This window comes from Poecile atricapillus, chromosome 2 (assembly GCF_030490865.1).
Source record: "Poecile atricapillus isolate bPoeAtr1 chromosome 2, bPoeAtr1.hap1, whole genome shotgun sequence".
NCBI lineage: Eukaryota > Metazoa > Chordata > Aves > Passeriformes > Paridae > Poecile > Poecile atricapillus.
Window position 1 is genome coordinate 121970072 of NC_081250.1, and position 71897 is coordinate 122041968.

The 71897-nt window shown below is 40.5% G+C and overlaps 2 protein-coding genes across 3 annotated transcripts; one reads left to right on the forward strand and one right to left on the reverse strand.

Annotated features, from left to right (window-relative positions):
* Positions 1-20114: 20114 nt before the first annotated feature.
* On the reverse strand, positions 20115-27752 carry RPL7 (ribosomal protein L7). The gene is made up of 7 exons (XM_058830501.1): positions 27613-27752; positions 26396-26498; positions 25505-25671; positions 24755-24892; positions 24285-24394; positions 22973-23183; positions 20115-20182 (listed from the first exon to the last, which is right to left on the reverse strand). Exons 1-6 carry the CDS (start codon positions 27624-27626, stop codon positions 22975-22977), a joined length of 741 nt encoding a protein of 246 aa, XP_058686484.1. The 5' UTR covers positions 27627-27752; the 3' UTR covers positions 20115-20182; positions 22973-22974.
* Positions 27753-29993: 2241 nt separating this feature from the next.
* Positions 29994-56120, forward strand: RDH10 (retinol dehydrogenase 10). 2 transcript variants are annotated; one of them, XM_058832959.1, is made up of 6 exons: positions 29994-30573; positions 31053-31288; positions 50827-50925; positions 52231-52376; positions 52689-52820; positions 54735-56120. In XM_058832959.1, exons 1-6 carry the CDS (start codon positions 30282-30284, stop codon positions 54856-54858), a joined length of 1029 nt encoding a protein of 342 aa, XP_058688942.1. In that variant the 5' UTR covers positions 29994-30281; the 3' UTR covers positions 54859-56120. The 2 variants fall into 2 exon arrangements, with proteins under 2 accessions (XP_058688942.1, XP_058688941.1); XM_058832958.1 differs by having other exon boundaries at positions 29996-30573; positions 31050-31288.
* The last annotated feature ends 15777 nt before the right edge of the window (positions 56121-71897 follow it).

The window sequence follows — 71897 nt, forward strand, 5'->3', positions numbered from 1 at the left end:
TATTTCTTTTAGCAAATATTGGGTATTTTTGGTGGCCCTGGATGTGCCTGTGTCTCTCTGGGTCTAGACTTGCCCTAAACATGTTCATTCTGTGCTGTGCAATGAACAGGCTTACTTAGTCCTCTCTCCCCTCCCTGGTCACACACACACACACACAGAGCTTTATTTTCCTTGGAAGAGAAACTCCAGGGTAATGGAGATGCTGCACCATATTCCAGGAGGTCTGCTCATGGCAGACAGAGCTGCAATCAAAGGTCTGGTCAGATGTTTTTAGGAAGTCCTATTTGCCACGAGGTTTTGGGGTTTTTGGTTTTTGTTTTTGTTTTTTGTCCAGTGGCAATTAAATCAGCTGTGAGTAATCAGCTGTATCAGAGTAGTTTCTCCATATAATTTTGCTATGTTTTGATGGTGAATCGTTTAGCTAAATAAATTTAATGATTTAATTTCTTAACTTGAAATACCAAGGAAATCTTTTCCCCCCCCCCAGTACTTTTTGTTCTATAATTTTATACTTCCACTGGGTGGCACCGTTTCTCCCATAAAAAAGTCCAGTACATGTGATTCTGCAGCAAACGTGGAGCTCTGAGCTTCTCTGCCACGACTGTGGCTAACACACTGATGGCGCCGATGGTAAGAGAATGCTCCTAGTGAAGAATGTTCCTTCCATCTATTTATGGCTGCGTGCAGATGGTCTCTGCCTTGAGTATTTTAAGACTGTGCTGAGAAGAATTGCTAGGTAGGTTCATTTCGTTTTCTGCTTTTGCACCCAAGATATCCAGGGAAACAAGCACAGCTCAACATAATTTATTTGTATAGGACAGATTGTATTTATGAAGTTTTCTCTGGAGATGACAGTATTACTGAAAATGGAAACAAAGAAAAAATGTAAGAATTGTGCTGTTCAAGGACCAAACAATAGGCATTTGACACTCTTTCTAATAGATTTACAGATCACAGCTGGTTGCAAAATGCAATAAAAAAAACCTTGCAGCCACGCTGGAAGAATTCTTAGAATCTCAAATGAGAAGTAAAAGCTTCAATCATCACCAAAAAAATGGAATATTAAAAAAAAAAAAAATTAAGGAGTAACAAGGGTCTTCTCCCTTGAATTGTCTGTAGAACTTAAAACAAAATTGTGAAAATGTGTCTGACATTTTATTAATTACAGCAAGCAACATTCTGTGCCTAAATCTAGTTTTTTGTGAATATTCTTAACCTGAATATTAAGAATTGATCCTAAGTAGATGTCTGCTTTTCTACAAAGTAACTATACAATATTTTTGATATGAAGTTCCTACTTAATGAGAGGGAACCGAAATATTTAAGTCCCCTCTTGGTATGTGCCAGGGCAGCATGCTGGCATGAAGCACATACTGTCCTAGTCCTCTTTAGAAGCCACCAATTGCCTAAAAATTATTTGAGCGTCAAATGTTCCTCCAAATTCTTCAGTGAAACCTGGTGAAGTGATCCTTGACATTGTGCACAGACAGAAATCTGATATTTCCTGGTTTGTCTCCAGTCCTTTGGATGGCTCACCAACGTCTTTGAGCCCACAAAAAGACAATTTCTGGTGTGTAGTTCTTGTGTGGCATCTCATTTCTAATTATTGATGATAATTCTTTTTTCCATACATTCCAGTTACTGGTGGCATGCTCTGTCCCCGCTCCCCCTCTTCCCCCTGTTCCCAGTGTTTTATCCAAATCTATTGTAAGGGCAACAGTTCTGTTCTCCAAAGCAAGAGATGCAAATGTTCAGACAATTTAAAACAAAACTAGCAGACAACACCTCTTGTGAATTTTCGTAATCATGTGTAGCACCAGTCGGCCTGAAAATCTGGAGAAACTGAGTTTAAATTTGATATATACTTCACCATTGATACACCCTTTGGATTGTTTCTGTTTGTGGTTCAGGGGGGTATTTCAGATGAGATGGGTAGAAAGGCAATGAGTGAATACCATTGTTAAATATTCCCTCTCAGAAATTAATTTAATTCTTAAGTAAAGCACACTAATGCCAACTAACTATTACATTGCCAAAAAAATTGGCATCTTTACTCTGAAAACTTTGTAAGAAATATTCTCTTTAGTGACTTACTTTTTCATCTCCTTCAATTCGTAGAAGATTCTGAAGGATTTGCAGAAAAATGTCACAATATGCAAACCAGCTCTGAAACTTGACAAAATGTGATAGTTGTCTTGAAATCCATTCAGACCTTTTAAGAACTGTCAAAGATTTCACCCTAAATTTAGCTGGTTTAGGAAGATAATGCTAGTATCTCCTTTAACATGTAGTGCCAAGGTGTGGGGAAACAAATATGCCAAGTTTCACTGCATGGATATCAGTCTTTGGAGGAAAAAAATGAAGCTTCTGATTTCTGAAGAAATGTGTAGGAGATGCAGGTGCTCTACATTTTTAAAATTTAGGCAAGTTTACATAAGAATCAGAGGACAATAAGCCTTCTAAGCATTTTTATTGGATTAATTAGAAATATGGTCATATTTCTGAAGAAATGAAACAATTATTAAAATAAAGAACCCAGGAAGCAACATAGGTGCGATACATAAAGAATATGAAAGAAATAGTAAATTAGCCCCATCTTCATACATGTAAATATTACCAGGTGAAAAGTTAGAAGAAGGGATCAGTCCACAAAATATCTAGATTATTTTTAACACAGTAGTACAAAAATAAATGCCAAAGTTTGGAATAGAGATCTGAAAGACAGCCCAAATTTAGGCACAGGTTGAATTTTCAAAGTGACTAGATGTGCAGACTAAAAAGACCTACGGTTAAGTAATTTATTCTTGGGGAGGTAATTGTTTCCTTCTCCTTGAAATACTAGATGCCAACAGCTATCAAAAGAAGAAATTGTGCTGACTAAATCATTAGGTCTTGTCCAGCACAGAAGTTACATTTTGCTTTTTAAATAGTTGTTCTAAGTCAGAAAGTACATTTATTCCACTTCAGATCAGCATCTATGGGTCATGGATGTGAATGAAATGGGTATAACCCATGTCAGTTAAGCTGACCATACATAAATTATGCTGTGATACCTTGCCAACTGTGATATGAATATCCATACAATCTGTTCTTTGTATCTCGTTATTGCAAAGAAATGTTTTCAGGAATCAGGCTATAAACCTTATGTCCTCTGAGAGAGTATCCTCATGACTAAGCTGTTAAAGCTGTGGGGTTTTGGTGGGGTATTTTTTTTTCCTTTTTCTTTTTATGTATTTTTCTTTCCTCTTGCAGTGTAGCTAAATGGAATACTTATGGATGATTTTCAAAACTACCCTTAGGACATTTTGCCAATAAAGGGAATTGACTGGCTAACCAGGCCTGGATTTTATAATTTGAAAAACCTGTATTGTATTGTTTTAATATTTTGTCAACTGCCTCATGTATCTCAGGGTTTTCATGTACTTTCATCTGGCTGTTTCAAAGAGGGTGAATCTTCCAGGTGGATATGGTCATTCTCTAACATATTGAAGGTTTCTTGCATCAGACTTTGACAAGATTTTTTTTTTTTTTTGCTTGACTAGATTGCAAATTTTCATGATATTTCAGTTTTGATATCCTGTAAATAAGTTGTATGCTTAATGGACTCTATTCTGTTTTCCTAGACTATTTCCTCAATAACTAATTTTTCTGTTTAGTTAAGATAAAATGAGAAAACCACTACTTTTGAGACAGTTCATTGTAACATTATCTGGTCAGGATTCTGTTTTCAGAGGCCTTACCAAAAGTTTTGTTAGCTTGTACAGTTTTAGTTGGAGAGGGTTGGTCTGGATCCAAGTACTTGGATAGGATTGGTGAACTGGGGCTCAAAACTGGTGCTTAAAATGGAAAGACTTATCCTTTCTTGCATTTAAATGAATTTAACTAATTCTCTCTGACAGCTAAAATCCAAATCACCAACAGAAATGTAGATAGCTGCATTAGTCTATGCTTCAGTCCTAGTCAAATATATATATATTTTTAATGTTTTCCACTAATGTTTTTTTGGGATTTGGATGTACAGCTTTGCAGAGTGAACCTCCAGAGGTTCAGAAAACTCTTGAATATGTAACAAATATTTGAATATGTGGCCCATGATATCATTCTGTTGCTGCAATACAAGTATGTTCCTTCTCATATGTTTCATTCAGAGAGGTAGAACTGTTGTTTCCTGGAGCTGAATTATTTATAATTTTTCCTCTGGCTTTTTCAAATTTCAGGTATTTATCTAGTCATACATCCCTCATCATGCTGGCCAACTGCAGCATCCTGGAATCTCCTAAGAAATCTGAGCCACGATCAGATCTTCTTATGGATCCTGAGGACATTCTTCTTCCTGAGGAACTTTCTTTCCATTTGACATGACCATCTTTATCAAACAGAGCGCAGAAATCATTTCTCCTTAATGCTCCTTCTGATCCTGTGTGCCTAAGGCTTAATCTGAACTGAAGCAATCAGCAGGATGTCAGTGCTGCCCCTCTCCTGCACTCCCATCACCCCTTAGACTGTTTTCTCTACGCCATGTCTTCACTTTGTTTGAAATATCAGTCCAGCAGTTCTGATGCTTGTGGCAGAGCTCCCTGAGCCAGGGATTGCAGCTGGTTGCACTTGACATTCTGCCCTGCACTGGGCTCTTTGGCTGTTCCCTGTGGCAAAGAGCTTTTTTCTAGGAATCCTTCCTAGAATTTCTAGGACACAAATATCTGAGTATATTGCATAATTACCCCTAAATAATTTTTTAAATCCTGAATACCCAGGAAAATACTTATCTCTTTAGGATGTTAGTTGAGATAAGGTGGAAAGCTTTTCCTTGGTTCCATAGCTAAAAGATCCAAAGCCTTTACTAAGGCCTGAACACCAAGATCGTTTTCTTGGTCATTTCAGCAGAATCAATTTATTTCGTGCTTGTCAAGGCCTATTCCGTAATTATTTGGATGAATATTTGTATAGTTTGGCTTCAATGGATAGGTCAATTTGATTAATAAAACAGTATTTTTAATGCTGCCGATTGAGTGGTTTGGCACTATTAAAATCTGGTGGCTTTTTAACTTACATAGTTGCTATTCTGTAATCATAATAGACAATACAGGAAAAAAAAACAACAACCTAATTTTGTTCCTAACTTTCTTGCTGGAATCTGGAAAATTGCAGACTCTAATTCAGAACAGCTGGCTCCAAATATGTCAAGTTTTGGTTGATTGCATACCATTAAATAATATTGAAAGAAATGGCTTATCTCAAAGAAACTAACCAATCTGATGCCTTATTTGGTAAACAGTCTTATGTCTCTGAAGGCTAGAATTAGATTCAGCCTTAAAATAAATATTTAAGATCCCAACAACATTTTTAATGATTTTAGTTTTAGAACATGCTCAGAGCTCTCATGCTGATTCTTTTGTTTAAAGAGCACTAGCTCTAGTTTCATGCATAAGTGCTGTGGCATGCCTCTTCTGGTTTTTGCTAAACAAGGAAAATAAAGAATTGATAGACAATACATTAATATCCAAAAATAACTTCTTCTTGTCATTAGATGGGCTTTTGCACTGACCTTTATTAGGCAATATTTTTTTATGTTTAAAAATCTCAATACATTTTAACTGATAAAAATCTGATCAAGTTCAGCCTATTGGTTTTCCTGAATCTGTGCCAGATGTATAAGCTGAATCATTCTGGTTTGAGTTATTCACAAATAAATAACTGGCAACAGCATTTAGATTTAGTTGGATGACTAAAACAGTGAAAGTGCTTTAGAAAGACACCAATACAGTGTTTTTCAAAGCTCTGTTTAAGGCTTGTGAATTATGTCACTAAAGAGAGAAAAGTATGTGTGATAGGAGGAAAGGTAGAAAAAAAAAAGAAACTTCAAACTTTTTGGTCCCAAGCTTAGAATAGGAATTCTTCTCAAGGTGGAAGAGATCTAGAGGAAGTGTATTTAGATGATATCATAACAAACCGTCCTGAACTGCTTTGGTTTGGTCTTTGTGACAGTGGGGAAGGACATCAGCTTTTGCATCCCTGACAGGGGTATTCTGTTAAAGATTAGAGCTGTGCAGGTTTCTTTTAAATTAAAATTATTTAATAATTTATTTAATAATTGGAAAAATATTTTATCTTTCTTTTAAGAACTGTTTACCTTCCATTTGAATCAAACACTACTTGAAATATTTTTGACTCCTGTAGGTAAAAAGCCTTAAAACATGTTAGACTTCTTTCCTATTGCTCCACAAGCTTTTCTTTCTCACCTTTAAAAAAAATATAAGTAAAATAAAATGCCTCTACCTCATATTGCTGCCTGTCTTTCTTCCAACATAACTGTTTTCTGTAAGGGTAGTATTTTTCCTCCACTTCCACTGATATGTGTTGTTCATATAGAATACCTAGGTAAAGCCCGTATTTATAAGCCCTTTTTAAAGGGAGCTACTTGCAAAGATCAGTATGGGGCAATAGCAGTGTATTTTTTGAGTTTTTTGAGCTCCAGGGATTAACCTGGTTTCCATTTGAACACCGGCCCTAGCAGCAGAGCAACCATGCTAGTACAGTCCCATCTGTAGTCCATAAATCATGGTAGTTTCAACTGATCTGACATGTGTCTATGATACACCTATTCTACAGCCCAGAGACACCACTCAAAGGTAACTCAGAAGTGACTTGACATGATATGCAATCTTTCTTGCCACATCTATATGCAGCTGTCTTCTCTATGCCTTGCTCCTACACATAATTCTTGCTGGTTTCTTGCTTCTGCAGGTGACTCTTCCTGGTCTCTCCTAGAGAGTTATTTTGGTTTTGCAACTTTCAGATGCATGAATCTCAGTGAAACATGAGTAATGTTTTACAGCTCATCGTGAAAACATGCAATCCTCGTCACTGAACTCAGCCTCTGGTGATAAAGTGTACTTGTGGTAGAGATTTTAACCAAGTCCCAGATGCACAGCAGGTGTCACAGAGCCAGCCTTCTTCTGGCTATGCTTTCTGGTGAAGCCCCCACATGAACTAACGCAGTTGTCTGGATTTCAGCACCGGCGTGGTTACAGCTTTAGCCTGGCTGTTCCATGAGCTGGTTCCATTCTCAGCCAGAGAAGGATACTGCAGAGGCTGCATTGTTAGTGCAGAGAGGTTCTACGTGAGTCCAGTTCGGTTGCATGGAGCTCTAACAGGTCAATCTTGGCATCAACCCTACTGGACATTCAGATGAGAGTCATTCTGCAGGAGACCTCTGTGCTCATGTCCCTTGGTGTTTAGGTTCCCAGAAGGCTTATTTACTCATGACCTCCCTTGTGTGAATGTCTCAGGCAGCCCTGGTCTGGGATTCTGCATAAACTAATAAATATGGCTTTGAGTACTAGGTAGCATGTAGAAGAGCCACAAGGACTTCTCTACAAAACTTACTTCATATTAAGCCAGAGCTAACACCAAAACACTCAGCTCAGCTTAATCAACCTCCATATAAGAGTTACTATGAGGCACATGTCATGTTATCCATAACCTTCCTCTTAGGCACTATGTTTTCAAAGCTTTTTCTTCGTAATTTGAGTAATGGAACCCGTATTATTCTAGATAATAAGTGATCATTGCATGTCTCAGTACAAAAATAAAATATTTGCTATTTTAGGAAGGATTTTGTAAATACCAAACATTTCCTGTGTAAAGTGATGCAGTTTTTAAAAGAAAATACTGAACAAGCAGAAAGAGTTAACCTGATTCCACTGAGGGAGAATCTGCCTGTGAGAAATCTCTACAGCAGACTGAAATCTAGCTGCTGTTAGTTTATTTGTTGGAAGAAAACCAGACCATCATTTTGCCCACTTCCCAGAAGAGAGTGTCTGTGGGTGTTCTCTTTTCTTTCTCACCACTAATAGATGAGATCTTGCAATAAGACCTGACTGCTAGGGAGACTACCTCAAGAAGCTATTGTCATGGAAAACAATGACATCAGCCCAAGATCTGTGTTGTTGCTCTTGCACCCTTCCTGTGGTGCAACATCAGTAAAGAATAGTTATTTGTTTCTTGGGACAAGAAATACAGCAGGATTATTAATGCTTTGCTGGATTGTTTTGCTTTCTTACAGCCTTTTTTTCCTAACCTCTAATTATGTTTCTCTGTGGATAGGAGAAAAAAAAAATTATTACAAATATTGAGTTCTCCAGGAACATGTGGTATGAAGATGATGGGAAGTGACTTCTCCTTCTTGTACGTGTCTCTCTCAAAATGAAATATTCCTCCATTTTGGAAAGAGATATGTAAATATATGTGACTCTTATCCCATATGTCAGGGAGCCAGCATTGAGGGGTTGGTTTTTTGGTTTTTGCTTTTTTTTTTGACTGCCAAAGGAAACCTGGATTCATGAGTCTTTGTAGCAATCCTTATAATAGCTGGATACCTGACATGAGCGTGTAAATTCACTCAGTTCCTGTCTTGAGCCTGTTAGGAATCCACTAAATAAAAACACACAACTTAAACTGGATTTCTAGTCCTGATATAGTTTATTCTGCTTCCTCCTGGTAGAAAAGGGTGACTTCAATGTATCATTGCAAAGCAGGTTTCACCCTAAGAATGAAGGTAATAGGATGAAAATGCATAGAGTGACTTAAGTACAATTTAAATACACAAGGACAGTGTATATGGTGTGGAAGGTGAAGGCTCAGAAGCAGGATCATCTGCTAGAGGACATGTTGGCTTTTTGGTAGCCAAGATGTTTCAGCGGATATGTCACAGCTTGTTAACTGTCATCATTCCCTCTTTTTTCCATCTTTCATTCTGGATAGAAAACTCAAATTCACTCAAGTTCAAAAAAGGTGATGACTGTGATGAAAATGTAACCATTCAGGCAGCAAGGCAGAAAATATTAGTTTAGCTTTCATCCTCACAAAAGTGACCAAGTTTGACAGACACAAAGTCACAAATTCTAGCCCCCAGAAAGCCAGCATCTTCTCCAGCTGACAAGCCTGATGATCTTACTGGCTTCTTTTCAATAGTTCTGTTCTTGTCACTGTCATCATCTTCCTGAGATCAATTAAGGTCATTAATGCATGAAGGATTAAAAAATTAGTGGGTAAATGGTGGTGGGCAGGGAAGGCTGTTAAACAATTAGTGGTGTAACTCTTAAAAAGCAACAGTGCAGAGTGTTGTTGTGCTGTATATTGAGGAAGTGGTATAAAACACCCTGGGGCTGGTCTGCATTCAGCAAAAAAGGCAAAGTCTTTCCAGTGATAACTGTGATGGGAAGCCTACATCTAGCATAAACTCTCCATAATGTACTAGTACTAGAATTTGTATCATGGAAGTTATGTTCTTCCTTCATTGACCCTTAGAATAAGCTGTAGTGTCATTATATAGCCACAGGCTTTTTATTCAGCAGCACTCCTGCTTCCTTTGGTGCATCAGATGAAGGATGCTCACTTAATGAACAAAAATCCAGTACTGTTTTCCCTTTGATACTCAGTGTGTGGCCCTCCCAATGATTTAATACATATTGTTTTGAAGACGGAGCTATGAATTCTCTTAGGAATTTTTCCCACTACAGTGCATACATGTGTTCCACCAAGTGAATTATTTCACCGTTGTTGTAAAAGAGGGGCTGTTCCACACAAAGGGTACATTTCAAAATACCTGCTGATTTTGGTTGCCTAATCTGAGGCATGCTGGATCTGGTTTGTTCGAGGCACTTGCAATGAGTAGCCCTTAATATGCAAAAATGTAGATCCCATTACTCTTACTGTGAATTCTCAAGGCTTTTGCAAGTAACAGCCTGAGATGTCCGGGCAGGTACATAGAAAATTGTGAAACACACAGTTGCAATCATTAAATGCAGTGGAATTCAATTCTTCATGGAAGTACGAATTGAGGGATTTTTCCCTCCCAGAATCCCTGTCTCTTAGACACTCTCTTTGGATATCAGCAGTAAACCACAGGAATTCTGAAAGTAAAAGTGTCCTTGCCTTCACAAACTCTGTGCCTAGAGACAAGGGCCACAACAATACCAGATAATGGCAAAGCCACTCTCTGCATACATTAACCAGAACTACCTCGTTCTCACTTTGCAGACCACTATGATAGGAATAAGTCACTGTAACAGGCTGTGGGTTTATTACCTTGACAAAGTTCCCATAGTTTTGTGTCTAATGGACACCCTTCATCAGTGACACATCGAGTAAAGGCAGTTACTGCCCTGAGTCTGCAGAGAGATGGAAATGCTTGCAGCTCTTCCATCAGTCAGTCCCATGATATGAGCCAAGATCCTGCACTATTAGGGGCAAAACTTTTCTGGGTCACTCAGCATGTAATACTCTCTGAAAAGAGGAGTTATCTTGTGCAATGAAGTGAGAAATAGAGTGATGTGGTGTGGGACTTTTGACTGAGCAACTAAGCGTTACTTGAATATTTCAAGGATTAGTGTGAGATGGATTCTATGCAAGGCAGAGCTCACGGCTCTCAGCTTGCTTCACTGGGTATTCTGCAGCATTTGTGAGCACAGTAACAGCTGGGATCTTATCTTTTTGCCAAGGAAGAAAGCAATTGTGAGGCTGCAATTACCTCATGAACCTGAGATCATGCAGTCTAAGCGGTTTTTCACAGACAGTGCAAAAACTGTGTATTTGAGAGCTGTAGTTTTCTCTTAGACTTCACCCAATGTGGCACAAATTCAAAATGTCCCATAGTTCAGCTACCCTTAGCTCCAGTGAGACAGCAGGATAGAGGAGGCTCTGTGCCAAAAAGGACCAACCAAGCTGGTTTTAATTTGGTCAGTTTTAACATAGGTGCTTTCCTATCCTTCCACATACATCGGTTACCACTGCAAGCCTGTAAAATCACACATTTTTGTGAAGTTATATGAAGGAAAAATGAAAGGAAACACAGCTTTAAAGAGCTTCTTTGCTATCGTATAGCGTATGTTATGAAAATAATAAAAAATAACATATAAAACCAGTCAGGGGTTGGTTATTTTTCCTCAATGTTGTATTTGCAGTTTTCAATTTCTTTTCTCAAGGAAAAGATGATTTAAGCATTGTTCTGTCCTAACCTGTCAATAGATACCATAGACAAGAGTAGTGTTGAGATTCTTAAGCCTGCACATGTAACAAAGCTAGTAAATGCTTTTCTGAAACAGTGGGCTAGTAAATAACAGGAAAAACAGATGTCACACCACAAATGCAGCACCATAAAGGAATATGTGTGACTAGTGCTTATCAATGCTGACAATTCAGAAAATCTTTAATGTGCAGGCAAATATTACAGGACTCATCACAGGATTTTTCTACTAATTTTATGTATGTAATGGCTGCACAGGTGAAGATTGACTGTGAGATAAGGGATTCTGACACTATTTTAGCCATTAATATGTAGTAAAACATCCTGATATGCAATTTTTTAGGCTACTAGCACTGCAGTGTTTTAGGCTTTGAGCATTAAGAAAATCAGTAAGGAACCTAAGTAATTTACAGGTGGATACAAAGATTTGGTATGGAATGGGATGTTTTCTCATAGCTGTAAGCCTTTAATAGAAAAAAATAATTGTCTGCAACACTCAGGAATGAGATCTGTTTTGGCTCCATCTAGAGATTCATTTACAAACTGACTGTGGTACAGTCACCTGCCATGTCCCTACAAGCTTTGTGTAAGCAACCAAAAAGTACATGGTGTTGAGTACCTGCAACTATTTTTTAATGCTTAGGTTATTACTTTCTTCTAAACCACGTGCCCTGCTTTTCCCAGTCATTCCTAGAATGTGAACATCACAAAGGGCCTTGTTTTTATTAAGTGAACTTTCAGAAAGTGACCAAATCTTTGTCAGAGGTTATAGCTTGACATGTGCTCTAAAACTTCATATTCATCAGCATCCAAAACATAAATTGATTACAGGATCTGTAGTTCACTTGTGAAGGCTCCAGATGGAGAATGAGCAGCTTTTGGACTGGGGGCTATTTTCTCTTCCCAACTGAGGCCTGCTCTGGATGCAATTCTAATGAAATTTCATGTAACAAATAGTAGTATTGTTGGACCTCAGTTTAAGCACAATTGCTTAAAACAAAATGGTTTCAACACACTAGAGCAATAGCCCTCAGCAATGTGTAACTTTGTACAAGGGTGTTACCAGGAGGAACATTTCCACGGCATGTTACTGCAGGAGCCTTTCTGTCTGATAGAGCTGTCACCACCACTAACTTTTGCATCTCGATAGGGTCCTGAAGGTCTTAAAGACCCAGAAGCAACTCATAGCGCTTCTGTACTACAAACACACAGGTTTAAGTTCAGCACTTCAAAAGCAGACACTGCAGATGGCTAAGTAACAGGAGTTCTTGGGAAAAATAATCTGTGGAGGAATAATTTCATCATTCTGACTCCCAGAAAGAGAAATGACCTGCTTTTCTTCAGGGATACGTGGAATATGCCTACAAATTTCCCTCCATTTCCCACGTAGGACAACTGTTACCCACTCACCCTTGTCTATATTGTTAAAAAACATCACATAAAAAAATAGGAAGAAAAACTGAATATATTTATTTGGTTTATTTCAGAAGTAACAGATTACTATTGAAAAAAAAAATACATTCACTTCAAAAGTTCAGCTTCTGAGCAAAAGTTAGAAGTTCATTCCTGTTGCAAAATATTGGTTCAGGAAGACTCAGGTTGAAAACATGAGAAGAAACTAAACACAAGAATCAAAATCTGCATTCTGAAAAGTATAACCAATGCAAAAATAGCCTATTTTGCTTAATCATGCATACTTTGTGAAAGCAAAAAAGAAAGTGACAAGGGAGTGAACAAAACTGGTAGTAATCAAGGCATTTAGCAAAAAGTGGATTGAAATCTAACTGCATATCTATGTTTTTAATGTAACACGATTTACAAAGATTATATTTTAAAGATTGCATGTATGTGCCATCATTTGATTTACAGGTTCTGCTTACCTTAGTTTATAGTTCCTTCAGTACAACAGTCTTCCAGAAAGTGCTAGTACAGCATCCAGAACAAAAACTCTGCAAATTTATCTCAAGTCTTCGCTTGTTACTCTGACACAACAAATTATTAATCTATATTACTTATATAGTGAAGAATTGGCTTAGTTTAAAAGAACATTTAAGGTAAGAGATAGAAATTTTCATAGATAGATAGATAGATAGAAATTCATTTTCACACCATGTTTTTTTCATAGCTTCACAAAACACAGGGGTAAAACCTGTAAGAAATTAAGCCAATTTAAGTTAAAAAAATCAAGTAGTGAGTGATGGTCAAAAGAGGGTCTTGTTCATTTGAACAAATGAAAAAGAGCAGAGCTAAGTGGGAGTAATGCAGGAATATTTCTCCTCTGCTGGTCCAGACCAACTCTCACTCCAGCTGATAACTGCTGGCTCAGACCTGGCTCTGGACACAGTTCCCTTTGCAGATAGGTACCCAAACTGGTATTTAAAGCATTACTACAACCTCAGTCCTGCAGGACTGCAGCAGACAAAATTGTCTCCTATGATTCTCTTACTGTGCCTGTCCACAGTAAAGCACATTTTGGCAGATCTGTATTTAGATCAAGTCTAAATTTATTTAACATCCATGATAGATGTCTATAGACCAAAAGATACTCAAGCCAATAGGATAATTCAAACCACATGCAATGCTGACTTCAAAAGAAAGTATAGCCATTACTCAGAAAAACTCAGTTTGTCAGAAGTGTGGGTAATTTTTGCTGCAGAATTATATGTGTGAATTTGAACCCATCTCAGTCACAGAAAATTACTGAACATACACAGACAACCTCATTGCAGCCTACAACTCCCTCATGAGGGGAAGAGAAAGGGCAGGCACTGATCTCCTCTCTGTGCTGACCAGTGACAGGACCCAAGGGAATGGCCTGGAGGTTTATGTTGGATATTAGAAAAAGAGTTTTCACCCAGAGGGTGTTTGGGCTCTGGGACAGGCTCCCCAGGGAAGTGGTCACAGCCCCAGCCTGACAGAGTTCAAGTGTTTGGACAGTGCTCTCGGGCACATGGTGTGACTCTTGGGGATGGTCCTGTGCAGGGCCAGGAGTCAGTGATCCTTGCAGTTCCCTTCCAACTCAGGATAATATTCTACGATTCTATGATTCTATGATTATGCACTTTCAATTCTGACAGCTTCTCCCACAAAACATGCATGCATGTGTATATTAGAAGATCATTCATATAAAGAAAAGCCTCACTTACTGTATTTCAGTAGTAGGAGGGAATAATAAAATTTTTTAAAAGCATTTCAGAGTAAAAAAAAGTATTTAAATGTAGAAAATTAGGATTGACATAAAAAAGGTGCTAGTATTACTAGTTAAACATATTCTCTTACAATACAATTGTTAAATAATACCTGGCAAAAGAAGCTTGAAAAACCTCTATCTGTTTTTCAGACTAAAACTAGGTTAGAGCCTTCCTTGAATCCCATTTTCCTACTTGTCTCGGCTCACTGTATCTTATTTCTTTTTATCTTGGAAGCTTTGTAGTAATGACATTTGAAATACAGTATTATCAAAAAATTAAACATGCATTGTGTTGAAATTATGAGGTACTACTGTGTTATGCTATTCATGAGATATTTGGAGTGATCGGGACTTGAAATCTTCAATTGGGTTTTATAGTGCAATAAAGAGCATAATACTGTGGATAAGAGCTGCCATCAGACATGTCAGTGAGTTAATCCTTGCACAGCGCCTAACAAGGAGCAGCAAGAGTGGAAATGTGCCACGGGTAGAGCTCCATGACAGTGCTGCAGGGCTTGGGCAGCACACACTCACCAGGAGACATCCAACACTCCAGGCAGACTCCAAGGACTGGTTAAGTTGTTCAACACAGCTCTGTCTGCCAGAGCAACTCAGGGTGGGAAGCATGTAAAGCATGTGGCATGCTGGCTAGTTAGACTGGATTTACAGCCCCTCTGGACTACCAAAACAGTGCTAAGCAAGTGAAGTTACACTGCTGCTTACATCTCCTCTGCTCCCTTTTCCTCCTCTACCGTACACGTTGCAGGTGTCTTCCTCCCCATATACACCCCATGGCCCTATGATTGCACACGCCCTTATTTTTCATTGTTTTCCTCCAAGTACCTACTTATTCCATCATGAAAGATATTTGCTGCAATTAAAATTTTATATGAAGAAATACTTAGCAGTATTCAGACTGCAAAAACTGCAAAAGCAGATTTTTTATCTTAAAAAAATAAATCGGGGAATGTTGTTTACAGCTTGGGACTTACTTCAAAAACTTGCTCTTATTTGCAAGATGGCCAAGATCATAAGTACTTAGTTTTCACCAATTAGGCTAGAAATGGCTGGTGTGATCATCTAAAGACAGACTAAAAAGCTACGTGCAGAAAGTTGTTTCTGAACACCCTAGTTCCTAGCACTTGCACTTCATGGGCTCAGTACTTTTTCAGGCTTTTCACTCATGAAAAACTGCAACATGTAAAAGCTTACTTACATCTAAACCTGCATGGTTTGGGGATCTAAAATGCCCACAACGGTCTGGTAGTACAAATGCTTTTAGAAAAAATCAAGAATGCCAAGGATGGGAGCATAAGAAACTGGACATAATCATGTAAAAGATCCAGGAAGATAAAGAAATTCTCACTACAGCTTAGACCTGACAAAACTAGTTAAGCAGAACATTTTGCCTGGGATTTGGGAGATGTGAATTTAATTTGATTCTAAACTTGATTGGTTTCAGATTTCTACCTGTCTGCTCTGCAGTTTCCTAATCTAAACTAAAATTTTGATCTGCCTGCCTTAGACTTTTGGTGCAGCTTCAATAAGGAGCCACATGCTGAGATTTTCTCACCTACAGTTCTGTGGAAAGGACAGTCTTTTGAAAAATGGGACATAGGAGGAATGGTTTGAACAAGCCCATTGCCTAAGCGTAAGCAAACCCGATGGATGAAGCAGGAACACCATTCTGCTTGCTGAGGACTCAACATGGACAGTAAGCACTACTCAATTGTTGAAACACCACATGGGTCCCAGTTCTTAGGAGAGAGCTGCCAGATCTGGATTCCAAACAGACAGAAGCAGCAAAGCCCAGAGAGGTGTATGAAGTCCTACCATCTCTCTCCTGAGCCCTGCTTATGCTGAGGTTTATGTGATTCACCCCTTTGTGCACTACACTTGGACTCTGTAGTCCAAGTTCCCTTGTGAAGGGCATAACACCATCACCATTCTGAATGTCACTCTGGGTGGACAGACACCTTAAAACAAGGCTCCAACTTGTACCTCTTAAGTACCTGAAGGGCCTGCATTTAGTAACTTCTGCTGAGCAAGAAAGGCACCAGGACTGCCCTCAACAAATCTCTTAGAAATATAGCATATGCTTTAAAGAAAAAAAAAAAAACAAAGCTTCTATTTAGAAATGCCCACTAACAAAGAATCCGGCACACCACTGGTTAAGTGTTCTAGTGTCTAATTATGTTCCATTAACATTGTTTGCTTAAAGCCCAACATTTGTCTGGATTCAATTTCATCATATTTCATCCTATTATAGCTTTGTTAGATCAAAGAATTCTCTATTATCAAACTACTTTTCTTCATGGAGGCAATTATAGGTAGATACTCATTTCGTAACCATGTCTGCCTTTAAAGTAAAGTCTGTGTTACAAGGCATGTGCTTGATTTTTGGCCCAAGAACTGGATACTGCATTTGGCACTAGTGTAAGCACTACTGGAACAAAAGTAGTATTGCCTCCCCCATACCATTTGATATTCTCTTTTTAATGCATCCAAGAATTGCATTTGGCCAAGTGGGGGCTTATGTTCAGCTGACTATCCATCATGTCTCCGAACTTTCTCTCAAAACACTGATCCTTGGGATGGGCTCCCATTCCGTTTCCAGATGTATGACTTTACACTTGGTGATAGTGAAACAGGCTGTATGAGCTGGACAGCAGCAAAGAAAGGCATATCAACTAACTGTAAAGCGTATAAACCTTAGCTTGCCTGAAAAATTTGTGAGTTGTTAGCATTTCAGTTTCCCGTTGCTTCTCCAATAGCTATTAGGTAAAGCTTCTGGCTTTAGTTCTGAGGAACTAACAGTAAGATGTTGGTCATTCTGAAAGGGGAGAGGAGTTCACAGAAATTTTATTTCAGAACGTGTCAGCAGCTGGCAGTTATGGACAGTGAAAGAGTAATGTTTCCAAGAACCTGAACTTTATCATAGAATACTGACAAAGGATCTGAATTATTTTTTGTTTAGGGATTGTCTTTGTCTGCTACATTTTTAACTTAAATTGCCTCATAGATGCTCCAAAGTGCATGCATTGAGTAAGCAGACTGTGCCACATTCCTAGTGCAAATTTTTGCTATCTGATTGTGAGCTGTTTCTGTAGGCACCTACTATGGGACATGCCTGAAAGCAACACCAAAAATCCTGAAAGCTATCCTATAAAAGGTGACGAATTACACCAAATTACTGCCTCAAACAGAGCTACACTTTAGTACTAGTTTCCATACTATGTACTAATGTTTGCAGCTGTTATCTGAAAGAGGATTTCAGAGACAGGCAAGAAAAATGAGTTGCTTAAGTACCATGAAAAACAAATTAACTTTCTCTTCACTAATGCTTTAGTCCATGTACTCCTTTAAACAAAATCTGGGACCTATAGGGCACTCTTATCAGACAACCAAGGTCCTACAGAACTGATTAATTTAATGAGCTAGTATTTTATGCTCTATACCTATCACACAATGTCTGTGATCCATCTGTATGGCTTCATTATGTTCACAAAATGCTTGTCTGTTAAGATACTAGAACACGTGTGTGAGTCAGAGAAAAATAAGTGAAAATGCTGTAGGGAAGTAGTGGACAAACTACCAAGTGAAACAAATGAACAGGGATACCAAGGTCAACAGACTTTTCTTGGGTACATCCACCCCCAACGTGCAAAATTCATTGCTCGTTGGTGCAATTCTAAACTGAAGTAGGACTCTTATAAAATCAATTCCATTAATTATGCAAAGTGATTATTGTAATTTTCACCATAAATTTTTTTCCCTTGATCCAGCAACTTTACAAAAATGCTTTTCTTCCTTGTTAAACAGCTTATCAGTCTTATGAAGATGCCTAATAAAATAATTTTATGGTTTCCAACTCATTAAACCTCTTTCAAGCACATAGTCCCCATTACTTGTACTGAATAACTGTAAGGAAATGCGTAATTTTTCTGATTTAGCGTAGTTAGCTTAAATGGACTAAAGTGTTGGTACTTTTGTATTTAGACACAAGCAGTGTTACTACATTTTGGAGCTTGGCTTACAATAGGGGAATTATTAGTTTGGGTTTTAGAACTGTGTTATTCAAGCAGCTGGAAACACTGACCCAGTGACTGACACAGCTCTCTTGCCAATGTCCAAACACATTCACAAACAAAAGGACTCAACTATTTTTAGTTAAACTGCCATCATAAATTTCCATGTTATTTAAAAACTAGCTTCTGAGAAACTTTAATAATCAGCATTGTTGTTAAGTTTAAATAAAACTGCAGAAATAAGCTCTTTCAGAAGTTGGCCCATAAACCACAGTGAATTTTGTACAGAGATCCTTCACTGGTGGTTTTAATACAGCTTGCCTGTACCTGACCTGAAAAAACATTTCAGTCAGAAACAACCTGTTGATCCGTTGCACCAAATGCCTCAGCAAGCTAAGACTCCTCCAGTAAAGTGCTTGCAAGATGAGAAATCAGTTTGAATGCAGTTACATGTTTTACTAGTCCCTGGCTTTCTAATCTGTTCTCTGCTACACCTACACATTTATCAGCAACTGCTCATATCCTCATAAATCCTGTGCTCTTCCCCTTTCCAGTATCTGCAGCCTAATACTGCAAATTTTGTAGTTAAACTGAGCAATTATTTTGAATGTGGGAAAAAAAATTATTATTTTGTTAAGTATTTTATGCTTCCTTGATAAAAAATACCTGAAGATGTTCAAAGCTGGACCAGCTCAGAGGTCCCCAGCACTGGAAGGACATCAACCTATTGGAAAGTCCAGAGAAAGGTCATTAGGAAGATTTGGGAGATTGAGCACCTCTCCCATGAGGAAAGGCTAGAAGAATTCAGCCTTTAATAAAAAAATTATCCACCCTGGACAAGACTTCAGGGTGACCCAATTGTGGCCTTCCACTACCTAAAGGGAGCCTACAATAAAGATCAAGAGGGACTTTTTTACCAGGGAATGTAGGGACAGGACAAGGGGCAATGGCTTCAAATTTGTCCTAGTTTAGGGCAAATTAGGGAGGAAAACTTCAAATGGGGGTTTCCCCAGGGAAATTACCCCTCCCCACTAACTGGCCCGGAAAGGGAAAAAAAAAATCCTTGGAGAGAAGTGGAAAAAGCTGTTTAACAGAAATTGAATATTAAATAATAAAACCTCTTGCTGTTCGATGGGATGGCAAGTCTAGGAAATAAAGTCCTTTTCTTTAAAGTGTTTTTCTTTAACACAAACTTCGAGCTTCTTCTTCCCCCTCTCTTGCTCTCAAAGCCAGTCTTAAAGGTGCAAAACTTAATATATAACATAAACCAGACGATTGGGGATACCAGTATCATAGTCACCCCACGACTTAATTCAAAGTCAATTTTATTAGATTTTAGGAAGAAATTCTTTACTGTGAGGATGGTGAGGCACTGGAACAGATTGCCCAGAGAAGCTACAGATGCCCCATTCCTAGAAGTGCTCAAGGCCAGACTGGATGGAGCTCTGAACAACCTGGTTTAGTGAAAGGTGTTCATGGCAGGGGCATTGAAACTAGATTTTATCTTTAGGATCCCTTACAACTTAGGCCATTTTATGATTCTCTAATCTGAAGATGTTAAGAACAGATTTACACTTGCGTTTTTACATTAGAAGATTTTTCACACAACTTCCTGGTGCACTACAACTAAGCAGGAACCCTGCCCACTCAACAGCACACAGCTCAGTTTGTCATTTATTGTTGCAACTCAAAACCTCATCTGCTACCTGCAAAAATCCTTCCGTATTTCCTTCCTCCAAATGAAGGTTAAGCAGTTATCTACATACTGCTATTTCAAACTATGGCTCTTTGAAACACGTCCCCAAACTAAACCTGACAAACACCGCCATTTCAGAAGAGGATCATAATAAAGAGACCAATCGGGACAACAGACTGTTTTGTGCAAGATTGTTTTATTAACAGACCAGACTTTGAAGTATTGCAGCTGGGCATCTTTACCTGCAAAGCAAAAAAGAAAAAGGTATCATTATGCACATGTAGATCTGAAACAACTCTGGCTACACAAAAAAATAATACATTTTTACAATTTGTAATTTTGGCTGAAAACACTCACTTTATTTCACTGGATTTAAGACTGTGGTAGTCTCACACACTCTAACTTTTACATTAACAGCTCTTTACTGAAAACAAAGATTTTAAGTACCAGACTTAACAGGATAAACATTTCTACCTTGAACCAATGATACCTATATTTGATATTTCAAGACATGCCAAGACATTATATACATTCTAACTTTTGCTGCACTCTCGTCTTCGGCAAATTTCAGAGACTGTTTACATACAAAAGTGAAAGCAAAAAAGCCAACTTGGGTGCAGTTTCTGTAAAGTTTGCTTGAAAAATTGGTGAAATTCAGGATACTGTCAATACTGATTGACAACATTTGCTTTCAAGTACTATGCTCTTTCTTCCCAGTCTTTACAAAGGAATCAGTACTGGAAGTGTTTTTTTCATTCACTTGAGACTATAATTTAAGAAATAAGTCACAAATAGATTAAGAAATAAAGACAAATAGCAGGAAATTACCTACTTATAGGAAAGAGAAATACTCTTCTTCATAATGACATTACCTGGAGAGTACTGCCAGTATGTCACCTGAACCTACTACTCCAGTTTGTCCATGGCCTTGGTACAAACTACAGCATTCTTCTATTTTCTACATGTAGGCTACTTGAATTTTAAACATGCACTCTATTCACAACAGCAGGAAAAGATAGTTGAAGAGACAAGAAGAATCAGGTATCTTAGATTTAGTTTGCAGGAGAAGCATAACTGCTTATAAGCATAAAATAAGAAACTGCAAGGTCACTTCCGAAATTAAAAGATAAAGTAAAGCTGTAATGTATGCCACTTACATGGGATGCTGAGCTACAAGTCCAGTGAAAAACATGTGCAACCAGATGAATGGATAGCCCTTGTTTCTGTGCCAACATACCAACCCTTGCAGGCATTTACAACAACCACAACAGTGAACTAGAAGCTTCCCATCTGTAGGAAAGCTCCTGAAAACAACACTACCAAGTATACATCGGATGTTTAGTAGGGAAGATGGAAAAGAAATAAATCTACACTGACAGAAAAGCTGCAGTGTTTCCTTCAAAAACAACATCATGCTCACAAATCAGACAGGAGCATACAGTCCTCCTCAGCCTTGGCTGTGCACTAACTTCAAGGACACATCTGCCAATTCTGAACTTCCAAGTTTCTGCGACCAGCAGCAAAATTTCTACAAGAATAGTAGTGGGAGTAACCTAACATCACGCCAGGCAGAAAACATTACAGCAGCTCTGCTTCTCAGAGTTACCAACATCTTTCCATAGCTGAGCTAAAAGGCTTTTCAAGAACACTGTCCCCAGTAAGGAACTATTTTCCTGAAGTTGTTATTTCCACATGCCATGTAACCAGTGGTTTAAAACTCTGCTGACTTCACAGATGGGAGATAACACAATACGCAAGGAGCCTGAATGAGGAAATTATCAGCCTACAAAAAAAGCTTCATGAATTAATGCTGTCAATCACATGGAAAGTATCTCCTAGATCTTCTTTAGCTCCTTGGACAGAAAGCAGACCCCAATGAGCTCAATTTGCTGTGCCCTGGCTGTAAGATTATTTTTAAAAGACTTGAGAAAAAAAGAAAACAAAACATCATAAAATTTCTTTCCCTTCAGAAACTTTTAATTTCTGAGAACTCATCCAAATGCAACTGCACCTGTTTTGAACTGTAAAGTCACAAGCCTATCCATTTTTTACGAACCAATCTTCTGAAGCTAGGAATCTGTAAGTAAACTGCATATCTGATCTAAAAGAAAAAACAAACCTACAAAAAACAACTAAACAACAAAAACCACCCCACACAAATCCCAACAAGCCAACCAAAAAAAACCATTTTGACTTTGGAGAAATGAGTTTAGGGAAAATTGGTCTTTGATATTGTTTCCAAAAACCCTAACACAATCAAGTTTTCTTATATTCCAGCATACCTATCAAACCAAAAAGATATTTGACTGAAACTAAAATATGGGCAACACTGAAGGTACTTTAGTGTCTAAAAAGCAAAGCAAAGTAGAAGAACTTTGAAAAAAGTGCTGGCTTTGAATGGCAGAATTCTCACTACAGCAGAACAGCAGAGTGACAACAACTGATAAGACAGTGGAGTAGGTCCTACCTTTAGGACTCAGCTGTCACTGTTAAATCATTTTAAGTGTTAATAAACCACATTTCTAAAGGACATACTACTCAAGTGGGCAAATCAGTCTTTCAGAATTACCAACTTGGTCACTATACATGAAAGCTTTAAATGAATCATTCTGAAGCTTGATCAAGCTGAAAATTTAGACCAGTTCTAATCAGGCATTTCTCAAAAACATGAAAAAAACCACAGTACTTGCAATTACAAGACTTTGATCATATTAAGAGGATGTAATGAGGCTTGAAAGTTTAAGCTGAGATCTCAAGGCTTCTCAACATAAAACCAAAATAAAGCTTTAAAACAAGTTATTGGCAATGTTTGTATTTCCTAAATAGATCACCTACACCGACAATTTAACTTCCCAAATGTTTAAGCTTTAGTAAGACTTCCAAAACAAAACCAGAACACTGTATTGTTCAAGTAGCTTTACACTGTAGGTACCACCCAAGAATGAGTGAGCATCTATTAAACTTGAATGTCTGACAAATAATGACAGCAGCCTGCAGAGCTGAACAGTTGATTGCCCTGGGCAGTATCTCACCATTAGTTCATTCTCCTTATGAGTCTGTTGATCTGGTCTTCTCTGTTACCAGCATCCCCACCTTCCACAAAGTGGATCGTTTTCTTCTTCATTCCACCCCGAGGAGAGGATAGCTTGAAGGGCCAAAGGAAGTTGTTCACAACTTTGAAGTTCTTGCCAACAGTGTAAATTTCATGGATCACATCTTCCATGCAGATGATGCCAAGCTTTCCTAAAATGCAGACAGTATTCAGAAAGCCTTCAGAGGCACTGGTCAATAACAAACTAAAAATTATCACATTGTTACTGTCATCCCACTTATTTTGATAAACTTCAGGAAGTCAGAAACCACTCACTTTGTCATGAGACTGAATGACTGACTTTTCCAATTAAAATGGATTAGTTACAGCCAAGTCAACATTTAGATGGCACATTTGGCAAGAGGCATCAGTTTCAACTGTTAAATATTTGCTGCCAGCAGTGAGGAACAACAAAAAACAACCTGTACTTACTGAATATCAGGAAAACAGACTGCTCTTCGGAGAAATGATAAATACACCTAAACCACTGCAATCTGTAACCCAGAGAAACTCACTAGCTATTAAGTTAGGCTGCTGGATAATGCTACAGCATGTTTCCTTAATGCCTTTCCAGAGTCTTCAGCAACATGTTACAAGTTAACTCTTGTAAAACACAGTGCTAAAAAACAGATTACAACAGAATACATGTACCTTTAGGATGTTAATCCACTGCACAGGAAAAGAAACACACACAACACAACCTAATCTGAAGCAAAATGCAAATCGAGTGCCAAAAAAAGGGAGAGACTTGAGTGGTCGCTTTCACTCATTCTGGCATGACTGCAAGAGCAGGGACCCTCCCAGAGCAGCCCATATCCCAACTTTTCAGCACACTTTGCTTCTACTGAATACACTGATCACTACTAAGTTCTTTTAACAAGTTAGAAAGACTGTTTACAGGATCATAAAAGTCAAAGACAAAATGTCTAATATAAAAGTCTTAAAGTTCAAAGCTATGATGACTCTTTCATGCTACAGTACCTTTTAGTTACTCAAAGATCTACTGACCCCATAAAGGTAAAGGAGGTTACATTTAACATTACAAAGGCTAAAATTTGATTCTTTACACCTGTTTTCAATACTTTATGATGGAAGTTACTTCCAGCGTGCTTTGTATTAAACAATTAAGACAGAAGTAGAGATCATAACTAAACACCAGTGTACTCCAGTGACACTTAAGGACAGTTGCTCAGCTCAGCACTGGTCACCCTGAGGAAAGCAGCCGGCTTCCCGTTTTGTTCAACAGAATTTACCAAGGCATTTCTGGATCAGGCGGTTGTCAGTCAGAGCAATGCGCTGCTTGTTGATCTTGCCATAACCCCGCTTGTAGATCAGCTCATGCACAGACTTTAGGTTGGGGTAACTGAAACAGTCACATTCAAAAAGAGAACTTTAAGTCTTTGCAAACCACATTTTAGGATAATGTTAACATCCCTGATTTGGACTGCAACACCAAATAACTAAAGATCATTTCAGCATGTCCCACATGTAAACACAAATGCAGCAGAGAAGCAAATCTCACGCCAAGTTCCCAAGAACACCAGTATGAGAGGGCAATCATATCTAGCAGACATTACCTTTAAAGCACTGCCTCAACCATGTTTTCAATTCAATGATGGGAAAGCACACAGAAGATGAAAAACCCCTGCAAGTCTACCATAGCAAAATGCAAAACCCACTCAACACTTGCACCTGATTAGGTACAACTGGGCCTTTCACTCACCCCCAGGCAATGTAGGGCTCAACAATCCGCAACATGTTGATAGAGGCTTTGTTGAGTTTTACAAAGGTGCCGTTAAAAATCTGCCGAAGGCGAAGAAGCTGCAGAACCTTGCGAACCTTCGGGCTGACACCATTGGTACTGGAAAAGAGAATTATCAACATCTCAGAAACACTAGGTTAAAAAAAGACCCCAAATCACAGCAGCACTGTTATCATATGAAAACACATTTCATGAATTACACAAAGCAAACTTAGTAAATTAACTTACTATTACTATATATTTCAGCATAAAGTTAAAACATTTATTTACAGAAAAATAACTGAATTAAGTATTATACTGAAACAATTTAGAACTAGCCTTGCATTGTCCTGAACATCATTCTTCCAATCACACTTTTTTTTTAGTTTACTGTAACACTTTACCAAAGTAGAACAAATCAAACACTTGAAGAACAGCTCAGCATAACGTTTGGGAATAGGGATGTGTAATTTTATCAAGTTAAAGGTGAGAAAGAATAACTGTCTCCATGTATTTTCAGCCTTGTCTTCTTGAAAATCAGGGATTCCTAAAGATAGCAGGCAGCAAAATGATTTAGCCCTTAATTAAACATACCTCAAGGGCACGTACAATATCTACCAATAACTTCTCAAGCCACTTTTATCTTGTTAAAGCCCTCAAAACAGAGGTAACAGGAAAGCCAACTTCAGTACTTTTGAACATAAAACTACTTATACCTGTATGTTACCTTACCCTCTTATTCTGATCACAAATGCCAGTTTTGGCTCAGCTGGGACGTAGTAATTGCCAGCTTTCCGGGCCATCCTGGCCATACGGATCTCCTGCCTGTACATGTGCCTGTACTCCTTGTGGTAAGCCTGGGCTCTTGCATAGATGAGCTTCCTTTGTGCCTTGCGGTACTGTGATGAATTGGAAATTGCTTAAATTAGAAAATGCCTTTCAACACGTGAACATCACCTTCAAGTATCATGCCACATTCTAGAACTTCCCCCAAGTAACACAGAGCAGTATCACACAGCTCAGAACAACCCTCAGTGATGCTTCAGAGAATCTGGACACAGCAACCAATGTTATCATTCCCGACTCTTCTTCAGCACTGTGGTGATAATGAGTAACAGGTACAAATTGAAAGATGGAAAGTTTAGGTTAGCTATAAGAAATAAATTCTTTACTGTGAGGATGGTGAGACACTGGAACGGGGTGCCCCAGGAGGCTGTGGGCCAACACTACCCACGTTCAAAGCCAGACTGAATTGGATCTTTGAGCTACCTGGTCTAGTGGAAGGTGTCCCAGTCCATGGCACAGGGGTTGGAGGTAGATCTTTGATGTCCCTTCCAACCTCCTTCTAGGATTCTAGGATTCTCCAATCACACATCAAGCTCCCCCTCACAAAGGCTATAACCTCTTGCTTCGTACAAGACTAACTTCAATATTATTACAGACAGCTGTACACTTTAACTCAGCCCAGAACTTTGTTATAAGCCACTAAAAGCATGTTTTAGTCCAACACATCAATAAAACATCAACATACTGTGAACTTCTGTACTGCATCACATCAGTAGCAGCAGCAGCTGCTGCTGCAGTAAATAAGCAGCCTGAGTCAAGGGATCAGAGAATATTCACCTTTTTTATAGCCAAAATCTTCTTCTGCCGTTTGGCTTTCATGACCGCATAGGCCTGCCGCTTCTTCAGCAGGCTCTCAGGCACAGAGGGCACCTTCTTTACTCTAAATGAAAACAGAAATAAAACCTTTTAGCTGGTAGAAAGAAACTCAATGACATTACATATGACAAACATTAAAAGTCTCAAACACAACATGTGTGCAGACCTCACTACCTTAAGCCACTTTACTTCATCTTTGTCATCCTCACTGTTCCTTCCCTGGCCTGGGAGAGCATCCCAGGACAGTTCCCTGGGACTTAACTGGGTGATTTTCTGGTGCATAACCTGCACCATTCACATTTTGTACCAGACAAGAAACCCTTACAGACCAACCAGAGCTGCACACAACCACAACTACGAATACTTGTCCTACTTTGCTACAATTGGTAATAGAACAAATTGGTTTCATGGTAACTTCTCCTGATCAATGCACATTTCAACAGGTGCTCAAACAGGAAAAGCTTACTTGGAAATACTGTGAAATTTATTTCACAGGACTTTCAACTTGCTCAGATCATCACAGAATGGGTGATGTTGGAAGGGACCACGGCGGGCCATCTAGTCCAACCTTCCTGCGCAAGTAGGGTCATCCCAGAGCACAGGATTGCAGCTGGATGGTTTTGAACACCCCCAGTGTTCATCCGTAACCTCTCTGGGAAACCCGTTCCAGTGCGTGGTCACTCGTATGGTAAAGAAGTTCCTCCTCAACTTCAGACATAACTCCCTGCACATCGTTTTTTGTCCCGTTCCCTCTTGTCACCGATATTTTAAACTCTTAGACGCGACAAAACTTGTCAGAAGAGCATTTATAGAGCCAAAATCACCCTGACGACCGCCTACAGCAGCCCGGCGGACAATCACTTTCTGTTCCAGCCCCCAGCACAGCACTGCCCGCCCGCCCAGCCCGGAGGAACTCGCCGCCCCGTCCCCACATTCCCGGCGGCGACGGCGCTCGGGTGCCGCTCTCCCTCCCCACCCCGCCAAAGGCCGGCGGCCGCAGCCGCCGCCTGCGGAAGGGCCGGGCCGGTGGCAGCTCTATCTCCGCCGCGCCGGTCCCTCCCCTCCCACCGCTCGCAGCCCCGGCGGAGGCTCGGCGGCCCCGGGGGTGGTGTAGGCAGGGGTCGGGGGGCGCGGCGGCCGCGGATGGCGGCGGATGGCAGAGGCGGAACGGGACTCACTCCTTGTCCGCCATGGTCAGCGCCGGAAGAGAGGGGCGTGCGCGTGCGCAGCGCGCTCTTAGCTCATTCGCCCGCGCAGCCGAGGCCCTGCCCTGCGTCAGGACCCCGCGTTTGGACGTCCGCCGTTGTGCCTGACCGTCGTGCGAGCGCCGGGGTGTCCGGCGAGTGCCTGAGGTAAAAGCATCAGGAACTGCTTCCGCTCAGCAGGGCTGTGTCCCGAGCACGGGCTGTGTCCCGGGATCGGCTGTGTCCCGAGTACGGGCTGTGTCCCGGATCGGCTGTGTCCCGGGATCGGCTGTGTCCCGAGTACGGGCTGTGTCCCGGGATCGGCTGTGTCCGGGACCGGCTGTGTCCCGAGCACGGGCCGTGTCCCGGGATCGGCTGTGTCCCGAGCACGGGCTGTGTCCCGGGATCGGCTGTGTCCCGGATCGGCTGTGTCCCGGGATCGGCTGTGTCCCGGATCGGCTGTGTCCCGGGATCGGCTGTGTCCCGGGATCGGCTGTGTCCCGGGATCGGCTGTGTCCCGGATCGGCTGTGTCCCGGGATCGGCTGTGTCCCGGATCGGCTGTGTCCCGGGATCGGCTGTGTCCCGAGCACTGGCTATTTCCCGGGACTGGCTGTGCTCCGAGCACGGGCTGTGTCCCGGGATCGGATGTGTCCCGGGATCGGCCGTGTCCCGAGCACTGGCTATTTCCCGGGACTGGCTGTGTCCCGGGCAGGGCAGGAACCGCTCTACCACCAGGCCCAGCCTTTCCTGCAGGAGGCTGAGAACGAGATCTGCGGTGGTGGGGCTGCCAGGCGTCTTTTTGAGGCAAGATTGCCCGTTTCAGCCTTAAACGCCGTCCTTAATGCCTGCGGGACGCCACCTCCCGCCCGCGCTCAGTACCGCGGCGGGGATGGAGGCTGAGCGGGGAACGCTGCCCGCAGGATCGTTCCCCGGGACGCACGAACAAATGGCAACCACGGGCTGCCGGGATGTGTTTTCATTAGGCTGGGCATCTTTTCGCCATACGGAATCAGTAACTGTACTGCGGGAGGGCGGCTCGGGAAGCAGCGCTGCCCAGCACAGCAGCTTGGAAGGCTGCATAAGGTTGTGCCTATTAAGTCTCATCCTGAGCGCGCCTACCCTGTCCGCTCCGAAAATCACCCGGAGACACCGGCACATCATTACACACGTAGGGGAAGAAGAGGGATTAGTGGAATTCTGAGCAGCGAAGGATTTTCCGATGTAAAAAAAACGTGTAGAGAGTAGGGCTGGGTATAAGGAACGCCGAGCTCTGCGTTTGCTGACTTTGATGTCAATTAACAGCACGCGGAGATGTCGCACAGCACTAACGCCTGAAAACGTTATTGAGAGTGCTTTGGATCCTAGTTACAGGTGTATAAACGTTCATTTTTTTACCATGGTGTTATTTTATGCTAATACAGACGTTTGTATCACTTGATCTCATAAGCAGTATTGGGGGGGGGGGGGGGGGGGGGGGGAATTCCTGCATTTTAATTAGAGATTAAGACTGCACTTTTTCCGAAACTTTTGAACTCGAATTTCTGCTCAGTCCGAGAGGCAACGTTCACACAGTTCCAACAACTTTTCTGAAAACTGGCGGCTACACAGGGAAGAAAGTGCAGTGTCGTGCTCTTAAGGCACACAGCTGCAGGCGAGCAGAGACAGTGGGATAAATCCTGCACACGCATGTGTGGGAAATCGCAAGGGTACGCTCTGGTCCTCATCCACTGGAACTGGCAAATGCCCAGGAGCGGGATGCTGCGGCGCCGGGTGGCCACAGGGTGCCCAGGTACAGGGAGCGGCCTCTGCTATCATACAGAAGAAAATACTTCCCGTGTGCTGGCACCTGTGAGCTCCTGTTTCAGCCAGTGGCGGGTGAGATATCAGTGACCTCTGTACCTGGCTGACAGACCAAGAAGCCATGGGGGGTTTTCCTCAGCGGTTTCTCACGGCTCAGCAGAGGATCCCCAGGCACGCGGGCATCCTGCGGGGTTCAGTGGTTCCCGTGTGCTTCCAGCTTCCCTGCGTCTCTAGCCCCGAGCACGAACCTTTAGCGCCCGTGCGTGTTCCTCTAAGCCGCGCCGCGGCACCGCACCCGAGATGGCGCTCCGGCGGGGCGCGGCGCACCCCGGGACTTGTAGTCCGCTCGCCGGGGCCGGGCTGGGGCGGGCTGGAGCCCCCGGGGGCCGCCGGGACGCCCGCCCCGAGCAGCGCAAAGCACCGGCCGTGCCGTCCCGTTCCCGTCGGGGACCTCCCCCGGCGGCGGGGCGGAGCGGGGCGGGGGCGGGGGGTCCCGGGAATGCGGGGCGGGATGGGCCGGCCCGGGGGAGGGGCTCGGCCGCCCGGTCCGCCCTATATAGAGGGGCCGAGCGGGCAAGATGTTCACTGCCAGTAGCGGGGCCGCGGGTGGGACGGGGCAGGACGGGGAGGCGGCGGCGGGCAGGCAGGCAGCGCGGTGTCCGGGCTCCGTTCTCGGCGTGTGTGACTGAGGCGGGGGTGTGGGGCTGCGAGCGGCACGGAGAGGGAGCGCTCGGCGGCGGGACCCCTGTGAGCGGAGCCTCCCTCGGTGCCCGCGGCGGGTGGTCCCGGGCAGCGGCGGCTCCAGGTTGGGGAGCCGGGCGGCGAGGAGGCTCCGTGCCTCCGGCCCCCGCAGTCCGGCAGCATGAACATCCTGCTGGAGTTCTTCGTGGTGACTTTCCGAGTGCTGTGGGCGTTCGTGCTGGCCGCGGCCAAGTGGCTGGTGCGGCCCAAAGAGAAAAGTGTGGCGGGGCAGGTGTGCCTGATCACCGGGGCGGGCAGCGGCCTGGGCCGCCTCTTCGCCCTGGAGTTTGCCCGGCGCCGGGCGCTTCTGGTGCTGTGGGACATCAACACGCAGAGCAACGAGGAGACGGCGGGCATGGTGCGGCACATCTACCGGGAGATGGCCGAAGAGGCGGCCGCCGCCGCCCCCGGAGGTAAGCGGCGAGGCTCCCCGCGCTGTCCCCGGCGCTCACCTGCCCGGCCCGGGGCGGAGGGAGCCGGGGCTGCGCGCCCGGCGGGTCCAGCCCGGAGCAGCGCTCACCTGCGGCGGGCCCTCAGAGCGGCTCCGGGCTGGAGCCCGCCGGGCGCAGGGCTATCAGACGCCCCGACGGTGCTTTTGCCAGCCGGAGCCGGCCCTGTGCCCGCAGCAGTGAGCGCAGAACCTGCTTTGCAGAGCTTCAGACTCCAGCAGCGGCTTTAAAACCTCCGGCTTTTTCTAAAACACGTAGCCGCGATAGTAAATAGCTGACTCCTGGTGTACCGCAGTGACACCAAAGTAAATAGAAGTTCTGGTGGTTTGGAATTTTATTTGCTATTTCTGCTTGATGTACTTGTTTGAATGTCAAAATAAGAGCAAGAACTTTATTGCCCCCCCCCCCCCCCTTTCTGTTCTCTTATCTGTGTTCTTTAGTAGCTGGAGATGGAGAGAAAGATGTGCTGCCCCATTGCAACTTGCAGGTTTACACGTACACCTGTGACGTGGGCAAAAGAGAGAATGTCTACTTGACAGCTGAGAGGGTCCGCAAGGAGGTTGGCGAGGTGTCTGTCCTGGTTAACAATGCTGGTGTGGTCTCCGGGCACCATCTTCTGGAGTGTCCTGATGAGCTTATTGAGAGGACCATGATGGTTAACTGTCACGCACACTTCTGGGTAACTATAAACTCCTTTCTTCTGCCCTTTTGGTAATTATTTTTGGGGAATGAACTGCTGTTGCTGAACTCCTATCTCCTTGAGGTTTGCACTTGTTCTTTTTCACTTGTAGGATCACTGCTTTGGTTATTTCTGGTTTTGAACTGATTGTTCTGTTTAACAGGAATGCTGGTATTATGATTGTTACCAAATAGTTTTAAATCAGCTGTATCCTCCTAGGATCCAGAGTTCTAAGTCCTATGGTCATTTCTGTAGCTTTGGATATTAAATCCTTTACAAGCAATAATCTCTGAATCTGCTTAAAGGTTGTTACTGTTAATGAATGGCTTCTCAGTCTTCCTCACATACTCTTCTGCCAGCACATTAGCAGCTTTAAGATGCTGTTTTAATGATGGTCACAAGAGCAAACTTGCATATTTCTGGAAAAAATCTTTAAAACCCCTGCTGAAAATGTTGTTTGAATTGCCTTGGAGGCAAATTGTTCTTTTTGAAGGCTGGGAGGAAAGGCGAAAAAGATTTCTCAAGAAATCAAGCCAAGAACACTTTTTCAGGAATCCTGTGTATTTGTCCTCATAGCTTTCTTTGGGGACTGCCTCTGGAAGTTAGAAAGTCTTAACTGGTTTCTGGGATGGTATTGTTTCCACAACTAGCAGATGCTAATTAAGGAGAACAAGTATGTGGCCTTACTCTTCTTGTCCATCTAAACCTTGTTTTCACATGTGTTTTATTTTTAGACCCATAGTGGTGTGGAGTTACATAAATTGGAGTGTTGAAGGAGGGCATGATGCACACTTGGGTTAGCATTAGCTGTCAGACTGAGACCATTGTTAGTATCAAAACTGTTCTTTGAATCCTCAAATAAGGTTATGAAATACACTTGCATAACAATGAAAGTATTAAGCAATCTGAAAATATACTAAAACTTAAACCTTCTTTGACTGATCTTACCTTTACATAATAAAATTTTTTAAAATACCCCATCTTCAAAACTTAGAAGGCCCTCCCAAGCCAAACTTTTTTAACATGGAAATGAAATGCTGTTTCATAACCCTAAAGGAGCCCCTTCAAATCTGCACTGTGAAACACTTAATGGCAGAGCAGTCTCTTTCCAATGTATTATAAAGCTTGCAGAGAGTGCACAGGAGATAGTATGTTTAGAAACCCTTTTGAACTCTCAAAGTATGTATTTTAAAGCAATCTGAGAGGTTCTGAGAATGCTCATGTGACTTCTTATAATTAAGAGTTCTGTGTGTTCCCCTTAATAAAAGTTAAATTGGTGCTTAAGCCAATAGAGATGTGTAGTACATTTAATGTTATTGATGTTGCTTAAATGCTGAATTGATAGCTTCCAAGAACTCTAAATTATGACATCACCATGAGCTAAAATATGGGAGGATCCTAAATTCTCCAGCTGTTCTTTCTTCAGGCCTAAGTCATACACTTATTTATAACAGTTTTAGAGACCTTTTTAAAGCACACTGTGTGTTCTGAATCTCTTACAGTAATAGAAAACTAAACTTAGAGTCTAGTATTGCTATGATTGGGTTTCCATAACAGTTCCATTCATCTCTAAATGTTAGTGTGAAGTGACTTTAAAAAAAAAACTCCAAGAAGGTATAGCTATGTTTGGACTGCGGAACTTGAGATTTTGGCTTAAGTTTTAAAGGAGTAGTCAACACCCTTTAGATTTAATTGAGGATCTGTTCATATGTAAACTTCCTGTAGATTCTGTGTCTTGCTTTGCTTTTCCTTTTATTTTTTTTGTTGTTGGCAAAGCTCTTTTCCGTGTATTCCCCTTCATGATCCCAGAAAAGATTGGCTTGACCAATAGTGGGTGGACTTCTGTTGAAAGTAATACTACTTAATTCATAAGATGTCATCTGAATCAGCTGATTTGAAGCCAACTTTTTTGATGCAAGTCAATGCTGACTTAAATAGAACAATGTGTCTAGATGTGTGAAGTCTTATACAGCTAGTCTTTTCCGTGTCAGCTAAACTGGTGGTCCAAAAGCAAAGCTAATACTCTGGAGCATTATGTAGGCTTTTAAGTATTCTTGGAGGCTGTTTAGTCCAAAAAACTGTAAATGGATTTTGTAAAGACATGGATCTTGCATGTAATATTGCTTCAGTAGTTAAGTGTCTGTACTTTTCTGGGTTTTGGTGTATTGTGTTGTTGGTTTTTTTTAATGTGGTTCAGGGGAAATTCTTTTTCATCCCTTGATCATTAATCAAGTCTCAATGAGTTTCTATATAAAAACTGAAAATAAGGCTCTGGTACTTGTCCCTTGAAACATTTGACATCAGATTAATTGCCTGTTCTCCATGCAGAATGCACGTGATCTGATCTTGCTTTTATGCTAGCAGCTACCATCGTAAGGCTGCCCAACTTCTGCAGTAGGCAGTGACATGAAAATCTGTCAGAGTTTTGCTGTTGTGACTCCAGCTGGGCTGTGTACCATATCACAAACTGGCAGTGGAGAGAGCCTTAGCAGCATGCCACAGCCTAAACAGATGCTTTCCATTTTGCTGACATGCATGATTTGTGTAATCCTTCCTATGAGTGTTCTATATAAACATGTCACCACTGCATCATGTAGCAATTTCCACAGCATAAAATCCACTGCAGTATTAAAAACCTGTTATTTCATGCTGTGATAACTTGAATGCTTCTGATATTGAAAACATAGGGACAAAATCCATTCCCAGTTTGAAATAAGCCAGCTCTGGTTTACTATAATTTGCAGATGCATAAAATTGTAGCAGGAGTGTAACACTATCTTTCCTGCCAGTCTGTTGTAAGAATAACAACTTACTTGGCTGCACTTGTCAATTATTAGAACTGAATTTCTACAGACTAGGAAAGTTTCTTCTTATGATGTGTCAGGATTCAAATTTTAAAAAGGCTGTCACAATATAACTTAAAGCTGTTGCTGAATCAGATTTTAGTAAACATAGGAATCAGATATTTTTATTGTAGTTTTACAATAAAGCTTAAGTATCAAAATACTGTGGATTTGAGAATGGCACCATATTGAATAGAACTACAAACTCTTAATTTTGGGACAATTTGAGAGTCTTGTACCTACTCTAACAGTTTTTCTGGAAAAATAGTCTATTGCTGGATAAGTAGATATTAATATTGGACATCTCTATAATACCTGGGTAATTCTAGTTTTGGTCGCTGAAGAAGGGGCCAGGGCAGGGTGATGAGCAGTTCTGAAATACTGTGACATGAAGATCCTTCTGTATAACAGGTCTTCAGTATTCAGCTCTAAGAGATCTAAGTGATCTGTGTTTCCCTGTCATGTGGATACTCCAAATATTTCAGCTTAAAGCTTTCCTCCTAGAGTTCTCTTCAACTTACCATAAGGGGGAAGCAAAAGCATTCTGCTCCAGCTCTGTCATATTAAAAAAAAAAAAAAGAAATCCATATAGAGAGTGACTAGGACCCAGAGTTTAAAGACTTGTGTACTGGTTTCTTTGCCTGAGTAGTTTTGTTGATTTGTTTACAGCTGCTTGATTTTTGAAGGTATGCTGGCATCTCTATAGGAATTGAAGTAATTTTTTAGACAGCCCAACATTGGTACAGGGGAAATAAATACTTATTAGAGGGAGAAGCAGTACTCAGGTATTTAGGGCATTCATGAAAACCTCTAAAACGTAAATATACCTTGGAAAGATGGTCAATACAGAATTGCTAAATCAAATAGCCCTTGATGCAGCTGCTGTATTTACCAGTCTCATTACACTGACAGGATTGCTAAAGCCTTGGAGAGACTATAGTTATCTATAAAGTATCATCATTTATGTATTGTTGTCTTCAAGCTCCCTGGTGTTAAATAAGGCTCACTAATGCCTATAGTTTATTTAGTTCAAATACAGAAGTATTACACATAGTGTGCATTTTCATCTTCTGAAGAAGAAAATGCAGCTTATGTTATTTGAAACTATTATCTGCTAAGTCTTGTGGCCTGTTGGCATAATTTTTAATTTTTGCTATCAAATTTAGGATTCTAGTGCCTGCGATTAAATATAGACACAGTATGCCACTGACAGGCCACCCAGCTATATTTAGTATTTCAGATGAGTGAAGTTAGCTTTAATTGTTGTTTTTTTTTTTTTTTAATTTCATGATGATGTACCCCAAGATGCACAAATTTACTTACAAAGTTTAATCTACATGTTCTTTTTTCTTTGAAAAATGAGCCGGATCAAGTTCAAGCAAAACATTTGTATGTGATCCAAAAAGTATCATCAAAACTAACTCTTCTCTTGCTCAATTATTCCAACTCCATGCCACCAGCAAATTACCCTAGACAGCACATGTGTTTCATATACTGTGGTAGCATGCTGGGTAGTAAGTATGAAGGAGAAAGCAATCATACTCTTAGCTATGGAAATAGTCATATTAGTCATACTTAAAACTTATAAGTGCTTTGGTATGGTTCTGCTGTTCATATATTTTTGGGTTCATTTCTCAAAAAAATAGAGGGAATCTATCAAATGAGAAAATACTGTCTTCCAGATGCAGGCCCTAAAAAACTGCACTTTCCCATTTTATAAAGCAGTGTACTTTAGTACTATGTTCTGGAAAATAAAGGGGTGGTTATATATTTCTGGCATTTAAGTGGGCACAATACTACTGGTTCAGAGCTTTCCTCATGGGTTTACATTATGGTCTATGAGGACTAGCGTTGTGTCAAGCACAGTTGTCGGTCACTATCATGCAGTCTTTAATTTTGTAGCTTGTATCTTGCAATTTGTGTGTATATGTATCTTAGCTTTGTAATCATGTTTTAGTTATAGTGATCACTTAAAAAAACTTTCATGTTTTTTAATTTGTTATTTTCAAAGTTTTCTCTTTCTTTTTTGATGGGTACACCAACCCAAACCCTTTAATTAGGTGCCTGTATGTTTGAGATTTGACCATAGCACCAATCTTATACCAGTTTCAGAATAGTAATGGAAGAGGATAAAAATGAATCTTTTGGCAGTGTACTCATCTGAAGAGTCAACATGCATAATTGAGCATGTAGGGATGGGGTGGTAGGTAGGTCTTATGCAAAACGCCTCTTCATTTGCCTTGTGTGGGAATCATGAGTTTGAGCATCTATAATTGGGATTCCACAGTGCTTCCCACCAAACTGTAGTTGTTTCACATGTTTCTCAGCTCTAGTCCCTAAGGGCTATTGAGTCTGTTCTGTCCTGGTTCTTCGTTGTCTACTGTATCGTGATGATAAATAAGTAGTTACATATCAAGGAGTGTGAGAAGAATAAATTACAGCACTCTTGGTTAGTTAGCAGCACTCAGGGCTGTGGGAAAATCATACTGAAGATTTTTTGAATGTGTTACACCAGCCTTCCTACATATACTTTCTGTGCTAGAGCATCTTCCTTGCCTGATGGAGAAAGCTGGCTTCTTTTGTTCAGATGACAGCTGAATTTGTGCATTTCCCTTCCCTCTCACTGATGATGTAAAGTGTTTGATTTTCATCCCAGTCAGTTAACAACTCTAAAATGACCTTATTATAATGTTTCCTTGAACTGCTTCAGTTACAGCTAAGCTTTTGTGGCAGCCTCTCTCAGACATACTTTGGAATTTAATATGCTGCACTATTTGAAAGGTGCACGGATCTTAGAGTCTCAAGGAACAGAAAATAGAGATTTTCAGATTGTGACCCATGGATTTTTTGTTGCCTGTAGGTTGGAGTCTAAGGTGGTAGCACAAGGTGTGATCAGTCATTTACTTCCATGCCTTAAACTGTATTAAGCTTGAAGAATTTAGGTGAAAACCATAATGTTTCCAGAAAAGCATTGTGAGAGTTCACTTAAGGAAAGGGAAAGTTGTCCTGAAGAGACCACGCCAAGACTACTTGAAACATGTCTGAAGTATTAATTGTTAAGTGGCTTGCAATTCTACATCCATCTAAAATGAATCTGGAGTTGCAGAATAGGTTGCAGAGGTAAGGCACTTGGGATAATCTCACTCTTTAGTCTCCTGTGAATTTTTCTAAGGCTTGGAGACTTGTCAGCAAACTGTGAATGTTTTTAGGATTGCTAATTTTCTCTGAAGGCATGGTCCTGGATGAGTGATCAGTGTGATGGTTATATTCCTCCTTCTTATGGAACGCAGTAGGTCAGCTGAATAAGCAAAAACCTCTGACCTGGCTTTGGTCTGCAATTATCCAGTTACTTGTGAAGGATGTGGGGAGACAGGAAGTCCTTGAATGTGATGATGGTCTTTGCCAGTGTGGTGCCTAACCTTGCTACAAGTGGAGAGAATGGCTCGTCCTATGTGTCAGTGAAATACTCATCTAAAAGACAATGTATATGCTTTTCTTGTCCTGTGGAGATTAGGAGGCCAATGGAGTTTAAAGTGCCAGATTCTTGCATCTACAGGTAACATCCACCTTTATTTTATGAAAACCAGCTAAGTTAATGTTATGTCATTATGTTATTAACTTTCTGTAATAACCAAGTGACCGTGGCAGAACTGTAGAAGACAGCTGTGTTCGGAGAAAAGCAGTCCTAATTATGATACAGCCAAGTGTTCTGCTGACCCAGTGTTTGCATCACTGCCTAAGACCTGTCTTAACTGATCTGTGTGGGTAAGCAATCCTTTTTCATAGCTCTCAGTGTCATCAATTACTCTGACTAGACAGGCTGAGGAAAGATGAATGTTATGTTTTCTAACACCATCTTTGTCATTTTAGCACTGCACTTCTTAAATCTTTTCTCCTTTTATCCTTATCAGCTGTGAACTATTATTCTCTCCCAATGCTTCTCATGCTTTGATTTCACTTCCGGGGTTTTTATGTGGGGAGGAAAGGGTTTTGTTATGTATCTCTAGTACTAAATCTTTCCACAATTCTCTGTATGTAAAAACCAGTGCATCAGTCACTTGATAAGCCTTGCTCCCTTTGACCTTTGAGGTTTCTGGCTATTGACACTGATGGTAAAACTGAGTTACTGATACCTCTCTGTCTTTTGTGGAAAATGGCAGATGTCTTTCTGCAAAGGCAAACTGAAGCTGATGTACATGTGATGATATATGTTTTTACCTGTGGTCCTAGACTTCATCTGCTAAAAATTAGTCTTTCAGTCTTTCAAAATGCAGTTATGATATTGAGTAGGCATAGACTTTGAGATTCATAGAATCTTGGGGAGCTGAGGGTTTAGTTTGAAAGCAAATATGTCACAAATGGGGGAAATCTGTTTGTGCTTACACTTCTGAATGAACACTTTGTTCTTGTAAATAATTATATTAGTAAAATGATTTATATGTCAGTCAAATTAACACATGACATGAGTGAGTTATCACAACTGGGATGGGAGGGCATGGTAGGCCAAGGAATGCTGGAACAGCTGCAGAGCTGAGGTGGCTGACTTGGTGTGAGCCTTTTGAAATTCAAGTTTGTTTGGCTGTTGAATTCTGCACCTAAATGTGCCCTGGTGCTGGTTGCTTCTGCCATCTGTTTGAACTTGTGTGACAGCTTCTCCAGCACTCCCCTTTTCAGCAGTGTTTTGAAAAAGCTCATGTGTGTTTAAAAGTAATTTATCCAAAATTTCTGTTGATCTAGGAAGAAACTACAAGGCACCTTAGAGATGGCAGTCTGTCTCGTGGGGCCATCCCTTGAGTCTGTATCCTACCTTGCACTAGTTTTTATCTTCAGCTGATGTTTGACTGAGCTTGTTCAGTTCACTAACTTGTCTGCAGGGCAGGGAGGAAAGCTGTGAATTTTCTTGCCCAAGTTGATTTGTATTTCTGTTTGGAGACTAGAATCACCTCTTCAGCATTTCAGACTTAGAGTAGCCAGTGTGGGGGGAAAAGGTGAAGAAGAATAGGATAAAATCACATAGCTGAACAGGGCCTCTGTGATTATCCTAGTGAAACCTCATTTCTGGACTTTTTTTTTTTTTGGGAGTAGGATTTACGTCCTCTAAATAATTAAGTAGTCATAAATGACTCCAAGCTGTAGCAGATCCTCCATTGGCATAACAGTCTGAATGTAACAACTTCAAAAGAGATGGCAGTATTTTAATTACAACTATTAAAAACCTCCAGATAAAGGCAAGGTAGTTTTCTATATGCATCAGATAACGTGGTGTTTACAATTTTAGCTTATTTACCTTGAAACTATGATTATTGTTCCTACTGTGCTGTTTGACTTCTCTGGAAATCAGTTTTACTAACACAGAATGTAGAAAAAACCAGGCTGGACCCATGTTTCAGTTTGTGGGACATAAGCATAGTTTCCACAGACAGGCGAAATAAGTGTTTCTCTCTGAAAACTCAGTCCCTAAGAAAGTGGGTAGTTTGCTGATGTTTGTTTAAAATGCCTGTGTAAGCAGAAACTTTGAAAATTGCTTTAGTTGCTGGTTTAGTCACTGTATTAGCTGGAGTCTTTTGATCATTTTATCCTTTGTTGGCTTATGAAGCAAAAAATTTACCTGCTAAGACTATTTATTTTCTGCACACCCTTTTGTGGAAGGGTGGTGAGAAGTATGAAACATAAACACCTGGGTTATTAAAAATCTAAAAGCTTCATGTATTTTAAAAATGCTATTTCTCGTTCAGTGAGTTACTTCACAGGAAATCATAGTCTTTTAGGTTCTTACTGTTTCCTAAAGAAATACTGAAGCTAAATCTCTATTCAACTATATCATCTTCCCTAGTTTTGTTTCTGCTATGTGGAAGGGGTAGCTTTCCTTCTAGTCTTGTTTCTCTTGTGAGATACTCGGTTGTAACATAATCACTTTCCTTGTTATGAAGGAAATGATTCAAAACAATGACTTGGGGACTGAGTTGAGCAGGATGAGTAAAGTGACTCAGCTTTCATCTGCCTGCAGGTACTCTAGCAATTGCATTGTTACAGAGGTACTGGCCTTAAGGTATCTATAAAATATGACAGTCCTTTAATGCTTAGCCACTTCTTAAAAAGCCTGCTACATAAATCATAAAACATGAATGATGACTTCATATTTTCCATAAGTAGTTCTGACAGTACTGTTCTCTAGTAATGTTTTGGAAACCTATAGACTAAAATACCAAGGTTTACTAAATATTCCAGAAGATGACTAAGCTTATGGCAAGCTGGAGAAAAATGTGTATTTAAAAGTTGGATTGTGTTCTTGTTCACTGAACAAAATATTCTGAGCTCTTATCTAATAGTTTTTTCTAAAATGAATTTGTTATGTGGATTTTTTGCAGACTTATAGGGGCATGTTTTCATTTTTGCCAAGATTATCAAATAGCTGGCAATAAATAACCGCTCTCCAAATGGTTGGACATTTGCTGCAAACTTGTGCTAATGAAGGTGAGGGACTAATGTGTTTGTTACACTAATGTCAACATAGCTCTGAAATGCTACAAATCCTTTGACACAGCCATTTGTCAGTATATAAACAAAGTAGAATTTCTAGTCACTTGACTTCAGCAGGGCTTAAACCACCTTTTGTGGAAGGGAGTAGGCAAGTGTTAACTTCCTGCTTCACTTCAGTAGAATGCTCTAAAGTAATTTCAAATTTGACATTTGAATAAACCTATTTTTAGGTCATCTTTACTGATAGATCTGCCTGTGGAAGAATACAAGGTTGGTGCTGCTACCTACATAGACTGTAATTTAAATTCCTGAATTTGCAGGAGTGTATCTGTGCTGTCACAGCCACATTGGAGTGCTTTGTTAGTCTTGGCTATATAGAAAGCTCAAATAGTGATCTGGTAGATTTGGGCAGAAGGATTTGCTTTCTAAGCTACATCTTGCTTTTCAGTGGCTGCCAACGATGTAATACTTCATTTAAATTAATAGTAATTGTGGTTTGATAGCTGTGATAGTTTGAGAGTAGAATGAGATTAATATTTTTGGATAATAAATATCAGCTTCTCCAATAAAATGCCTTTGAGCAGGAGGGAAGAGGTCAGCTTTTGAAAGTGAGTACTTGGAAACCTTCAGTTCTCATGCTTAAATATGCCTTGCATTTGTGCTGTCTGGAGAAGTCTGCAGGTATGCATTTGTTCTACTTTGATCTAGACTTGCTTGTTTTTCAGTGTAAGGCAGACTAAATGCATAGCTGGGTTTCCAACAGCCCTCTTACTATGCCATCTTACCTTTATTATTCAGTCTCATATTATAGATTACTTTGGCATTTACAACAAACATCATTGGTAATTTGTTTTGCGCTTTTACATAGGTTAGGCAGAGATACTCTTTTTCCCTGTTCATTGCTAGCTGTCAAGAATCCACTGTGTTTGGATTGCTCTGACCAAGCTTTAAAACCACTAAAATTCAAAGTGTGAAAAATTGTGAGGGCTCAGAATGTCCTAAAGAAGCTGGCACGCAGTGAGTTACTGGAGGACTTCTGATAGCTGGGGGGACATAATTAGTTTTTAAAAACAGTATGGTACATGTATGTGCTGAACTTGGCTGAAAATGTTAATTCCACAAGAAATTCAGCTGGGTGTCCTGCACTGCTTCATTGGGCCCTCCCTCCAGCTGAACCGACTTGAGACCAAAGGGAGGAGGAGGAGCAATGGAAGTAGAACAGACACTGTTTTAGAGCAGGATAATTTATTGCAGGCAAGAGCTCCTGTCAGAGAGATACATGAGAGATGTAGTAGAGGAGTTGGTATCCTTTCCAGTTAAGATTCGGTGTTGATAAACTTGAGTTAACACAGTGATGAACAGTGCAAGGTCTCTGCTGGCTTCTGAACTTCTTCCTCTGTGAGAGGAAGAGGGAATGGGCTGTTGAGTGGAGAATCACAGAATGGCTGAGGTGGGAAGTGGCCTCTGAAGTCATCAGGTCCACCTCCCCTGCTCAAGCTGGGCCACCCAGAGCCAGTTGCCAAGGCTTGTGCCCAAACAGTTTTCTAATACCTCTAAGATGGAGATTTTCACCACCTCTCTGGGCAACCTATGAGAACGTGCTTCATTTTTCATAGCCTAATGAAATCAAAGACGTGCAGACTCTGGAGGGAAGAAGTCTAAATACGTAATCAGTGATTGAAGCAGTTGCGTGTACCACTGCATATATAGGAAGCACTTATACATCAGCCAAGCAATATTGGCAAGTACAGGTGAACATGGTTTTGTATATATGTACAGCATTTATGGTATTATATATATGTACAAGCACATCCTCTAAAGGCAACTAGATGTTTGCACAGAAATGACTGGTGGCGTATAGACATTAGAAAGATTGGACAATTTACAGGACAAGACTGACATCTGAGGTATACATTTGTTCCGCTTTGGTCTAGTGTAAATTTAAAATCATGTAAATCTAAAATCTCTAAGGAAAAAAAATTACAGAAGTTCTTGGGAGCAGGAAGGTGGAGACTGCATGCCAATAACATAAAGGCTCTGAGTTCCTTTTAGTGATAGCAAGGGTAGTTCTGCTTGAATACCTGAATTTCTTCATACCCAGAAACTATATAAAGTAGTGACTCCTAAACAGGAGTGAAGTGTTCTTAAGGAGAAATCAGGGTTACCGTTGCCTGTGTTCTATGTACCTAAACCATTGCCCTAGGTTATGGTGCACACAAAATCTAGTCTGATGCAGAAAAGCTTTACTGAAGAGACCTTGAAGTCCGATTAGCAGCAGAGTACTATAAAGCTTACAGCGACACCTTTTCCACCTTGATGCTCAAAAGGCAAGTTTCTGAAGTCAGACTTGTATTACTTAGTGTTCTAGTGTTTTCTAGTGTTCTTAGTGTTCTACTGTTTTGAGTACTGAACCTACACTTCAGATGAGAGGGAGAAAAAAACCTATCTTCTACCCCAGTTTGGGGTAAGATCACAGGAAATTAAGCCCTTAAAAGCGAGGATGGTGAGACAATGGTAATGATGTGATAAGGTAACAGTAATAAAAGTTTCAATTGCAATGTCATTCCCTAAGCATTTTTCATATCCCTCTCTCCGTAGACACAGCCTTTTTCAACTAAGCCTTGTTAACAAACGATACAAAAGGCAATTTAGTCAGGCAATGTTCAGTTGCCCTAGGCATAGCACAATTAGTTCTAGTAGTAAAGAGTAGAAATCAATGATTAATGTTTGAGAGATAACTAGTGGTATTAGTTTCCTGTGTGCTTTTTTTTTTTTTGTTTAATAGCATTACTTATCTTATCTTTACTGTCTACCCATTGTAAACAGCTTTGTGGCACTAAGTTCTGATTAAAGAAACAATTTAATTCAGTTTCAGCTTTTGTCTGATAAACTCAACATGAGTTAAGTCCATGTAAAAGAGGAACCACTATGATAATTGAACTCTTCATAGGAAAAGTGGTGACTATTGGCTTTGAAAACTGGAGAAATTCTGAAACTGAACCATAAACAATACAAAACTAAACTATGTAGTAATGTAAATGTGGGCTGTAGCATACTTGTTCTTCAGTAAATGGTGTGACAGATGTTTATTCCTACTAACAAACCCACTTACAAACTTCCATAAATAAGATTTAACCTTGTTTTGTACAACTTTGGTGCTTCTCAGCTGATTTGATATGTCTGTTGATGAGTGGGGGACTTGATGTATTTAGATTGGTCGTGAGGGTAGACAATATTACTTCCATAATTAATAATGAATTAAAAACCAAGTGAATCAAGTAATAGCTTATGTTTTTACTAATCTAAGACTTCCTGTACTTCAGTGCAGTATTTCATACAGAGTTGGGAGAGAAGAAAAGTATGCTTATTTCTCTGTAAATTAAATACAGTTTTAAATTTCCTGGTGTTTCTTTTAATTTGTGACTTATGCCTTTAAGGTATTTACTTTATTTTATTACCTTTGCTTCTTAAGCTGAGTACCTTTATCTGTAGTTTCACTCTGCCAATGTAGGCTATCCAAGGTATTGGGGAGTGTATGTGTGGCTTTGCTTCTGTGTTACTCATCATCATTATGGATCTTTGTTTAAGTCTGTCATGTTCTTTCATGGTCTCCTGGTTGCAAGGCAATTGTAGCATTATTACTGTGCATGTATGTTAAGCATTAACTGCTGGTGCGGTTCAGTGTTAAAGGAATCCCCCTGGCCCCAAAACAGTGGGTTTTTATGTGAAGGACAAATAAACCTTCAGTGAGAACTTGAAGGTTGTGTTGCCTGCCAGGAGATACATAACAAAGGGACTTCTTTTGAGATGAAATATTGGAAGGTTTAGCTTTTTTGTTCTGAATGCAGGGCCTGTGCAAGGCACACTTGAGGACAGTCCTTGAATAGTTTTCTTTTTTTGCTTTTAACACAGCCACCTATGGAAGCTTGGGTTACGAATGTCATGTTTATCTCCTGATCCTTTTTGCTTCCAAAGGATCTGGGTAGTCCTATAAAAAAAATCTGAGAAATGTGACTTTATTTTTGAATTCATTACTCTAGGAAGACTTTGTAACGCTGACCTGTATTTCATTATCCTTTCTTGAGAATAGAAGCCAAAGATCAAAAATAGTTCTAATTTCCACAGCTATTCAAATATTTACTTAGACAGTGGCTAATTATCCAGAAGGGGCCCAGCAGTTCTTGAAAACAGTCAGCAGAGACATCAGAGGTCCTTTAAAGTACAGCTTTGGTCCCTTGTGTTAGCAAGGTCAACAGTAGTTGTAGACTTCTGTGTGCCTGCTGTAGTCAGCCTGTTACTGTCAGAGCCACATCCTTTGTATTGTGTGGTCTCCCTAGTCTTCAACTCAGTGCTTGGTATTTTTATGTAGTCATAGTGCAGTTACTATTCCCACCTTAAGCTAACATTTCAGAGATGCTTGTAGAGGGGAATTCAGGAAGGATGTGGAGGCTGTATGGGAAAACTGAGATGATGGTGCAAATGACCATTAATTATTCTCTTTGGAACCAAATAAAAAAGGTAGAAGGAAAGTAAATGGTTAAATGCAGGCTTGCAACTTCATACTTTGGTGCCTGAGAAGGCATTTTGGATATTATGTTGCCTAACTTGGATAAATCCTTCTATGAAAGAGTTCTAAGGTATATTTTCAGGGCCTTTTCTTAAACCATTTGGTGATGACTTCCCCTGTAATCCTGTAAGCAAAGTTTTAACCTGTGTTTATAAACTGTATGTAAAGTGGCTGGCTTTTGAAATAAGATGGGCTATATGACTGTAGCTGAAAATAACTTCAGTATGTTTACTGATAAGCTTGCCATTGGGGTTTTCTGCCTTTCAGGCACTTTCCTTTCCCTTTAAACATATATAGTGGTGCATTAGTGGAATACCACATAGTTTGGACAAACCTACTACAGGTAAGACTGCAGAAAAGTTAGAGGTGCTTTTTTGTCAGACCTTGGTACATTTCTTCTCAATTACTGGAATGGAACAAGAAACTGGGGCATGTGGAAATGTTTGGTTCTGTGGTGAAGTGGCCACATGCTGTCCTGCACAGGAGTAAGAGAACTTGCAGTGTGCTGTGCTGTAGGCTATGAGTAAGAATTGGAAGAAAAGAAGACTGAATGTCCGTGCTAAGGGACAGAGAGGATATAACATGTATTTTAGATTAAAATATTTTCTTGTCATTGTTAGTTAAATTAACAAATTAGCTCATGTGTGGCAGAAGGCTGCTATGGTCCCTGGTACCTTAGCTCCCAGAGATATGTGGATGTGAGTCCTTGCCTAACCACACCAATTTATCATATTGGATTTGCCTGATGAAACAATACATTTACCCAAAAGTGCACTCTTTTGTGTTGTTAGGCAGCAGCTCTGGCAGTCAGGAATAGCTGTGGCTTGGGAGAAAATGTTTTCTCTGTAATACCAGTACACCACTGTTGTGTATAACTAGTGATGTAAAAATTCACCTCTTTTGATGGGCCTCAAAAAAAAATTGTGCTTCTTACCTGAAGGAGCTGTATAGAAAATAAGCTTTGGTATATATACTTTGACATAAAGGTATTTCAACCTTACAGTAATACAGCCTTTTTATGCCATTAAAGTAGTTTTAAAAGGCTGTTGACCGAAGGCAGGAAGTATGAAGAAATTTACTATATTGAAAAAGAGAAACTTAAAGGACCCTGTGTGTTGGTACCTGTTTATTTCTTTCTTTGCTATGAAGGCAACCCTCTAAACATGAGGTAGCACATACTTTTCTATTTTGGTGTGCTTTCTGCGTTCAGTATCCATTGTTTTGAGCTGCATACAGCTAACATTGTTTTCTGTGGATGCTTGCTTTCTTCTTTAAAAATAATTAATCCAAAATTTAATTAAAAAAATCACTTTCCCAAACGCAGTATTTCTTCATATTCTCATTTGCTGTATTTAGACTAATTTGTCTTGACATTGCAGCTGTGCTGCTCTTTGTGTTGCACAATCTTTGGAGTTTTGTTTCATTAAGAATGGAACTAAAGAATTTGGGGAAGGGGAGGGAAGAAGTGTTAGACTGTTAGAAGTTAATTTGCCGTAAACCAAAATGTTGAGAACAGATTACGAAAGCTATGAAGTGACATGTAAATGCTTGTTCAGTTTCACACTTGTGAGAAATAAGTCATTTAAGCTGTGTGCACATGAAATAGAAGTTTGGTTACAGCTACTGGGAATAGTTTGGTCTTATTGGTATATTCAAAAGCATAGAGGAAAATGCTCAGAAGATTACAAATTGATCTCTTGGTTCCAGAAAAACTTAAAGACTGAACTAGTTAGAAAAACCAGCTCTACTCTGTTCACAACAGTTCTATATGTTCTGTCTATCCTAGCTAGTTTCTGTCTATCTGAAGTATACCGCTGGTTAGAAAATTGATGTTTTTGCTATGCTTTTGGGGTTTGCATTTTGCTTTTGGTTTTTTGTTGGGATTTTTTTTCCTTAAAAAAAAAGGTAATTTTGGGTGAGGAAGATGCTTAACTTGCATCCTGGACTGTTCACCCTGATGCATCACAATTCCTTTCATCCTCTATATTTTACTTACTGGTTTCTCCTCAGTGTTGAAAACTGTGGTGTGTTTGTCATGAATAAATGACCCAGCTCTGACTTTAAATATTTCTATGTTTTGGTTAAATGTCTTCCTCTGCAGCTGTGAGAGGTAAAACTGAAGCTTCAAGGATCAAACCAAAAGGCAGATAGTTTGATTAAACCACTTGACTTGATTTGAATTATTTTGGGGGCCTGGTTCATGACCTCTAATGCCATGGACAAAACCCATCTTTTGCTTGGTGTCTTCTAATTTATTTTTTTTAATGGAGGATTAGCATGTCCATGCATCACCTCAGAAGACTAATGTGGTCTGTGTACCTGTTCAGACAAACTCCAGATGGGAAGGCCACCCAGGAGGCATCTTGCTCTATGAAACTGCCACAACCAGTCAAACTCTTAACTAGTTTGTCAGCAGCACAACAAGCACACAGAAGATTTCAGGTCTGGTAGGCAGATGTAGCTGAAGCTAAAAGAAACTAGAAACAAGAAACTAGGTTGATCTGGTTTATGTAACGGGTGGAAAAACTGGGAACCAGAGTATGGAGGAAGCTGCTTTGATCAAGGAGGTGTGCCGTGCCAGAAGCTCAGTAAGAACACTGATTTATTTGGGGATTGCTTATACTACGAAAGAATAACTTCACTTTGGGATTGTTTTTCCCAGCGAGAGGAGGCTGGGAGGAGCAGTGGGCAAGCCTTTACTCTGAGCCTGGAAATGGATCCCCCGGTAGGGTGTGTCTGCCTCTGACAGTGCTTGTTTTCAAGTGCTGACTCCCAGCTGCTGCAGATGGCTGGAGGGTGGCAGCAATCGAGATGACTTTCTCTGACATCCATTTAGTGGAGACGTTGATAGCTACATATGATAGTTAAGCTATCTTTATAGACTCCCTCAACTTCAGATTTTAAGTGGATTTGTGGGATAATATGCCATGACAAAATATAGGGGTTTGCTCTGAACAGGCTGTCTCAGAACACTGAGGTCTCATGCAAAGATTTCCATGAAATCCACTGTCTTTAAAGCAGATGAGCTGCGGTTTTTTTCCAATTTAGCCATAAATGGCCTTTAAGAGATTACTTACGTGAAGTGACTGTAGTTCTGCTGCTGGGAGTTGTTCAAGTCTGCACTTGAGATGCTGAAGATGTCAACCAAGTGTCCTCAACAAGCCGTGTTTGTCATGTGCCAATTTAATCTGGTTGAAAATGGGTTACTTTAGCTACAAGTTCTGAAAACTCAATTTTTATAATTTTTATGCTTTGAAATAACATAGTTGAATGGACTTTTTGAAATTGACTAGTCTGATTATGTTGCATGTTTATATATATACATATTAGATTGAAAATTCTCTTCCTCAGCCAAACTAAACATACTTACAAATACATAGTTATAGTTCACCATATTAAAATCAACCAAAAAAAAAGGAAAAGGGGAAGAAAAGCAGTACCATAGTAAAAACAGTAGCTTGGTGCACTTGCCTGTTCATCTCTTGGAAGACAATACTGATTCATGCCTTGAAAGTGGTAGGAAAAAAAAATTGTTACTGCTTCTTTCCCTCCTTTCTTTCCCCCAAGACAAACTTCAAGGCCCCTTTTTTCTGTAGTTGCTGTGGTTTGCAGCCAGAGCTTCAGTCTGCATTATCAAGCTTTCTGGCAATGTGAGGTGGCAATCAGTCATTCCAATGTGATGTGGACAGATAAGCTGAGATGTAAGTGGAAACTGCTGATGGAGCTGACAAATGTTCGGGAGTGGAGTGAATTGTTTAGCAGGACTGAGCTGGGAGCATGGGTGTCTTACAGGGATAGCACGGAGGATCAGGGTTAGCCTACACGCTGTTGGTGTTGTAGCGTGCAAGGCAGGCTGCAAATAAAGAGCACTCTGTAAAACTTCAGTGCCGTCCAAGCGAAGCCTCTTTTTTGGGTGGCGCTGCCCGATGATGACTGGGTTTTGTTGCCATGCAACATGGGAAGAGAGGCTGAAACTTTGTGTGCCTGGCACAGATTAGTTTAACAGCAAACTGAATTCTTGTCCAAGGCTCTGTGTAAGAGGTTTAGAGGTCCCTGCCATGAGGAAAGAAACAAATGCAAGGCAGCTTGCTCTCAGATTATTTTTTATAATTAGCTTTGTTATGTAGTTATGACAGAATCTAGGAGTTGTATGAATCAATAGTAGAAAAGGCAAGGAGTCAGGAGGTCTGTTAATCTTCTATCATCTGCCAGCTGTCCAGTGAAAACACTCTTTTGTGTGGTGTTAGGAGGTCTGGATTAGTCATTTAACACCTGCAGGCAAAAATGTTGTACAAGAACATGTGAAAATCATTAGAGCAAAACTGTCCTGACGTCTTTGATTGGAAAATGCAGACAGCATAAGAATGGAATTAGATGGATTCAGCTGTAGTTTGCATGTCTTTTTAAGAATGCAGCTGAGAAGACTCAGACCAACAATTTAGCAAGTAGGAAACACTTAAGGGGCATTTGCATGCTCCGAGTTGGGATAGGAGTTACATGGGAAGAGTAGTTTTTTGGGAGAATAAAACATTCATGGTACTGAGTGAGTTGGAATAGATTAGAAGCTCTGTCACTAATAGATTACCATATTAACTAGGCATGTTTGTGATTAAAAAGCATTGTCTGAATTTCTTGAGCAATTTAAAAGTGATCTCATATAGTACACTGACAACCTAAAAGCAGAAGTATTTCATAACTACACATACCATTTTACCATTGCATTGATTTTTTTGTTGTAAATATGGTGCTCTGCTTAATACTTATTTAAAATGGAGAAGTGTTGAGTCAGCTTCAGAAGAGATATGACCAAGATAGGTATTCTGGTAGGGGAGATCCTCCAGCAAGTACCTTCAATGTGTTGCTTGAAACTTAATTTTTTAAAGGTGTTAACTCTGATTCAGGTTTTTAAAAGGAAACAAACTTTGTTATAATCAAAACATAAAAATTGGAAGTTTAAAGTTTCATCTTGAGACTTGCTTTGGGTTTATTTTGTTTTGTTTTTGAACTTTTAAGGAATTAGTAACAAATGTCTTGTCTTTTTAACTATAGCAATACTATGGATGCTAATAAGGATAGAGAGTAATTTAAAGTAGAAGTTGTTCGCTCTATTCTAGGTAAAAAGTAACAACAGCAAAAACCATACCCGTAGTATTTAATTTAATAAAAAAGGCCTAAGGTGATAAGTTACTTGGATAAAACTAGCAATATCCAACTTAAAAAACACTGTCAATAATTAGAACTGATAATTGGTACTGGTCTCAACAGAGATGTACTGAATGGTGTAATTAAACACTTTGCATTTCTTTTTCTGTCTTTAAAAATTGTGACTTCCATTTTAAGGTCAAATTATCTCCTTCTGATAACTAGTCTCTTCTGGAAAAATAAACACGTCTGAGCTCAACTGATCCTTTAACCCTTAGGATTTCTGGAGACACAGTCCTTGCTGCCTTGCTCTCTGGATTCACAAACAAGTTGCAGATTTTCTGTTAGCATTTTTGACAAACTCAAGTTCAAAACCTGTAAAATGATTGTATTTCTATATTCTTGATAATAAACTGAGAAATTCTGAGAACTCGTTGTTAATGTAACTTGTTCATGAAGTGGTTTTTTGTATCAGTTGTTTAAATGTACTTTTTTTTTCTTTGTAGACCACTAAAGCCTTCCTTCCCAAGATGCTGGAAATGAACCATGGACACATTGTGACAGTTGCAAGCTCCTTGGGGTTATTCAGTACTGCTGGAGTTGAGGTTTGTTAGACTATAATGAACAAAAATTTGGCACTTTTTGCCAAAGATAAATTTTTTAATATTATCAGCTAGAGGAAATGAGGTCAAATCTTCAAAGATCTTTGGAGGTTATGGTGCTGAGTACCATATCAGCGCATGGCTCCCTGTGAGTGGGAGCCACAGGGTTTGGGCAGGCATTGCATTCATTCCTTGGATGGTGGGGTTGGCACTTAGAGTGAAAGCCTAGGATGACTGAGGGTTTTAGAATGCTAGGTGATCTTTGAGTTACCTGGTGAATTTAGGAACTTGAAATGTGCCATTCAACCTACTCATGTCAAGCATTTCAGTGCTAAGCTTGAAGCCAAAGGCAAGGGGTTTCAAAAGTAATGTTTCTTGTTTCTATGAGGAAATGACTGAAAACCTTCTAGAATATATGGCTCACCTGCTTCACTAGCAGCTGGTTGAGAACTCCAGTTTGTGAGACTTTTCTGGTGCATAAAAATAGGTTAGGATTGGAGCTTGTTTTGTTTTTTGAGTCATTAATACAAATGCAAGTGTGAACAAAAAGCATTGAGTTAGTGAAAATTAAGGTGTCTAAAACAATAATGGTCATATTACCCCATAAGCTTCTTTGTGTGTAGGTAAGGCTTAATCCAGGACCTTAAACTGCAGTGTTTCATAATATAAATGAATGAAGATGGTTTAACTTGGGGCTTTTTAGAATGTTTACTGTCTTGAGAAAGCTACAAGGAATTTCCTAGACTGGGTGTGACCACCAACAGAGACAGACACATCCAACTGAAAACACTAAGTTCAGCAACAATTAATAATTGCATAGACAGCAGTAGCATTTGAGTTATTTGTGTATCTCATAGAAAAACTCAAATCTTGCTTGTTTCTTCTGTTGAAATGAGCCTGAAAAATAACACTTTTATGATTATTACACCTATGCCCTGCCATACCAGCTTTTTCAAGTCTGACCCAAGGTAGTATTAGGTATTCTCAGTCCTTTGTTGCACCATTTATTATTAGGCAAACTGGTAATTGGAGTAACTTGTCATGTAAGCCTGCCTGATTCAAAGACTTGAATCCAAGGTAATATCCTCCTACATTCAGCTTTTCTGCTTTCATGATTCTGTGCTAATTACCTCAAAAGTAAAGTGATAAATGAGTTGATGTGATGCTCTATTCAGTAGGTGTCTTTTGTTGTTGCTTTGAAAATCTGTGCAGAATCACCTCAGGTATGCTTGCTTTGAACATCATTCATATCCTTCCTTTTTAAGTTTGTTGTTGTTTTTTTTTCTGCTTCATTCATTGCCAATGCAGGATTACTGTGCCAGCAAATTTGGAGCTGTAGGCTTCCATGAGTCTTTGAGCCATGAATTGAAGGCTGCTGAAAAGGACGGAATCAAAACTACTTTAGTTTGCCCTTATCTTGTAGATACAGGAATGTTTAGAGGGTGCAGGATCAGGTGAGTAGAGTTCTCCTTCTGCTCTGTGCTTGTAGTGTCATAAAAGTATTTAAAGGTAACTCAAGTGTTACCATAAAAATATTAAATATTGTATCTGCTTTAGTATATGTTAGTACTAGACTCAAAAAGAGACTTCCTGAATTCACGGTCTTCTGTCCTTTTGTACACAGGCAATGCAAATTTTGAACTATTAGTCTTTGTAACTTAACAGTGAATATAAAAAAGTTCTAAAGAAATTGAGTTAATGAACTGTTCACTGGTATCTGTGGTCCTTTATGTACCATATTAATCTCTCTTAATCAAATGTTCCAGAAAAGAAATTGAGCCTTTCCTTCCACCCTTGAAACCTGAATACTGTGTGAAACAGGCCATGAGAGCCATCCTTACAGACCAACCAATGATCTGCACACCTCGCCTCATGTATATGGTCACCTTCATGAAAAGGTAAGAACTGAAGTGCCAGTTATTTGGCAATGCAATCCACAAAATACTTGAGCATGTCCGGTTTCTGGATACAAACACCCTCCCACCCACACAGGCCATAGGTGCCCTTTTGCTGGAATTCATAAATCTCTCTTGGCTTGCATGCTTATAGGTTGTTTTCTTGGGAAGCTTCGTTTAACTGAGATGCCATGTATGTATGCATCTTTGTTTTAACCTTCTGTATCTACCATCCTCTTGGATTCCTATTTTCTATTCAACAGACTTTTAATTTCACTCTTCAATTTCCTCATTAGGAATGGGGCATGAGGCAGCTACCAGCAGAGGAATCTCTAGCTGCTTGTTTCTAGAACAAGTGTGTGAGAAGGCCCTTCCTACCTGCAGATTCTTCAAAACTTGTGCAAACTGAAAACTGATAATTTCAGAACCAATTTTCAGAGTCTAAGTTTGGTGGAAGGCATATTTAAAGGAATTACCTCTTTCATTCTAACACAGTACAGTCTTAGGATGAAAACTGTTTTAATCTGCAACCAGGCTGATGTTTCAGTGATGCAGGATAATGCAGGAGTGCTTCAATTCTTGTAATACAACATCAGTTGAATTCTGGTTTATGGAGAACAGCTTCACAGGTGTCTGTGTTTTTGTTTTAAATCTCTAGTGTGTAGGGGAGACTTAAAAAATATATAGCATTGTATCTTCGTTCTGCAAGGGATGGTTGAAACTGAGCACCTTGGTGATTTTTATTCCACTTACAAGGTGGTTATTATCTTCTGACTCAAGTGTCTCTTGGTGGACAGGCTCACCAAAATATAGAGGCATCTTCACTGCTCACCTCTTTCCTGGAAGAGAGATATGTGTCTATTCTGATACCAAATGAAGGTCACTTTCAGTATATTTAAGAAATAACTCCTTCACTCAGAAGCTCAGAGGGTGCCTCAACCTTCCTGCACAAGCAGTGCCTTATGCAGCAGCAGCCACATCAAAAGCCCTTTGGGTTTTCTTGGTTCAACACTTCAGCTTCCAACAGGGAGATCAAAGCTTCTGCATAATCCGTGCCCCAGGCAGCAGCCTTTAGATCAAAGGGCCCTCCAGTCACTGCACAAGCAGTACTGCTGGCACTGAAGACACCTGTACCAGTGACATCTACTTCTTGGTGCTTCAGTGGTCATTACTCCTAATGGCTGGAATTATACTGCTTGCCACTGGACAAGTGCCTGCTGGTATTCCCAGGGGCTGAGGAATCCCATTTTAGTCCTTTACCAGGACTTTTTAGTACTGCACTTGAAGTAAAAACAATATTTTGTTAATGTGAGAACAAGGGGAGGATCTGTACCAGGTATCCATCACATAATCACCTCTCGGAATTTTATCTGTGAGGGGGAAGGAAATTGCTCTTTACTTTGTATCTTTCTTTTTGAGGATGGATGATTGAGTTTAGAGTATAAATCAACGTTGTTAGACATCTGGTGATCAAAGAATGGCATTAACTAACACTAATCCCACGCTAAAGAATATCTTAAATGTCTGATGACCTCTGCTGATGTGGCTTTTAGCAGATGCTTTGCTTTTACCAGGCCTTCTGTGGTGCCCTTGCCCCCCTCCATCCCCCTGCCTCTCTTCTTTAAACAAGCTATTACACTGCTTGTGAAGAAACAGAAAATCTGTTCTAAGATGGAAGCATGTGAATAAACAGCTTCTTTCTCTTTTCTGCTTCCGTGTGTGGTTGGAACTCTGGAATTTCAATTCTCTCTGAAAGTGTCCATGTGAAATAAAAATCCCTTAAGTCTTTTAAGAAGGATCTCCAATAGGTATTAGATTGTTTTTAAGAACACCAAGTACATGTACTTAAAAGTGCATGTAAGCAGAATTTTTGTTTTATGCTGTCTTCTAACAAATCTCTAACCTCTTTTTTCCCAGTATTCTGCCATTTGAAGCAGTTGTATGCATGTACCGATTTTTGGGAGCAGACAAGTGTATGTATCCTTTCATCGCTCAACGGAAACAGGCTACAAACAACAATGAAGCAAAAAATGGAATTTAACAGTTTTGGATGGACTAACATTTATAGGTGAATGCAATAATGTTACTGAATTGCAAAGTGCACTTGCATCTAACAGATGCAAATGTCAACATCTTACTGTGGCATTCTCTTGGGTCCTAAACCTGTGTATTGAACTCTAAAAATCAATGGATTTTTATATACTGTAAATAAAACTGACTAGAGTACTTGGGAAATGTGATAGGTAACTCAAATGAATTTACAATGTAGCTGCCACCACTGTCCTTTAGAATATCACTGTATGTACAGTAAACTAGTTGTGCTACTTGTTGTAGGGATGCACTGTGTGATATCTCTTCCTTAGTCTGCCAAGGCTTCTAAGAGCTGTATCCAACCAGAAGATGCAGTGTTTCAGAAATGGTTTGATTTTCCCTATGTTATTTAGGAAGGGAGAGAAATCTTGCAATTTTAAGCTACTGCTCGTGATCTTACAGCAAATTCAAGGACAGTTTCTAAATGCATCTCTTCACTTGTTCACCCAAGTTCTCTAAAGGACACATGGCCAAATTGTGGTGTAATTCTCTTTTGTTGCAACTGTGTGTGTTCTATTTAAACAAAGATGAAAATAAATTTGTAAATCTCTGCCAATTCAAAGGCAAATGAATGTCTTACATACTGTCAGAGCAAACTTGTACTGGGCATCTGGTTTTTTAGGAATGCAGTCAGTGATTTAATTTCACTTTTTTTCCAAGTTGACTTAATTTGAAAAATGCTCTGTTCTGTTTCCCTCTCTATGTCAGAGTCCAATTTACTGTTATGGACTACATGTTTCATTTCTTCTTCCTCGTTCTTCTGACAGAGTTCTCCCACCCCCCCAAGGAAACTGTTACATTAAATTCTCTAACTGGACTTGTGCCTAAAAGACAAAGCAACTCAGCTGAGATACAAACTGTTTATGTAAGTGCTGGTCCTATGCCAATTATTAGCAAAGGAAAAATAGAATAATGCCTGATGCAACTCTACATTAAGTATATGAAAGGGTGTAAAGATTTTTTTGAGTTGTACTCACATAGAACAGCAAATGACTTTTACAGTATTTTTTGTAAAGCGAACAATTTTGTGCCTTGAATTTGGTAATCTGTATTAGTGAAGCATTGTAAAAGTGAGATTCTACCTCTGTATCTTAATGTATACCATCCACTTGTAAACTACTATCAGAAAAATTGTGATTACTTTTTTAGAATGTCTTGTTAAATAGTGACCAATGCCTGTGGTTATTAAAGTGAGCCACCTTTTCCTTAAAACGGTGATTGGAATGTTTCCTTTAAAGACTGAACTAACACAAGCTGCTTCTTCCACAACTCTTTGGTGTCAACACAGATCAAATATTTATGGCTCAAGTCCTGTATCCACTTCATCAGCTACACGGTTTACAGTGTAATCTCTGAAGGCTGTCAGTAGGTACTGTGAAATTTGACTTCAGGAGCTGACAGTTTTGTCTTCTAGACTCACTGATGGAGTAGCTGGTCAAAGAGGTTATGAAGAATATTAATTTTGGTGTTCTATAGGGCTGCATTCAGGTAATTGAAAAAATGATCTGTTGTGGATGCAGTTGCAGTGAGTTAAAGTGTATTTTCAGTACAGCTGTAGTTATTACTGCATATACATAGCACACATATAAAATAAAAAATTGGTATCTGTGTCAAGAACAGTGTTGTTAACTAACTCTGTTCAGAAACTAATTGAAAGTATAAGAAAATATTTACATTAACCCTTACTCCAAATTCCATGCTCTTTTGAAAAAGTTGTTAGACGATTTCCCCAGGGCCAGATTACCTCCCATGTTCTTACAGCAGTCACTAAAAGCAAGTACAACCAATTTAATTCTATTGCATAGTGCCATTGTATTGCGCTTTTGTTTTCTAAGATGTCTCAATCATTGCTGCTGTGTCAGAATAAGAAGCAACTTTTAAAGTTTGATATATTGGTACTTGACACTTGTTAGCCTGACAGAAAAGGAAAAATAAGAAGCTGACCAGCAATACTAAGGTCTTCTATAAAGCATTCTGCCAATTTACAATGCTTACTTAAAAAGCAAATTTCAAGGCTTGCAGGGTTTTACTTTATTATTGAATGTGCTGGTTTCTCTAAATTTACTGCCTTTTCTCTCAGTTCTTCAGCTGTGTGGTGGGGGGGTGGCTTGTGGCTGTTGCACTCTCTGAGCATGTTTCTAAAATTCCTTGCCTTAACTTTTCATCTTCTTTTCAAAAGTCACTGCCACACAGGGAAAGGGACTATTAGATCTACAGCTACCTTGTGGATCTAATGAGACTTGTTTGGGGGGAGGATCTTTGAGGGTGTATAGTGCTTGTGTTGCAGAGTGGGAGACTGAGCCTAAATTCAGTTCAAGCCTCCAAAAGAAATCAGTTTGTTAGTTTTTCTGATACACATGAGCTATTTTGGAAACAATCCCAAAATTCCTGTCACCTCTACTCACACCCTAGCAAAAACAAATCATGTAAAGAGGTCAGTCTCACTTCTCCAAGAAGGTTTTCTGTTGACTGGATGACTTCCCAGTTGCATGGGTGATTCCTATGAAGTAGGAAGAGATTTGTGACAGAATGGAATGGGAACTGGGGTATCCCTTATTCATATTGCCCTAAACTGCTGCAAATACCATGTGATGGTGAGAGTTTCCTTTAACACTACTGTCAGAAACTATGAGAATTGTGTCTCTTCAGGGCTGTGACTGATGGACTGTGATAATTCATGTAAAGCCACCCTAGTTTAAGTAGCTCAGGTAATAGTTCTAATTTAATATTTTAGACTAGTAGCTTAATGTAGAAACATTTTCCTTCATTCTGTAGGAAAATGCCATGAATGCTTACTGTTAAACCCAGATGAGCTTATGTGGGTGCACCTCTTGGTATTTTTTGTCTTGCTGTAACAACCTGATGGGATATGCAGTTGACAAGTTTCCTCAGAAAGCTCCTATCTTACTAGTCCTAAGCTTATAGCCTCACAAACAATGTGTTTGAAGATCATTCTATAGCATTCTACTTCCCAGTGAACAGGACTCACTCATTTGCATCACTGGTTCATCTATAGGAGGCTTCTAGGGTTTCTCCTCTATTTCCTAGTCTTTAAAAAGAATCTGGGGTTGCCAAATCTCTAAACTTGGTGTACCCACTCAGTCACTGGAGTGAGATAAGTTTAGGCTTCAAGTGTCCTTGCTTGGTATTAGTAGTTTCCTGTATCACATGATTGTAAGTTATTTTATGAATTAATGTAGTTGCAGCTTGGAGCACCTAAGCTGGATGCTTATTGCAGTATAAATTGTTCTTCCACCCTGTTAGGCCTGTCTGTGTATGTAGAGTTGGTAAAACATGATAAATGTATATTTACCTTACATCATAAGGACTTGTTCAGAAGACCGAAGTGAGGTGAGCTAATCAGGAACAATACCCTTCATAATGAATAAATAATCCAGCAGCAACCATTATTCTTAATGTTCAAACACCATCATAATCTGCCCTAACTTTTGTGTATAGACAAACCCTTATGAGTCTTGTCTTCAGGAGCAATTTGGGAAAATTCAGAGGGATCAGAGCTGTGTAGTGAATGCACATAAAGGAGTAAGTTATGGGCCACTATGGTTCTGAAAGTGTGCACCCACTCAAGAATTTACACATAAAATCATTAACCTAACCTCTGAATTTGATTCCTAATTTTTCTTGTGTCTCTGGGTAGCTAAGACCTCTGATCAACAAAAGGAGATAATCATAATGCAAATGGTAATTAGGTAAGTATTTAACCTAAGGAGTTTGTTTCTGTCTGTTAAAACCCAGGTTTTCCAAGTACAGAAGCTTTGGGGCCCTGCTCAGTTTTCCCTTGCAGCCAAATTCACAAATAGGAAATAAAACTATCGCAGAGATGAGGTCTTCTAACAGTCCCTGAAACAGCAGATCAGGCAGAATGGTTGATGAAGGCACTTATTTAAGTGTTACTTTGTTCTGAAGCTCCTAAGCATAAATTCCAGGTGTTTAGCCAAACATCTTGCAAAAAAAGGCTGGGGAGTCTCGGGACAGTACCCAACAAATTTTTAAATGTAGTTACAGATGTAATTACATTGATGTAGCTACCCTAGCCCCCTCGTATTCTAATTAGCCCGCCGTGTTTTTTCCTCTGACCATTAAATGCTGATGTATCTAGTGACAGAAACTGTGGCTTTATAATGGCTTCAGTGAAATGAAGAAATTCATAGTAACTTTATTTAAACATAGCTTAAGTAGACAACCCAAATATTTAAAGTAACTTTAGAAATAACATTCCAGCTTACATACTTATCTATCTGCTTAGTGCTGACAATACACAAACAATTCATTTCTTCCACAAAATTTAAAAAAAAAGTTTTGAGCTAAATGATAAATGTTCAGAAGTCAGGATCGAGTATTTGTGCCTAAGTTAAATTGGCAGGATGTTTGGTTCTCTCTTCCTAACGAGGGCAAATGTAGTGCTTAGCTAAGGAGCCACAATGTATTTGGAAAAAAAAAGTAAACCTTTAAATACATCCCTGTGTACAAGCTGACCAAACTGCCTTGAAAATGTTATCTGTTCTGATTGAAAACATTTTGGCAAACAATGTTCCTGGGCCAGTGCCTATGGCACTGGGATGACTGGAGCTTTTCTCTCCTGATCCAATTATCTATGAAAGCTGCTGTGGCAGTAGGATATGGGGAATAGCTAATGCTGAAGCATTTGGAAAGTTAGTAGCTGTAACCCGGGACAGGTTCTTAGTGGGAGAGGAAGAATGGGGTGCTAAGATGGCTCTAGGGATCTCCCCTTTGTACCCGCTCTAGAAGCTCCTGTTGCAGGGTGTGTGCATGCTCAGTGTCTGCTCCTACTGACATCCAGCCCTCCCTTCCCGTCCCAGCTGCAGGCAGCCACAGTCCTGAGCTCATCCACCAGAGCTCTTCTACACACAGCCCTGCACAAGAGCTATTCTGAAATAGCTGCACTTAAGTGTGTGTGTGTGTGTGCTTACCTTTATGTCTTGCAATATGCATAAACTGTTTCAGCCCAATTTAAACAAGAACAATACTCTGGAGTAAGAAGTTCTGCACTCTGGGACTTGGGACTAGCCAGTGCCTTTGGAATGTCTGTCATACTCCCATTTCCATCAACCATCACATCTAAACAAGCCCTTAGAAGATAATCACAAACTTTCATTTGGATGCAACCACTTAAGATAGAGATAAGCAAAGTTAGCTTAAACTTGTTCTATTTTCATAACAGGCAAGTGCATTTGGATCCATGTTTAGAACAAATGTTACTCAATACAAGTTAGGTCTCTATATAGATCAGTAGTTAATGGGAGGAAATGGAAACATCTCACACTGATTAAGGATGTTCGGTTTTCCTGCTGTGCTGAGAGCCAGGAATATTGACCTCGCAGCTGTTTTAAAAGAGAACTTCTGCCTAGTTAAACCTTCAGCATGTAAGGTAAGGAGTTACATGTCAGTAGTAGGATTGGAGCAGAGGGTGGACTTAAGGTCTCCCAATTATCTCCACATCTAGCTGATGCCAGTGCTCTTCATTTTATTGGTGTCTCCAGAGGTCTCATGACCAATTCTTGTCTTGTGGCCCCTATTAATTCACTATGGTAGCAGCAGTACATGGAGATACAGCTCCAAGGGCCCATTGTCTCCTCGAGGCCTCTGCTTTCCCAGGGCTTGCCTGTGAACTGCAGTGCTTGAAATGCTGAGGGTTGCCAGCTTCTTGTCCAGCAAGTCCTCACTGTGGTGGGAAATAAGCATGAGGCAGATGGCACCAAGGCTTCCATTGGAGACATCATAAACTAGATCAATCCAGCAAAAGTATTGACATGTGGATTTCTTCATCTCTTGTTTATACAGTCCAACCTGATAAAAAATGCCAGCTTTGCTCTGCTAGCAGTGACTCTAAACAAAGATCATTTAAACAATAGTCCTCTGTATTTTATTTACAGAAGCGATCACTTGTTCGGTTCTTTAAAAATTTTGACATTTAAAACCAACATGTGACTCACACATCATCTTTGCAAAATAAGGCACTCCATTAGTCCCAGGACTAACCTCAGAATTTTGGAGGAATACTAGAGTCATTCTGAAAATCCAGGTTATTCAAGCAGTCATTCAGTGAGATGTCTTTCAGATCTTTATTTTGTGTAGCTAACTAGAAAAAAATAAAGGAATTAGAAGATGTGGAATTGTTCTTACTAGATGGGATAACAAATTAAGTAACAACAGGCCTATGAAGAGTTTATAAGCTTTGGGAGTAAGTTTTAAAAAAATAATTTAAACTATATTTTAGTATGGAATCCTTATTTATAGGCAGAACACTTCTGAGCCACAGCTGTTGGTAGATGGTGTTTTCTCAAGGAAATAATTAATTTCTGCTTTGTTTGAAGGGAACAGTGGTAACTTTGACCAAGTCACGGTCCAGGCCCGGCTGGGGCTGAGACTGGGGCAGGGACCAGAAGGGAATTTGTCCCCAAGTTCTTCATACCTAGAAAAGATGCTAACTTTTAGCTGAAATTAGTGGCTACAGTAAACTTGGAGGTAAGTGCTCCCAGAGTCTCCAACAAGCAGCTTTTACCTTTCCCTGTCTTTTTCGGTATTATGAATATTTGCAGTCCCCTGTGGAGGTTCTCCTCTGAAGACCTAGAATATCTAATAAGAGCAGTTGGGTCAGCCAAGGTAACCCCTTTTTACTGAAGGGACAAAATTGCACATGAAATTCCATAACCCTTGAGCTTGTGGACCCAAGTTTCTTGTTTTCTAAAAAAAACCTTGCATATTTTATTTTTTTTTCCTTCCCCCAATGCTTGAATCATCAGATGTGGAGATCCTGTCAGTGTTCCTGGGATTCACCTTGGGAAGTCAAGCCTTTGTTACTAAATATTTGGAAACTGACCTAAAATTATACTCTCACTGGGGACTCATAACACAATCTGCTGCCTTGAAAATTCTTACACGAAACAGCTTGTGGGACTGGGATGGCTGGGAAGCGGAGAAACTAATACGGCACTCTGGGCCAGAGGGAGCAAGGCAGAGCAAAAGCTAAAGCCCCACTGGGAAATTCATTAACCACAGCTCCTACAGCTGCTGTAACTTCCTGCTCTGTCACTGTCTGGAGCTTTTCCTCGAGTCTCATTCCCTGAAGACAATTCCAGTGTCGTGGTCAGGATTCTGAGCTTTCTCACCTGCTGAGGTGCTGCATCCTGGCCTCCTCTTCCTGCTGGGGCTGCCAGGTCTGGTCCTGGGGGAACAGGAACCCAATCGCATGGGCAGTGCGAGTGCTCCCCATCTGTCATGTGATTTTCACAAGGGGAAAGGGGGAGTTATTTACCATCATCTCTGTGCTTTTGCTTCTCTCCCAGCCTGTATTGGGAAGTTTAAAGTGCCCTCAACAAAGCAGGAGAGAGTTAGCACTTGCAGTCCGGTCCATGCATGGAGGTGATTTTTTGGGCCTAGCCTTCTAAGCTAGAGAAGTTGCCCCTCAAGCCTCTGTGCTGCATTGCCCACCTAGAGCCCAATGAAAGCATCTTTAGTCCTGGAAAAATCAAACACGAGGACATAGGGAAAGAGCACATATCTGCAGGAAGCTCCAGTGCCCATGGACAGTCATTTTCTGTCAAGCACATTTGATTTCTTCACGGGCAGGAGCCTGTTGCACGTGCATCTTTATCAAACAGAAAGGCACCACACTCAGGAGAATCTCACCCATTAAAGAGGATCAGTGCATCAATTACTGAAACTTGGCAACAAGTACAGCTTCAGCAGTACCCTGGTCTCTGAATGGCATGGCATGCCCAGTTTTGCTATCAGCCATGTGAGGTGGTACCCTTGAGGAATGGTTCCTGATCAAATTAATTATTGTTTCCACATAGGAAGTGTAGTTGAACAGCTTTCACCCATCAAGGCTGTTAGGCCAGGACTGTTATTTGAAGCCATCCAGGCAGGATGTCATTAAAATCAGGAGGACTCACTGGAGCTGGAGACTTTCTCTGATGAAGCAGCCATCGCTAGTGTGGCAGCAGCAGAACTAACTGAAAGGATTTCTCTTCTGCTCTATAAATAGCCATCTTCTCATTAAGTGGCCTGGCAGCTGTCTGGACTAGATAAATTCTTGACTTTTCACCTGGTGTCCTGTGAAGGGTTCCTACTGCTGTAGTGTCATATAGCTTTGCCTCTCCTGTGCCGGTGCTGAATTCCCTGACTCCTGGAAGCCCAACCACGAGTACTGGCTGCAGCTTCCCAGCTGAGCAGGAGAGCTGGTGAAGGACATCTAGGATGCAGAGGGAAGACAACCATAAAGACTTGTAGGAGACTCTCCTCAAACAGAGCTGTGTGGTAGCACTAGTGTGACATTAAATCACTGTCTAATGTTCCTTTGAGTGTTCCATTGGTTTGTTCCAGCTGTATATTCCTGGCAAAAATTATATTTTGTTCTCACACATTATTTGAAAAAAAATATATGCATTTTATCTCAACTACTGGATCATCTTTTTTTTTTTTTTTTTCCCTGTGCAAATCCTTGCTGCATGAGTACCTCTGCCTTCCTCCTTAGACAGTCATACTGTGTTAGGTCAAACCACAGATTTTCAAACCAATCTAAGTCTTTGAGTTTGTAGCTTGACTCACTTGGACACTCCATTTAACTTCTAAATCTGCTTCACATGACAGATCTGTAGATCTGTAAGCAATGAGTGTGCTTGCAAAGAGCAGTGATTATTAGCAAGCACACACACAAAGCAAACTGGCATTTGAAAACAAAGCTTGAACACAGAGAAATAGACTTCCCTAGCTGTCTACAATGCATGAAAAGCAGATCCAGCAAACAAATACCCCCCTAGTTCTTAAATCTGTATTTTGAACTGACTTACAACCAGGTGTTTCCACTTTAATTTGATCCCAGGCATTCCTAGAGGTGATGTAAGATCCAGATCCACAAGGTAATAATGAAGTCAAGAGTTGAAAAATTATCAAGGCCTAATCTGGCAATTTAGTCCCTTGTAAATCATTGTGGTTAGTTATTGCAGAGCCCTTCTTACCAACCAAGTTCTCCAGAGGGTTTGCATTAACTTCACCACCTGTTTGACTGTCAAAGAGATAAATTTCCTTGAAGGGAATCTTCCACTCCTGACTTTATTTATGTCAGAGGTGGGGGGAAGAGGATAGATTGACTGGGAAACTTCAGCGACAAGGGTCTGCATGTGCTGAATCAGGGATTGATGCAATTCACTTACCCTGTTTAATATTACACATAAGGTCCCAAAATGAAATGTAGAATTAAGAAGTTCATCTGGCCTCTTTCCTGCATGAAAAGCTCTAATTAAATACAGTCAATTCATTCTTTTTCTTCTTAGTTTTTTGGGTTTTTTTTAACAATTAGATGCAAAAGTCAAAAGATCACATCAGTTATTCTGTAACCCAATACTTAATGTTTTTCAGAGCACCTGTGCATTCAACATCTCAGTAGCTAATAACCAAAAAGTCCATCAATGAGTTTGAAAAAGATCTTCTACCAGGAAATAAACAAAAAACCAGAATAATAATAATAGATCAGTGGGATGGATCCTTCAGCTAACTCTCTGGGTTGCAGGAGCAAACCATGAGTTAACTTGTAGGCTCTGACATCTCACAGTGTTAGTGAACTGAGCAGCTTGTGTCTTGAATCAAAGATAAAGCAAAATACTTTCACGAGTTCAAGCTAGAGACTTACACAAAGCATGAGCTCAAATTGCTGCTCAGGCTTTTTTTTTCCTTCTTTTAAGAAAGTCCTTTGAAACAACTGAAACTTGAGTGGAATAAAAGTAAAGAATTAAAAAGATATTTTAGTTTTTAAATCTGTTATTTTCTCACAGAGCAGTTGCTGATGGCTGCATTTTCCAGTTTCCTCTGAAATGTTACAGCTTTTAGTTTGGGCTTTGTAGTGAGGGTTTTTGGGTATGGACACACACATGCCACAACTTTCATCTCTTTGCCTCCTCTCTTTCAGCACCCCCAGTCTGTATCCAGAACCCATGGCTTATTCTGTGTAAAATCCACCCAGTGGCAAGCAGTTTGCTACTGCTCACAGCAGTTTTCCATACATCTCTCAGAAGGGAGACTGTATTAAACCCAGTCAATTGATGCTACCTCTGCTGCAAGGCAAGAAAACAGCTTTCACTGCTCCCTTACCCCATCAGTGTTCCCGACCACACAAAGCAGCTAGTGTAAAAAAACCTTTTACCTGAATTTGGACAGTGTCACATTTCCTTGGCTCTTTAGGGGTACTTTTTTTGTTATTCTGTACTCTTGGAGACTGCTGGCAACAGTGGAAGGGAGGCTGTACCTCCACTGGCGTGAGGGTAGAGAACTCCTTGTTCCTCCAGGCTGATTTACCTGCCAAGGCAGTGAGAACAACCAACAAGCTGCTCTTTATCAATGGGTTTTTCAAAGATTTATGAGAATATGTAGTGTTGGGAAGGGGTTGAGGGACGTCCTTTCAGCCACAGACAAGATCTGTATTGAGAGATGTAAACTAAGGAACTACTCAATGGAGGTAAACCAGCAGAGCTCTGGAAGATGCTGTGAATAAAGCTGGGAATAAAAATGCATCTGAGGAAACTGGAAAAAGTCAGTAAGATGATATAGAGTTTAGGGAATACTCAGGATATGATTCAGAGATTTATTTTTTTGGGGGGTGAGAATCCTATATGATCTCTGTGATCAGCTGTATAGTGGGCAATGCCAGGACTGCGGTGTTCAGCACTCTTTGTCCTGCCCTCCCCAGTGGGGAAATGGGGAGAGAACTGAACTGAACTGAAGCCCTAAAACACAACTTTAGAGGGCACTGGAAATGTCTCCATATGGATGAAAGCCTTTCTAGCTCACTGGGAACATAGTGTCAATAAGGCTGTCATGAAGGTATACTCTATATCCTAAATGCCCACTGGCATCCTTGGAAAAGACTGACGAGCTTAAGGCCCCAAATCCCAACAGTCCACAGCCCAAAAGACCTTGGGCTGTTTAGAAATTATTCACTGAGTTAAATTCATTACATTACTTTGATTATATTAATATTACCCTTATTTTGACCCAAGCGTTAGCCAAATATGTGGAGCTGCAGGTGTTGCATGGGAAATAGAAGATGGAGTCAGCTGTCTCTCTGAGACAATCCTGTTTACTTACAAAAAATTCAGAAACTAGCCTTTCTCTGGAGGTCTCAAGCTGCAGGTGGCAGTCCTTTTGCTCCCTGTTTCACATTGCTGTCAGCCAGTGCTCCATTTGGGAAACTGCCTCTCCCCAGGCTTTTCTCAGAATCATATGTCTGGACAAATTTAGCAATGCAGGAACCACCCAGGCAACATGGGAAGTGGTATGAATGACACTGTAGCCTGTTTTTGGGGAGTCTTGGAAATGCATTTTTTAAACTGTCTTGTCACTGAGTTAAAAATGAAAATATTGAAGAAGCGACCAGAATTCAGCTGCTCTCCAGGCAGGTCCCAGAACATTAATTTGTGGGGCCATGGTCCAGTCCATGCTGCCCCATTTGCCTCTGCTCAGCTTCAGCTAAGGGAGGCTCTGAGGAGCTATGTGGTAGAAAAGGTCCTTTTGCAGGCAGGGGTGGCACAGCTTTGGCTAATGCTTCCTTCATCAGTCAGAACATTTCAGGTTTGTTTCCTAGGCAAAAGACCTACTCTTTGTCAGGAACCCAGTTTTCTTCTTTCTATTTTTGGCCAAAGGGCCAAATGAACATTCAAAGCAAGCTGGGATGGGACATCTTTATGCCCAAGCTAAAAAGTGAGTGGGTAGAGGGGGTTGCAGTTTTGACTGCTAGTGACTAGAGATCTTCCAATTTCCAAATGCAGAGCAGCTCAGGCAACCAGATGTGCACAACTCCCTGACAAATTGCTGACTGCAGCAGCAGATAAACAGTCAGGTCTGTGTGGTCATAGGTGGTCCTGTGTCCAGGCTGCTCAGCTCAACCAAGTGTGGGTTGTCTTTAAACTCTCATCTCTTGTATTTAGCCCCTACATCGTTCCTTTGCCTTCATTAGCAAACTGGAATAAGTTGTATCCTCTACTGACTTGGGCAGGTGGAAGGTGAAGTGTGTGGGAGGCTTGTTGATAGACGGTGTGTTTGTGTATGTGAAAAATTATCACCTGATCTACAGCCAATTTCTCTCCACCATGATGTGCCAGTTTTCAGTGAGACCCATGCTTTGAGAGGAGAGCTGGGAGATTACTCTGGCTTTTGTGGGCCAGGAGCTTAGGAGGCACATGGAAAAACAGAGTAGGAGAGATGAGAGGCTGGGATGTGACGATCACTTTGCATGACTGGCCTTGACTGGCCAAGGTGACAGCATGTCAGGACAGAGGAGAGGAGACAGAGTCCTGCAGGAGGACACAGAGGGCATTGGGATCTGATAAGGGCAACTGCCAGAGTGAATGTGCATTGACCCTAAGTGGAAGACATCTCCTTGGACATAAGTGTAAGAGAAGTGAACAGATTTGTGCAAGCAGTTTATTCTGGCATTTCTTAACTGTGGAGTCCTTGGATCATTTCATTACCGTATCTTTCACTGTGTTGATAAGAACATATAAAATGCTTAAGATATATTAAAATGAAGAAAAAAAAAAATAGCCCAGCACTTCAAAAAGAACAATGGTCTTATAGAAAACTAATTAATATTTTCACAATCCCTCTTTCTAACTGTTATCTTTCTGAAAAATGAGCAAGAAACTCTGTAAATGATAAAGCTTAAAAAGAAAGAGCCAATGTAATCAGAGTTGCACAGAAATTTGGGGTTAAGTCCCACTGGCTATTTTTAAAATATAACCCTACAGGGAGAAGATTTTGTGTGTTCAAAGGTATGAATTAAGACCATGTGAGACTAAACTCTGAATTTCCTGGCTCATGTCAGCCTAAGCCATTATAAAAATGTGTGTATAGAGGTGTGGGCACTTACAATTCATGCCTTTCGGCTATCTGGGATACGCTTTCGTGTTACTCATATATGAAATTTAACAAAGAGCTTGGAAGAATAAAGCCTGAAGAAGTAAATCTTCAATTATAATTTGAATACACACACTTTGCTATGAGAAAACAGCCAAATCAGCCAGTAATTTTCCAAACATGTGAGTTTAAGCTGATTTACTGGCACACGGGTGTGTGCACATGTACACACACACAGAGTTGCTTGCATCCAGCTTTACAAGAAATCTCGGAAAATATCCCAGTCTGCTTTACAGAATTACGGTAAGAAGAATGTGACACCCTTTGCCATTATGTTTGCTGCCAGTGATTCAGGCGGGGGTGGAGGGGGAAGGGGAAAGCTTTTGGCAGAACAGCTCAGGGTCCCCCTACACTTGAACTTTGAATAAGCAGTGACTGTATCTTCAGGAGAACTGTGGGTGTTAGAGCAGGACAGTGAGATAGAGTGAGAGTAAAAATACCTCAGCAGGGGTTTTCCTTCTGCTTTATGGAAAATGATGCAAACCCATTCGTGAGTTCCTTGTAATGGGAGTGAAAAGGGACACAGGATTATTTTTTTTTTTTATTAAGGCAGACAGTGGTCATCATTCTTAGTCACAGCTATCTCACAGTGGCTGAGCAGCTCTTCTGTCTTCACCTGGCTTCATTGCTCATGCAGTGTCCTGGGAGACTATTCCCAACTAGATTTGAGAGGGCTGTTTGGATGAGAGTAGCTTTTAAAAACAGTCTACTTCCTTGTGATTAATCCCTTTCTGATTTTTTTTCTGGAGCCATCTCCAGTCAAAAGTGTGGCTGATTCTGCATCTACTAATACTGCATCTATCTATCTATCTATCTATCTATCATCTATCTATCTATCTATCTATCTATCTATCTATCTATCTATCTATCTACCTGATTTGCTGATCTGTCTTTGTCCTTGAAGAACAGCTCAAGAAATGTTTGAGAGAGTTGCAGCCTTTCCCGTCATCTTCACATATGCAGGACTAAGCAGTGTTCTCCTCAAAAAAGTTCCTGGGACGAGTTACTGATCAACAGAACCCCATCCTGCACTGGCATCATACTTGTTTCCATCTGTGCTTGGGTCACTGAGAACACCCTGCTATTGCAGTGCCTCAAGTGCTTGAAATGCAGGTTGAGGAGCCCCAGCATGAAAGAAGAAATATTCATGCCTTAAAAATCAGAAAAAAAAGTGGCTCCACAGACTATAGCCTGTGAGAAACAAAGGTTGCCTAGTGAAAAAATATAAATTAATTTACCTGAGCACTCTCAGCTACACCTTATTTATACAATCAGCACCCACTGGGTCTTTCTGTTCCTTCCTGAACTTAACTCAAAATATAAACTTATTTTCCACATAGACTTTGTAAAGATATGGGCACTTCAGGTGTATCTATCTCATATGTTATGACTAAAATCCACATTAGATCAGCTCATATAGCCAGCTGAAGCTTTTCCTTTGCCTTTAATGGTTATTTGAGACCCACAGCTAGTATCTAAGAGCTTCCTGACTGCTTATAATTAAGCTGTATCCCTGAAAATATTACTAAATCCTATCAAATTCTTCTCATATTTCCTTCCAAATCAACTCTACCCTTATGAGCTGAGAATTACGTATTATGCCTCATGGCAGGTTTTCAAATAACATACCAGAACTGTGTTTGCCACTTGCTAGCCCTAGTAAATTTGATATTTACTCTGTCATCAGCTAAAGTGTGTTGGGCTCCTGTTGTGTGACTTTGGGGATTTGCTGGAGTTTCTATAAAAAACAGGCCAGCTGCAACAGTGAAGGCAGTTCACTTTAATAAGCTAATAAATACATTTAATGACCCTCATTATGTCTCACAGTGATATCTGGTATTAAAGTGCAAGTGTTAGCCCGAGAAGAATGTAAAATAGAAAGTCCCCTGCTGAAGTGATGCAGTCTGTGTGTGTGCATGTGTGTGTACATAAACACACACACATATGCATATAAACCCATTGGAAGGTTCCTAGGGAAGATTGCTATGGCATTTATTTTTCATTAATTCTTGAGAGATTTCAGCTGCCTTTGCAGATTGAAAGAAGAAAATATTTTAAGCTGTAGGAGAGTAGGGTAGATTGGAGTCATAGGATAGACCTGCCCCAACAGGAAGTGGTTGCTTGCTGGCCAGCAGACACACTGCACCCAGGCTTTGCCACTGGTGGGTAGCCAAAATAATTCCCCAGGGTGCATCTTGTGCTTCCTGCTGGACTGGGGGAGGAGCATCTGAAATCTCCACAACTTTGCAGTGGTAAAAGTGGTCACCGAGTCTGTGCTGGGTGTGTGAACCAAAAGGCTCCCCTCGGGGCTGGCAGATTGGAAAATAAACCAGTTACCTTCATTTACACATTGGAGATAACACAGGCAGTGGAGGCACTGAGTCCCCTCCACCCTGTGAAGCTGCTGGCTTTCTGGGCACTCTCCTAAAAGGATGCCATAGATAATCCCCCAGGCCAACACCCTGGGGTGAACCTCCAACCACCTGTGAGAATGCTCTGCTTTGATGTGAGGGACGGGGACACAGTAAGGAGCACAGAGAAACTGGGGATCCATGTACCTGTTTGCTCAGTCAAACATGTATTTGCTGCAAAAAAAGCCAAGGAGGAGCTCTGATTGTGAAGAAGGACAAAAGCCTGTGTGTGCCTGCACATTGTACGGTGAGCACCACGCAGGACACGGCATCAGTAGGTACCCAAGACAGCTGAAATGAATCTCCTGCAGGCCCGAGCTGGCCAAGTCAAAACAGCACATCCTCAGGAGGGACACCATTATCCCCAAGGGATGTCTCCCCTGCTCATAGACTGCTACGGACTCAAGCCCAGCACCAAGACTGCTGTGGGAAAGGCAGAGGGGTTTGGCACTTCAGGATAAGCAGAGGCTATAAGGGGTTTTAAAAAATCCACTCCCTGATCATACTCATGAGTTTGGATGGACAAAGTGAAAGGGAGATGCTATATGGGGAAAACATTTGAAGTAATTAAATCAAAAAAGAACAATTTTTTATTTCAAAACAAATGTTCTGGTGGTGTATTTGGCATTGGGTTGATGAATCAAAATATGCCAATCACTAGATCATCTGTACCCAAATGTCAGCATGTGCTCTAGGCACAGACATATCTTTTTTATGTACAGTATAGATAAACTCGTGAATTAACAAGCTAGAATGAATTGGAACACTACAGAAAGCAGAGGAGAGAGGCTTGAGTTTTTTCTCTTGTCAACAGAAAGGCAAGATTATCTTAGAATTTCAAATATGTCCAATCTTTATTTTTAGTTAATATGTTAATCCGCTTAACAAAATCTCCCTCTCTTGCAATGCCCCTCTGCTTTCCTGCTTGTGGGAGAGAAAATGATCTTGATTATGAAAGAATCCACTCAGGCCTTGTTTTTGGTCATTTTTCCATAAACACAGAAACCTTTCCGTGTCAGTCAGGCAATGTACTTGCACTGTGATTTTCCAAGCCAGGCCACGTTCCTGCACACTCTAAGTGGACGGGAGGGAGCTCTGGGTGTGAGCCCCTCTGGGCCCTTTGCAGAGGGTCCAGAAATGCTATGGTGAGCTCTGTGTTCCTTCTCTCTCCACACACAGTCAGTGTTTTGACCTCATAGGGGCCCCAGATAACTGTCTAGCTCAGCCAAGCCTTTTTTCTGGGGGCAGTGTGCATCTAATCATGATTACAATTTGCCTGGCTGCTGGGAACATGGGTGCTCACATCAGATACGCCTCGTGGGATTCTCTGATAGTGGCGAGTACAACAAGCCACATTTTTGCTTTGATCAACAACTCTCATCAGGAACAAAATTCTGAATGATAGCTTTTGGAAACAGATTTTGTAGCAGGTCAGGAAGATGTGGGACAGGCTGTAAAGCACTGGGCCACGGGGTCTCAAGGACAAAGGAAGAGTTTGGACAACAGGCTGCAAGCAGGGAGAGCCAGAGATGAGGCTGGGACCTGCAAAACAAGCTGGTCACCCAGCAGCAAAAAAATAGTTCTCCTCAGAGTTCACTAACACTGTTAGTCACCAAGAAAATACTGA

Excerpts from the sequence above, each read along its gene's own strand:
- RPL7 (XM_058830501.1), bottom strand. Across the intron at positions 24,395-24,754 it reads GAGCCCTACATTGCCTGGGG|TTACCCCAACCTAAAGTCTG; the intron begins GTGAGTGAAAGG and ends TGACTGTTTCAG. Across the intron at positions 23,184-24,284 it reads CCTGATCCAGAAATGCCTTG|GAAAGCTTGGCATCATCTGC; the intron begins GTAAATTCTGTT and ends TCTGCATTTTAG.
- RDH10 (XM_058832958.1), top strand. The coding sequence starts at position 30,282 with ATGAACATCCTGCTGGAGTTCTTCGTGGTGACTTTCCGAGTGCTGTGG. Across the intron at positions 52,377-52,688 it reads TTTAGAGGGTGCAGGATCAG|AAAAGAAATTGAGCCTTTCC; the intron begins GTGAGTAGAGTT and ends CAAATGTTCCAG. Across the intron at positions 52,821-54,734 it reads ATGGTCACCTTCATGAAAAG|TATTCTGCCATTTGAAGCAG; the intron begins GTAAGAACTGAA and ends CTTTTTTCCCAG.